This window comes from Ceratotherium simum, chromosome 21, assembly GCF_057802395.1.
Source record: "Ceratotherium simum simum isolate JZ-2026a chromosome 21, ASM5780239v1, whole genome shotgun sequence".
NCBI lineage: Eukaryota > Metazoa > Chordata > Mammalia > Perissodactyla > Rhinocerotidae > Ceratotherium > Ceratotherium simum.
The window spans coordinates 38,507,227-38,579,315 of NC_141920.1; the positions used below are offsets into that span (position 1 = coordinate 38,507,227).

The following is a 72,089-nucleotide window of genomic DNA, read 5'->3' on the forward strand; positions in this document are numbered from 1 at the left end:
GTGAGGGGCTGTCCTGTGCATTGTAGGACACTTACCAGCATCCCTGGTTTCTACCCAGTAGATGCCAGTAGCACCCTTCCTCCAATTGTGACAGATAAAAATGTCCCCAGACACTACCAAATGTCCCTGAGAAAAAAAATATACCAAGACTGAGAATCACTGCCTTAAGGGAAGGTTCTGGATCACAGCGACAGCTTCTGGAGAAAAACTAAAAGCACAGATTTATTTTCCTAGATACAAAGAGTATTTCAGGGGAACTTAATTCATCTTCATCAAATGGTTATCTGGTACCTGCTATGCCCCAGGCATCATGTTAGCCCAATGCCTAAAATACACAGGCCCAATTCCCAAACCTTGGAGAGGTTTCACTTAGTTAATGGTTGTGCTGTCACTCAGGCTAGAGTTGGATTAGTCAGATTTATTTACTCCTACAATTTTTCAGTGATGTTTTAATCCAACTCCCAAACCTCCAAGTTTGGGGCCAAATCCAGAAAACTGAGGTATGAGAAGATAATGACAACCAATGAATTAATTCAGTGACACCACTACCAGAAGATGGCACTCAAATTCACAAACAAATGACACAGGCTGCATGCTAAAGTTAGTTCTGATTCTCTCCTAGATTTCTTGAGGGTTTTGTGAAAAGTCAGCAAGACTTTTCTAAAACTGGAATGAAATTTTTGCTCAGATAAATTTGCCTTGCCAGTCTGAGTACATTGCTCAAAGGGTGGAGGTGGTGACACATGAGGATCCATCAGAACTGCTTAGAGGGAGATCAGAAAGATAATGAAAACAGGGATGGTACTGTTCAATTCCTGGATCTGCTTGAGCCTGAAGTCACTAACTTGCTAACAAGCGAAACGAAGGCATTTCTAAAGGGCTCATCTTCCAGAGATCTCCATGGTAATTTTAAGGCAGATTTCCCATCAGGACCTTATGATGTCGATTTATGAAAATTGAATTGGAGTCGTGAATCACTCCATAAATTTTAACTAAAACAATATACTCCCATTTTAAATATTTATGGCCTCTGCCCCTCTGGGCTTCAGAACTTCAGAAGTGAATTTTTGGACGCATTCAGAAACTTGAAAAAGCAGAAGCATGCACTTAAAATTTCTTTTTAAACCACTGACTCACCCCCTAGCTAGAGGAGAGAAACCCTAACAAATCAAATCGAAACTCAGCAAGAAAAAAGTACTTAGGGAGGATTTTCAGGGAAGCAGGAAAACCAAGGTGAAAAGAGCTTCTAAGACAAAGCAAAATCAGAATAGACCCCTCTGCATGAAGTGAGGGAATTTAAGTGCAATACATACCCTCAAAACTTTGCAAGGAAATGTGTTAATGGCAAAAGTGATTTAGTACAAGAGTGTGGATTTTGGAGTCACAGTAGTGTCCAAATGTCAACTCTGCCATTAATTAACTATGGGCAAATTACTCAATCCCTTAAATCTTGAGTCTCCCAATTGAAAAGTGAAGTTCTAACACTTCTTAAGGGTGTTTTAAGGACTAAATGTGATAATATATTTAAAGTGTCTTTCTATTATCTATGCCTCTTACATTGTAGCCACAAATTTAATTTTCATTTCCTTATTTGTTCCCATCCAAATTAAGTATGGGAATAAATTATGGTAGACAGGAGCAAAATTGAAACATAAATACCCTGTATATATATCCATATATATATATTTGATGCTATGAAAACAGATATGTTAAGCAACAATGCTGTGTAATTGCAAGAATATGAGCACTGGAATTAGATAATTTCCCTTTGAACCTTGAATCTACCACTAACTGTGCGATCTTGGGCAAGTTATATCATAGCCATGTGCCTCAGTTTCCTCATCTGTAAAATAGGAAATTATATTTTCTACCACATAGAATGTGGTGAGGGCTCCAAAAGATAATTCAAGCCAAATTGTTAGTGCATAAAAGGCTCACAGTAAACAATACATATTATTAGAGAAACAACGATCCCCATAGCTCATAATAAAGGTACGTGCATAACACTTCAGTTTCTATGTATGTATACGTGTGTATAGCCTTTGTAGGTACCCTTGTAACAACTGCTTCCAATAAAAAAGGCTCTGTTCTATTTATTAGGATAAAATTTGATATGATCATTCCTCATGTCTGCTATCAAAGTCAATACTTGTCTTTATGCTGTATTGTTCAGAATTTGTCTTTGATAAAAGCTAAGAGATTGAGCTCAAATGTATTTAGCTCTGTTTGGTTGCTCTTCTCCAGTATCAGCCCTTTAAAGTACCATTTCTATCCCTGTTTTGTGCCAACCATTATCTAGCAAGTGAGAATATAGCTTAATTAACACGTATTGTTCTGTTAAAATGCTTTGTCTTACAAACAGACCTAGAAAATGATTTCTGTCTTTTGGATGGGTACCTGGCGGCGAGCTCACATTTATTCCCCTAGCTCCAACACCCAGACCCTAAAACTTGAACAAGAAACAAGAAAGACAAGGTGAAAGGCAACTACCACAAATGTTTTGTGCAGGCACAACTGGTTTTGTGCCTCATGTGTTGAGTAAAGCAAAGCAAGTAACAGTGAGGGACAGTATAATTAGATATGTGCTTTGGGATGGAGTGGAGAAAGGTCAAGGGGTTTATATAGTCCAAGATTTGAAGAAAGGAATACACTATTATAAACAATAAAACAAAGGGTACCATTTATCAGACCAGTCATTGGTTTTTATTCTCTCATTTAATCTCAAATCAATGTGGTGAGATAGAAATTATTATTATAACCAATTTATAGCTGAGAAAACTAGATCCTAAAAGACTAAAATACTTGGCTAAAGTCACAGAGCTGACCGATTGTAGAACCAGGACTGAAACCCATATCTCTTTCCTAAGGTTACGCTCTTGGCTACTCTCCTATTTTGTTTTTACAATGACCCTGCAAGGTTAATATTGTCATCATCTCCATTTTCCTGATAAGAAAACAAAGTTTAGAGAGCACAAGTGACTTCTCCCAAACTGACAACCGGGAAAGGCCAAAATTTGGATCCAAATGTGAATCTGGTTAGAATTGGGTCACAGAAAACATTTATGTTTGTTATTTTTCTAGCTTTGGAGTATTAGTATGATAGGTTGGATTTCCCTTTGAAGGAGTAAAATCATCCAGCTTGTGGAAGAAAGAGAAGAATAATAGCTAGCCATGAGAAAAAAATGGTGACATGAGGAAGGTTTGTGATGGACTATTTTTCCCATAGGTGCATGCCCTCCCTTTAGTTGACCTGTACTCCATCTGTCTGTATCAGTTAGCTATTGCCATGTAACAAAACACCCCAAAGTCAATGGCTTAAAACAATAAACATTTAATGTTGCTCCAGAGTCTAGGGGTGATCTGAGCACATCTTCTGGTCTTGGCTGAGCTGACTTACATATTTGTGATCAGCTGTGCGTTGGATACAGCTCTGCTGATCTAGACCAATTTCTCCTACTTTTTAGGTCAGTCCGCTGTTGGCTGGAGCACTCCGTCATCTTCCATTTGGTCTCTTATCCTCCACCTAGCCTGGGCTTGTTTAAATGGTGGTGGCAGAGTTCCAAGAGAACAAAAAAGATTCTTGAGGCCAAAGGTTGAAACTAGTACATTACCCCTTACCTGAACTCCATTGGCCAAAGCAAGTCACAAGGACATCACAGATTCGAGAGTGACAAATGGAATCCACTTCTTAATATGAGGAGCTGTAATATCACATTGCAAAGGAATAGAGAATTTTTCCTTTTAAAAAAAATAATTTACCACACTGCTTTCACAAAAATGATGACCCAAACTTGTTCTAAGGTATAAATTAATAATGATACTTGATGTGTTACCACCTTACGAATGTTTGCATTTTGCGAAGTAAAAATATCATAAGAAGACTTATGCCACTATTTGGCCACTTACAGCAGCCACAATGGGCACTTCTGAGAAGAAGTGATAACTTTTTAAAAATACATGCCTCAAAAATCTATAGATCTATCTCAAAATCTGAGAATGAGACATAGTTCCTTCTCTCCTAAGACCTACAGTTGAATGGGGAAAACAAAACACTTACGAAAGGCTTAAATCAGCTGACGCAGCCCTCTATGAATAAGGTAAGTTTCTGGGGCTGGCCTGGTGGCGTATTGGTCAAGTTCACGCGCTCCGCTTCAGTGTACTGGAGTTCGTGGGTTCAGATCCTGGGTGCCGACTGACGCACTGCTTGTCAAGCCATGCTGTGGCCGCGGCCCATATGAAGTAGAGGAAGTTGGGCATGGATGTTAGCCCAGGGCCAGTCTTCCTCAGCAAAAAGAGGAAGATTGGCAGCGGATATTAGCTCAGGGCTGATCTTCCTCACACACACACACAAAAAGATAAGGTAAGTTTCTTTTGCCTTTTCTATTATTTTCATTGTATCACCTTCCTGAGAGCAGAACAGAATAACCAATTTGGGGGAATGTGAAAATAAGGCTTGAAAAGGAGGTAACAGAGGTTTAAAAAAAAAAGCCTTTCTTTCCACCTAATTCCTTATTAATGTCTTGAAGAATATCAACCACCTGTGATTGTTCTTGTTGGAAGGAGGCAGCCTGTGGGGTCAGAGAAAGGCAGCTGAAGTGGGAGGACAGGGCAGTGCTGGTGGTTGAGGCCACCTCAGAGAACATGTTCGTCTGACTAGGTCTAGAGGGAGCTGGGAGATGGTGTTGAGAGCTCCTGCCTCTCTTTTCCTTCAGATAAAAGCAGTGAAAGAAGATTTTTTTTCTTTTTATTTAAAAAATAGCCACGTTACAAGGAAAAAGGACTAATAATACCAAAGTTGGCAAGGATGTAGGGACATCGCAACTCATACATTGCTGGTGAAAGTATAAATTGGTACACTCGCTTTGGAAAAATGCTTAATATTAACTACAAAAACTGAACACATGCCTTCCTTATAACCCCAAAACTCCATTTCTAGGAATATCTCCAATAGAAATAAACACATTTCCTCACAAAGACATGTACTAATATGTGTATAGTAGCACTACTGATACTAAACAGGAACCAAACCACATCTATGCGGGTAGAAATCAGAATAACGGTCACCTTTACTGGGGAATGACTGGAAGGGGACACAGGGAGGTTCTGAGTGTTTTTAACGCTCTGTTTCTTGAGTTTGGAGAAGGTATCCTCAGGTTATGAAAATCCATCCAGCTGTTCAGTCATGGTATATGTGTTTTTGTATATGTATGTTATACTTCAGTATATTTTTCCAAAAAATATCCACTTTCTAAAATAAGTTAGGGGCTGGCCCAGTGGCGCAAGTGGTTAAATGCGTGCGCTCCGCTGCGGCAGCCCGGGGTTCGCCAGTTCGGATCCCGGGCACGCACCGACGCACTGCTTGTCAAGTCATGCTGTGGCGGCATCCCATATAAAGTAGAGGAAGATGGGCATGGATGTTAGCCCAGGGCCAGTCTTCCTCAGCAAAAAGAGGAGGATTGGCAGATGTTAGCTCAGGGCTGATCTTCCTCACAAAAAATAAATACAAAAATAAAAATAAAATAAGTTAAAAAATCTAGTTGAATCAAAGTAAAACTACAACCCACAGTGCTAAGTAAAGCAGAGGCCATTACACTGCCAGCCTCCAATACAAGAAGCATCTGGAGGCACTGAAGACTTGAATTTCTATGGGTCAAGCGGGACAGAAAGTACTCCAGAAGCAGCAAAGTACCAAACTTAGGCTCACTAACTAGAGTCTGCACAACTGGAAGGGCATGGGTGGTTCATGCACACAAGGGGAGGCAGAAGAAAGCTAAGTCCCTGCCTGAAATGATGGCTCTAAAGTTGACTGGCTGAAAGGGTGACATGCAGCAGCACAGATAGAACCTGGGGAAACCTGAGGCTGACTCAGCTGGAATCATTACTTCCCTTATCACATGGAACAGGAGCTCTGAGAACCAATATGAGTCCTGCTTGCAGACTGAGAATCTGTGGGGAGCCAGGTGGAGGCAACTGCAGAACCACCAGGGAGAAATGAGAGAGAGGGGAAAAAAAAAGACCTTAACAGACCTTTAAGATAAATCTACAAAATAAAATTTCAAAGCAAATGACAAAACTAACACAAAGAAAGTAGTTAACATCAAACAAGTAGGAGATGATTCTTGACAAACTGGAAATGACAGTCTTCTCAAAATGATTTTTTGTGTGTGTGTGAGGAAGATTAGCCCTGAGCTAACATCTGTCACCAATCATCCTCTTTTTGCTGAGGAAGTTTGGCCCTGGGTTAACATCCGTGCCCATCTTCCTCCACTTTATATGGGACGCTGCCACAGCATGGCCTGACGAGCGGTGTGTCAGTGAGCATCTGGGATCTGAACCCCGGGCCGCTGCAGCAGAGCCCACGCACTTAACCACTACGCCACCAGGCCAGCCCCCTCAAAATGATTTTGTAAATGTCCTCTGAGAGAGAGAGTAAGAAAAAACATTCCTAAATTTTTTTTTTTTAATTTTAAAAGTGAATATGAAGGGAGATAAAAATCAAGAACAAATGAATGTAAAGTATGATGGGCAAAGGACTAACAGATGACATGCAAAACACATGAGACACTTCTTAATACCCCAAAACTGGGAAGAATCCAAATAAATGTCTATCAACTGATGGATATGTATTATATCCATAAAATGGAACACTATTCAACAATAAAAAGGAACAAAGAACTGATACACATTACAACATGGGTGAACCTCAAATATATGCTAAGTGAAAGAAACCAGATGTAAAAGAATACATATTGCATGATTCCATTTATATAAAATGTCCAGGAAAAAGCAAATTTATAGAGACAGAAACCCTTCATTTTTCTTCACCAGGATTTCTGACTCACTTATTATCCTTTTGCAAGTACTTTTGAAAGTCTTCTGAGGGGCCTGCTTGGAACATGGTGACATGTATAAACAAGCAAGGAAAAAATGGGTGTGTTCTTATGGTTTCTGAGTTATAGAGAGACAGAGAGGCAAATATAGAGTAGGAGTGAGAGGGGGGAAAGGGAGGCAGAGTATTTGTTATTATTTATCTCTTAAAGTCCAATAGGAAAAGGCATTGTCTCTCTGTGCTCCAAAACTCCATCCTTTTAGGTATACGGGAAAAAATGTGTTTTATCCTACCCTCATTATACCCATATAATCAGTTTGACTACCTTCCCTAATGCTAACAGCTTGTGTTAGGGAGGAGGGAATTTTTCTCTGAAAGATGCCAATAGTTTGCCTGACTGCATTTTTCCTCTTTATCTTTCTTTGGGTAGACACTGCCTCAAAATGCTAGATTTGCTCCACTTGGAATAGTTTCATCTGGAACAAACATATGGTCCTTTGGCTCAAAAAATGGGACATTCAGGACTGGCCACACCTTTGGATTCAGTAATCAAAACAGCCACATTTAATCTGGGCATGACTCAAGAAGCTGTGCTTCTGCTTCCTTCTAAATTCATCAAGGACTGACCTTAAGGCATACCACCTGGAAGTTTCTTCCAATGACTCCCAGTCTTGGAGTTTAGGAATTGAACCAAATTGATTTCCATGCAATGTCCATAGATGGAGAGTTCACTTTCTGTTCAAGTCCAATTGAGTCCAGCGTGTTGACATCCGGGACTGGGACCAGGACCTTGCATGCACCCAATAGTTAAGAAGAGAACTCCCTATCCTAAAAAAATAAGGACAAAAAAACAGTCTTTTCTTTGAAGTATTGTGTAAAAACCTCATGGGGTGGTTGTAAGGATTTGTGAAATATTAAAGATCTCTGAGTTTGGAGAATTGGCATTCTAATAGTACAACATTCTGCTCTTTTTTCCCCCCTCTTTTTCTTAACAACCCTGTTACATGACCTTCTAAAGGCTTTGTTCCCTTAGGAAACATTAGATGATTTGCAATAGTCTGTAATAAAACTTGGAAAAGATAGCCACAGCACTAGTTCAATAATCATGAGAATTGCTTTTAGTTGTAATTTTCCAACAAATTGTTGATATAATTAACTGTAAACCCTGGAATAACGCTTTGACCTAGAGTCTCTTCATGTGTCTGTGGTGTGGGTTCAGCATTCCTGCTGCTCGGTTCTCCTTAAGCCTTGCCATTTAGTACATATATGACCTTAATCTCTAAACTGGCCTCATAGATATAGACATAAGCATTATGGCCTTATTCCCAGAAGTGCAGATCCTTTCTGGATGGAACTTCACCTTCAGCTCCAAGAACTGTGATCCCACCTTCTTCCAACTGACACAAGATCAGCCTGTTTGCACAGCGAAGGCCTGTTCTTCAGTGGATGCTGTAATTGAAGTTGCCTATTGGTGGAGTCAACATTCCAGTGTTCTGTGATGACTGTGAGCCAGCATCTGTCAGCTGATGGCAACATCTCTGTGGGTTTCTCACAGCTTTGCCATCCCCTGTCACTTCTTCATCTCACATAAATTCCCCTACACCAGGGCCCCAAAAGATGTTATTCATCAAAGTGGCCTGTGCTCCCACCTATAGAGACAGATTGCTTTCTTGGTAAGAGGTAGCCACCTTGGTTGGGTCCTCAGATCTCTGGAAGGGAGACTATTTCTCCCTGTCTTTTTCTGAGCCAAGTGACTTCTAAATAAGATTTTATTTCCTTCTTTCGAGTTTTCATTGTCCTCTTGGCAATCAGACAGAGCATTGCCTGCCCACTGGGTACCTTTATAGAGAATAAATAAAATCTGGCTATTTTATGAAAAACAAAAAAAGCTGAGTTGCTTGAGGGATTTCTAAAGCAAGAGCTGCTTTTACGAGTCAGGAAGAAACACAGATATTAGTTTGTAATGAAACCAGAAACTTGAGGGTCATTCAGCCTGAGGCTGCAGATCCCCATAACAGTGCTTGTTTTAGAGACAACACACAATTTCAGTCCTAGAGATACAGAGAAAGAGAAAATAGCAAGAAAAAGAGAGCAAGAGAGCAAGGAAGAGGAACAGAGGAGGAAGAAAGAAGGCAGGGTGGAAGAAAAGAGTAAGAAAAGAACATGAGGATTTCTCTTTCCCAATTTGCTCACAGTAGGTGTTGACAACATTTCAGGTAATCTAAAAAGGTTGAACAAAAATGTATTAAGATGAGTTTGGGTGCATCCTTGGTGCACAGAATGTTCCTGTGTGTTAATCTGCATAAGAAAAACATAAATCGCAAGAGCAGCATCTTGGTAGCTCTGTATACCCAGGAGTGTTTGCACACTGATTAAACGGCACCTATGCCACCCTAGTCTAGTGCTTTTGATCAGGTTGAAAGCTCTAATGTTGCCTTACTTTGGTCTTAGTCTTGATCCTGGGGGAGAACCACAAGGACCCTCTTTCTGATGATGTCAGAACAGAATTTCCAAATATTTTTCCAACCTCACTCTGACATTTTGCCCACCTTTTTTGATCAGCTTTTTGGGTCAAGAAATTAAAGAAGCTTTTAGTGAGTCTGTTCTCCTTGAATTGAATTGGTTTGCCATTGTGGTCCCTCAATATTTGGTGGCAGCTCTGATGAACAAAAACAATAGGCTTTCTTCCTCGGCTCTCCTCAAAATGCCTTAACAGGAAACATATTCTGCATTCCCCATGTGCATGTTTTCAGTGCAAATCTTTATTCAATCTTAATAGAGAATTTAGGCCAAGGGCTCCTCCATGTTCTAAGGGTGTTACTGATGGGAACACATCCTTGGAGGACCTTATGGATGTAGAGCCCTTAGGGGGCTTTTGGGAGAAGAACAGCGCCCAGGTCCCAAGAGGGAGAGAGAGAGAAAGAAAGAGAAAGGAAGGCAGAAGAAGGAGAGATAAAGAGAGGGAGGGGAAGAAAAGGGAGGGAGGGAGGAAGGAAAGAAGAAGGGAGTGAGGGAGGGAGGGAGATTGAGAGAGAGAGAATAGAATTCCTTAAACCAATCATTAATCTTTAGGAATTCATGTGTGTTCTTACCTTCACTGCCCAGACAATAAATTCCATCCTGTTCCAACTGATAATCTGAAGGGAAGACTCTGCCAGCTGGGCAAAAAAGGGGAGAAACACTTCATAAATTCTTTGTTGCAGCCAAAACTTGTACCTTCTCTGGATACCAGGGTCATTCAGGGTCATATTACTTCCTGTTCATTTCTGAGAAATGAAATTCCTCTAGATTCTTTCTCTTTGGCTCCACCTGAAAGCAGGTGACGAAACAAGTCCTCCTCTCTTTATTTTGCCCAATCACTGCTTCAACTAGCCCACTTTGCAGCAGAGAATCTGGGCACCTCAGCCTGCAGCTTGGCAGCCCACATGCTCTGATGCTGTTAGTCTTGGAGGCTTTACCCCACAGAACCATCCAGAGAAAGCTCTGCCATCCTCTGGAGTGGGCTTATGCTACTTGAACACTGGGATTAGAGAGTCATGTTTTCATGTTGCCATCTGTTAACTTCCATCACACAGTTTGACATGTGTGTTGGGAGCCAGGAGCCACTTGGGAGCATTGGGGCAGAGGAGCCATCTTGGCCAAGGAGACCTGTAACACATGACTGCTGCCCTGTGTCTTTGCATAAAGTTAGATTGACAGGGGCATAAGAGAACAAAGGAGAAGCCTATTCTCTACTGTCTAAAGAAAACACAAGCTACGAAGCTTGTTAAGTTTTCCCCACGACAGCCTAGAAACGGTACGCACATTTTTACCAGCATGCTAGGGCAAAGATTCATTAGATGAAGTGTTGCTTCCTAATGTAACCCAGGTCTCCCTTTAGGAGATCCCGAAAAGTTGTATAGAAAATGGGGAAGGCCATGAGCAAAACATGAAGTGACTGATGTTCTCCTTTGGCTTCCACACATTTTCCTTCTAGCTTCGGCCTCCACTCCTACTTCTGATCAAAATTCCAGGGCTTATAAAGAGCTGGTGTTCAGCTGGGATTAGGTCAGAAGAACAAAACGCTGAGTCATTACAGCAATGCATTGAAGCTGGCTTTGAGGCTTAATTACCTCCACTCAGACCTGCGTTTAAGAGAGAAAGCTTTTAAGCCACGTTAATCTGTAACAGTAGCATAGCAGTCTGTGCCAGATGTAGAATCTTAAATCACATAAATCAAGTCATAAAGAAGATTCCTGCCTTGGTCTCCCTAGAAGGCCAGTCTTGATCAATATCTCAAGTGTCATTTTTAGAGCTTCCCATGTGGTGAAGCGTTGAATAATTACTACCAGCTTTGAGGGCTCACTACTTCTCCTTTGAAAACACAACACATTGCACCCCCAGACCTGTGGGACTTGAAGAGCTCCAGAGACCTGGAGATAAGGGTGACATCTTCTTCCTGCCAACTTCAGTGCAATCTTCAACAGTTGGCTCCATATGGACTAAATAATTCCCTTACCATACTTCTCTCTCAGGTTCCCTTCCCATTTCGTCTTGAAATCAGAGTACTAGAATGAGCCAGTCACCCAATGCTTCCCGACTAAGGCAACCTCTTAGAATTTCTAAGAGCCAAAAGAAATTCAAATATCTCCCCATCAACAAGCAGACTTCCCAATAGAATTTCAAAATTAAAATGAAAGTGGTAAAGATGGGAATGCTGCAATCTCACCTCTAGCATGAACAAAATGCTAATCAAAATCTCTTTGTGCTGCTCTGCTCGTCTTCAGATAGAGCTTTTGAGCTAATGTTTACTTCAGGGCATCCTAACGTTGGGGGAGGGAAGGGAGCTCCTGCCCTTCTTTTTTGTTTAAAGCCATCCTCTCCAACGACACTGCTTATGAAAATAAGTTTCTAAGTGAACTTCCCATATTATATTGCAGTAACCTAGGGTGAAATTTGATGTTTGGTGTGTTGGAAAAGCATGCAACCTTAAGACAATGTGGCAGTTGCTAGAAGCAATATGAGACCACAATTTCTTAGGCATTGCCAGTAATCACCCATTAGCAGACCAAGTTGTTGGGTTCAAGTAGAGAATGCTTTAGTTATATCTTGTATATCAAGAACAGACTTAGTTTGTGTTCCACGTAAAAGCAAAACAGCCCAGTGTTCCAGATAGTTTTCCAAATGGAAGTGAAGAAACCATGGAAACATCTCTATATCCAGTACCTTAGCTTAGACCTTTTTAACTGGAGCATAGGTCAATGAGGCTGGCATTCTCCCAGTGAAAGGATGGTGCAAGGTTTGGACTACATGCCCTTGTGTTAATTTTAGCAGGAACACTTTCCATTAACGGGAAAAGTTTTATTCTCATGATATGTGCATAGTTAAAATTCAGTGCTGACTCTGCCTTGTCCTTTTTTCAATGGGTCAATGTGTCAATTATTCCCTCCTAATGCCTTCTGGGTTTGGGAAGTGTTCAAACTATCTTTCCTTCCTGCTGCAATTAGATTTTGCAATGAACACATGTAAAGGCCTGCCTAGTGATTCTAAGATTTTCTATTTTTTCTCGGCCTATCCTGACCTAATGATACTTCTGGTAACTCAGGAGCCTTCATTCCCCATATGTCTCCTTTTCTGGAGATAAAGGGAAGGCTTCTCATTCTGCTTCCAAACCTTGGGGCTGGAAGATATCCCCCAGGTTAAACTCCTAAGACAGACAGCCACTCTGAGAAACATGACACACGTTTCTTCCAGGTCTTCCAAGGGTTTCCCTTCAAAAAAAAAATAATAATCCTCTCTATCTATGACTGTCAGGTGAAGGACAAAAATAAGAGGAAGTGATATACTAACACTCTTGTTCCTTTAGCCCAACATAACCAATCCTTTTGGCATTAAAAGGATAAGATAAAATGTTTTATCCTGTTCCTTGCCTCTGGGAAACATATGTATTTTAACAATAGCATGTTGCCTTCTTATCCCCTGTCCCAGCTTCATTGTTTCTCCTTATATACCCTTGCTATCAAACATACTACAAATTTCACTTATTCATCTTGTTTCTGTCTCCCCCACTAAGTTTTAAGTCCTGTATTGTCAGTGCTGTCAAGTCAATGCCAACTCCTAGTGACCCTGTGGACAGCAGAGCAGAACCCTGGCTGGTGTTTTTGCTCCATCCTTTCATCTTCTGGTGCTATATCAGACAATGCTCTGCTGCAACTCATGGGGTTTTCATGACCAGTTTTTTTGGAAGTGGGTGGCCAGGTCCTTCTTCCTAGCCTGTCTAGTCTGGAAGCTCCGCTGAAACCTGTTCACCATGGGTGACCCTGCTGGTATTTGAAATACCAGCGGCATAGCTTTCAGACTCACAGCAACACACAGCCGCCACAGTATGACAACTGACAGACAGGTGGTGTGGTTCCCTGACCAGGAAATGAACCTGGGCTGTGGTGGGGAGAGCATGGAATCTTAGCCATGAGACCACCAGCCCTGAGAGGGTGATGATTTTCATCTGCTTTGTTCACAGCTGTACACTCAGTACCTAGTACAAGGCTATGGCACATAATATGCTCTCAATAAATATTTGCTAAATGAATGAATCTCATGATGCTGACCATCAGATGTGATATCAAGTAACCAGCAGTCACCTGCTGCATTTCCAGCACCAGGCTGAGTGTTGAGAACGCCAAAGATGTGTGAGACCTCACACCTTGAGGCATCCACCTTTTAGATCCAGATAAGAGTGGATCCAACTCTAATTCCTTGCTTAGAAGAAGTCTCGTTATCATTTCTCCTAGCTCCTAGGGAGAGGGAGGCCATATTCTCATGGTTGCCCCTCACTCCGAACCCTGCCTTCTACCTTGGTCTTCAGTAATCCTGACATATCCCCATGCTGAGCCACAAGGATCCAGGTTTTGCATAATTTTACAGTCACCCAGAAAGTGTTAATGGAAGTTTAAGGAGATAATTCATGAAAGCCAAACAACCTTAAGTTAAATTTTAAAGATAGCTGCTCTGGACAAATCATTTGGAAAATTTACCCTGTTGTTGGAGAATCCTCCGATTTTTCCCTTCTCTTGCTCCCCGACCCTAAATGCAGCTCATTTTCATCCTTAGATTTCACCTATGCCTGCTGTGTCCTTGACTGTGAATCTAGGGCCTCTATGAAGCCACCTTCTCTGAAGCAATTTATTAAGACATTTTCATAAAAAGGAAAGTTCTTCCCTAATAGGAATTCTTATGTCAATGGTTAAGATAATAGTTTTGTTCAGCCTACTACAAGCTAATGGTAGAAAGAGCAAAGGACAGAATTCCAGTGCCTGGGATTAGTTAGAACACGGATGGGGAAGAGAAGGAAAGTTAGGGTATACAGCTCAAGAGATTAGTGGACAAGACATGAATGGAATTGCCTGTAGTTTCTCTTTATTTAGTACCCAGTGCTCAAGAGTTGCTCAGGAATCTACGTTGTAGCATCCCACCAAAGCCTGAGCTTCCTTGTTCTCTAGAACGTTTTTCAATTTTGTTGGCTCAGGTTCCAATTTAACATCTGATAAAACAACAGCAAATAGTCATTTTAAGGATGAAAATTTCAGACACAGTAGTAGATGTACACTGGAGATTTTTCCTCCCTGAGGATTTCTCAAAGAATGGTTTTTGGTGTCTAATAAAACAAACCACATAGACATTGATGGAACCCCTTTAAAGAAGTCTGCTTCCTGCTTCATGCAAGTAAATTACGTTATCAAGTAATCCCAGAAAGCAGAAGTAGAGGACTGGGGAGAGTAAAACAGGGAAAGATGAGAGCCAGAGGGCAACCGAGTTTTTGTACCACTGGAACAATCTGAGGAGTCACGTAGAATGCACCTCAGAATTGTTCAACTCAGGAACACAAGAGAGGGGCATATAAGCACTGGCTTCCTTCTCTCCATTGGTCAAGTATTACCCCATGAGATGTTAACTCCCTTCCATTCCAGGCAAGAAACCAAGAGAGACTGACAGTGTAGTTAAAGTGGAGTTCTGCCATTTACAGCTGTGTGAAGCATATAGCCATGGCAATGCATGGAATAAAATATGGGCTAGGGAGATATGAGGGAAGGCACAAGAGGTGTCCCATACAAAGGGAAAAATCTAATGGCACCTTCACCCCAGGAGAATTAAGCAAATAAAACAAGAGAGCAAATTTATTTAACTATTTCATATATATATATTTATATGTATATGTGTGTGTATGTATGTAGTACACATATATATACACACACACACATATTTAAAGAAAAAGAATGCTGAACTACCAGTTCCAGTAACGATAGATCAGATTCATATAAACTGTCTGCTGAGGACACTAAAGAAGTTAGTTGAATTACCAAACACAAATGAATAAACAAAAATGTCTTAAAAGCATCAAAGACCCCAGAAGATAGGAAAAAACTAATTTTTGAAGAAGACAAAACCCAGTGATGAAAGCATGGTTAATCAAAGCTCCTAGTCTTGAGCACATGTTTTTTGATCCTAAGAAAATAGCCAGTTCAGGGCCGGCCCTGTGGCTTAGTGGTTAAGTGCGCATGCTCCGCTACCGGCGGCCTGGGTTTGGATCCCGGGCGCACACCGACACACCACTTGTCCAGCCATGCTGAGGCCGCGTCCCACATACAGCAACTAGAAGGATGTGCAACTATGACATACAACTATCTACTGGGGCTTTGGGGAAAAAAAAGGAGGAGGATTGGCAACAGATGTTAGCTCAGAGCTGGTCTTCCTCAGCAAAAAGAGGATTAGCATGGATGTTAGCTCAGGGATGATCTTTCTCACAAACAAAAAAAAAAAAAGAAAATAGCCAGTTCAACCTGAGCTGAAGTTTTCACAGCCCCACAGGGATGGGGGCAGAAATCAAAGCCTAGACTCCACCAAGGGTGGGAAACCTGAAAAACCACCTCTCCTTGAGCAAAGACATGAGCTCCATTTCCTCAAATGGGCATAACCCAGTAACAATGGTCCTCCATCAAGTACTTCCTTGAATCTGGTGATGTGGGGGGGGCAGGGTGGGACCTCAGGCCTTAAACAAACTAAGGCTGTCTGGGGCTAGTGGGCATCCAGGGTCCTCCCCTCCTTATTTCTTTCTATGGAGAAGTCGTCATTATTCTAGGACTCAAAATATTCCTGCAATATGACCACCATTCAAAAATATACTGCCAGAAAAAGAAGAAAAGAAGGCTCATTAAACAAGCAGATATAACATGTAGTAGAAACAGATCCACAGGGACTCCAGTCATGGAGAATACCATATACAAGCACAGAATAGGAACTGATGACTGATCAGTAACACTAACAATGGTCAAGCAAATTAACTCTGCACTTGAAACCTTTAGTAAGAAATTGGAAACTATAAAAAGGGATTGATAGATTCTAAGTATTTTAAACTTCTGTTAGGATTCCTTCTTTATCACAGGAAATCCTTAAAATTATGTATTTATATTTTTAAATACATGAGAATTTATTGTTTATACTTCCATTGTTGATTTATATTTTAATTGCCTCATGGTCAAATATGGAGATCTCTATGATGTCACGCCTTTGAAATTTGTTGATACTATGACCTAACATATGGTCAATTTTTTAAAAATGTTGCATGTGTTCTTGAGAAAAATATATAGTTCCTAATTTTTGAGTTATATAACCCCGAGTGATTTTGTTATTAATTTGTTTGTTCAGATCTTTAATACATATTATTAATTTTGTTTGTTTGATTAGTATATATCTATTTGTGGTAAATTTCCTCTCTCTCTCTCTCTTAATCTGAAAGTGCCTTTATATTATGCTTATTCTCAAAAGATCTTTTTTGCAAAATTGAAGGCTTTTTCTCAGAACATTTTGAAGATATTATTACAATATCTTCTGGCTTCCAGGGCAGCTAATGAATAGTCATTATTAGTCTAATTTTGATTCCCTGGTTGGTGATACATATTTTCTCTCTGCTTTTCAAGGTCTTCTAATAATCCTTTCTTTTTGCAGTTTCAATATTTGTGTGGATTTACTTTTGTTAATCCTACTTGTATAAATTCTGATTCCTCTATTCCTCTATTTGTGTATGTATGTCTTTCACCAATTCCGAAAATTTTCAGCATTATCTTTTCAAATTTTACCCTCTCCTCCATTCTTTATTTATGTCCTTGTAACACAGGTTAGACTTACCTATTAGATATATTTATTCCATCACCCATACCCTTCACTTCCTTTTACTATTTGTCTCCTTTCTTTTCTGTGTTGCAGTCTTAGTAATTTCATCATATCTTCCTCACACTAATTCTCTGTTCAACACTCTCTAAACTATGTTTAAAACTTACATTCAGTGTTTTAAGTCAGCAATATTTTTTCATTTCTAAACATTCTGTATAGTTTTTTAAATCTCTTTGATTACTATTGATATCTTGTTGCTTACTCCTTTTAAAAAATAATTCCATCATTTATATCTTTAAGTATTATATAATTTGAGAGATTTTTTGGGTTTTTTTTTCCAACTGATAGCTTCGATATTGCCATTCTTCAGGCATCTCAATTTCTAGTTTGTTTTTTGTGCTCTCTCACACGGTAGTTTGGTTCCTTGTTTAATCTTATTATTTAATCTTGATCTATGGAAAACTAGGGGTTAAATTGAGGATGCCTTCCTTCAAAGGAGCATTTCCTCTTGTTGGTAACCATTACAATCCTCCCTTCCAGGTCCCCAACTTAATTCCCGGCTCTCAGTTTTAGTGTACCTACGTTGCTTCAAGTCTCCTGACTGCAGCACTGATATGGCATCTGCCTTCAAGGGTATTCCACCCCTTACCTTTGTTGAAGCAGTATGAAACTGCACCTGTGACAAATGGTAAGGAAGTACCATAAGGATCTCTATTTGGGAACATGTTACTTAGTGAAGTCAGAGAAGATTCTCTGAGGAATTAACTCTGAGCTGATCTCTGATGAAAAATTAGGGGTGAATTACATAAAAAAAAAAAGTGAAGAGGCAGAGTTTAGGGTAGCAAAAACCACATATACAAGTGCCCTGTGGCTAGAGGGAGAGTGACAAGCATGAGGAATTAATTTATTTTCCAACTTTGGTTGAGCCCTTGTAAGTTATGTGCAAACACTGTGGGAGACACTTAATGGATCTTACCTGCTATGGGGTTGCCAGAAATCTGAAAGAGTAACAGGAGCTGGAATTATTCTGGAAAGTTCCCAGATTAGAGGGGGTGGTAAGTTACCCTTGGAAGGAAAAAAAAAAAAGTTATTCCAGACCAGAACAGCAGACGATTAAAAGTCAAAGTTGGAAATGGGCACCCTGGATGCAGAGAGAGAATCCAGGCAGCTCTGTTCTAAGGCAGCGCTCCTCACACGTTAATGTTCAGGTCAGCTGGGATCTTGTCAAAATGTACTTTTTGACTCAGTAGGTCTGGGATGTGTCCTGTAATTCTGAATTTTTCACCAGCTTCCAGGTAATATAGACACTGCTAGTCTGGGAAACACTTCGAGAAGCAAGGGGGTAAGGAAATTATTGAGTGCTCACCAGAAGTAAGAACAAACCTGGATAAAACAAAATCATACCCTGTGCATCTGCAATACTGGGATAGGAAAGTTGGACCTGAGCCCTTTCACTGAGCTCTAAAATGCTAAAACTTTAAATAACCTGGGAAAATTATTAGTATATAAACGTCTAGCCCCATCTACCAATTCAGAGTTTTTGGGAGGTGCGGCTCTGGCCACCAGAGCATAAACAACTCTGTGGGCGAGTCTAATGCACAACAAAGTTTGTGAACCACTGTAACTAGGCAACTAGAAACCAGATAAGATTGTGCCTGGGGTGGTGAAAGGATGAAAATGTTTTAGGAAACAGTCTGGCCAATAGGACAGAGGGAGTACACAGGCAGAGAGAAAATCATTTAAGAAGGCTAAAGCAAGGGCTGCTTTTTGATGCTTTTATAAGCTCAGAGCCAACACTCCTCCATTTAATCCTAGTACAATTCCCCCTTTTAAGACCCAGCTTTGTCACATGGTCTTAGCTCTAGCCTTTCACTTTACTGTGAGTTTATTCAGAAATTGATTTGAAAGAAGAGCATGCATGTGCCCCAAGGTATGTTCGATGTTTAATATATATTTTTGGTTGAATTTTCAGATCATAGATGAAGGGTTTCATCAAAGACAAGGTGTCATTATTGTTTTCAAAGTGTAGCTCAGATAAAATGCAGGAGGCTGAATCCACTAAAGGACCCAGCAAAAAAACAAAACTATTTCTTTGCAGGTACTCTTGGCCTAAAACTTGAAGGAATTTAAGAAAGGAAACAAAAGTTTTCTCATACAAATCATTTATGTGAGTCATCAACAGGCTATTAAGTGATTTTTCAAATCAGCTAAGTAGGTAGTCACTTAAAATACACACACACACACACACACACACCTTTTAATTCTAATTCAGCATAGCAGCTTCTGCTATATTCAGCTTTGTTTTTCCTTAGGTAGCTGGTCCTGTTGTTGTACGGATTTGTTTCACCAAATATGTTGTTGGGGCAACCCAAGAGGAGATTAAGAAATTGGAGATGCCTGTCATTAGTCCTTGACATCTTAGGCCTCACTGATCTTTCCTAGGTCAGAAACAGAGAATTTACTACTTTCTGCCAAAGCACGATTCTATAAGAAATCAATATGCTAAAAAGAATACATCGTTCAGGCAACACTAATATTAAAATGGAAAAACTCCAAAACTGAGTTTACCATGTCAGATCAAGAAGACCGCATGTAAACTTCCAGTAGCTTCTCTGTAATATGGTCATCTTAAGTTTGGGAAAGGTCAATCCAGGCTCACAATGAACTGGCATGTGAGAGCCCCTTCAGGCCTGTTGTGTCTTGCAGGCGTAGGGCTGCTTGATCACCATGAAGGATGGGCCAGGCCTGCCCTGCATGTTTATCCTGTTTGCAGTGGAATGCACTTTTACCATGTAGATATCAGCATTTCTGATCATTCTCCATAGGCCCTACACTCAAGCATCAGTACGTGTGGCTTTTGTAACACTTATAGGAATTGTTATTTTTTCTGAATTGCTGCCCTGGCTCTAAGATAGTCGTACACAATCTGTTTGGCAAACTGTTTCTACATTTGAATAATCTAAATAGAACAAATTATGTATATTAGTGTTATGTGCTCTGAACTGATATTTTGTTAGACTTCATTTTTATGTGCATTAGCTCATTTTTAGCTGAGAAAACATTTGTCTTCTGTAATGAACTGCCATGTCTGTGTCCCTCTGAAATTCATATGTGGAAATCCAAATTCCCAATGTGATGGTATTTGGAGGTGGGGCCTTTGAGAGGTAATTAGGTCCTGAGGTCCTTATGAATGAGATTAGTGCCCTTACAAAAAGGACCCCAGAGAGCCAGCTCACTCTGTCTCTGCCATGCGAGGACACAGCAAGAAGGCTGCAGTCTGCATCCTGGAAGAGGACCCTCACAGGAACCTGATCTGCTGGCACCTTCATCCCGGGCTTTCAGCCTCCAGAGCTGTGAGAAATACACTCCTAGCGTTTATCAGCCACCCCATCTGTGGTACTCTGTTAGAGCAGGCCTAGCTAAGACATTCTCCTGGGAAGCAGTTATCGCCCACAGCCTTACTAATGTGTGTCTAGGTTGTGTATGTTTCCTCCCTTCCCCTTTGTTCCCACCCTGCTCTCTTCACACCCCCATTCCTGATGCCTGGGTGATAGTTTACCTTTTTACTGTAAAATGACTTTGGTTTTTTCCTAATCTCAAATTTTTAATGAAGATAAAAGTACAAATGTCATAGAAGTATGACAAAGAGCAACTAGTCTTCAGATATTTGTGTGAATACTGACCTTATATTTAAACTAAAACACATAAACCAAATAATCTTTACGATATCTACATTTCACAGATGATGGAAAGTTTTACCCATCCAAAAATATCAGCCAGTTGATTGCAGAAAGCAAATATCCTATCACTCTAGGATATTCACTCTATTAGTAGTTTATCTTATTATTCTATTATTGCCAGATATGATTCATGTAATATTTGGGACATACTTATACAAAAAATGTATTCAAAGTGTATCTAAAATTCAAATTTAATTTGGTGTCCAGCATTTTTATTTGCTAAATCTGGCTATTACTAGGATGTACCACATTTGATAATAAAACCATTCTCAAATTTTACTTTGTCATCACTCACAAAAAAATATCAATTTTTTTTTTCTTTTCCATTTTCTTTAGCAAAAGCATACATGATGCCTCTGTTGCTCCTTCTTGGATTCCTTAAAACTCTATACCTTCTAAATCTAACAACTCCAAATGTTGGAAACCTTTAAATCAATTATTTTCCAATGGGTTTATTTCAGATTCAAACTACTGTTGAAGTGTTTTCTTTATTTGTGTACCAAAACTCAATGATTCTCAGATCTAGGCTTTCAGAAGGAGAAAATATGGTTGTCCTAAATGCTGAAGACACTGGGAATCCTCCTTCTCAGGAGCCTCCTAAGAATCACACATCTCAGTGCTGCTGGCAGATCTCGCCTATGGCCAGGTTCTTCTCCCAGTCCCTCTGATATACACTGTTTTCCACATGCTCCACGCACTCCTAAAACTCTGCTTGTATTTGGCTCTGGCTGAATTGGAAAGGCCTAGGGTGGCTGATTCACTGTTGTTGAGCTATAGCCTAGGTTATTTTCAAAGTTTAAGAGGAGTCATCCTCAGGTTTAGAATCACCCTCCATTCTTCTAACACCATCATTCACTCCTTTCCTTTATTTAGTTATTCAGTGCTCATTAAGGCATTGCACTTGTTCCGGGAAACCAGTAGTCCCAGGCTTTCAAACAGCTTACAGTCCAACATGGGAGAGAGACAAGTTGACCAGGAACAAAAATACAGAGAGTTAAGTGTTACTATAAGGCTCACACAGGTGTATTGGTAACATATAGAAAAGGCTCTCAACTTAGTCTTAAGGGGTCATAAAAGGGTTCCTTGGGAATGTGATTTCCTAGAGACATGAGGCATTGGAGAAGTGAAACAGAAGGAGTTGAATGTAGGGTGGGAGGAGGTAGTTTGCCCACTGAGGGCACTTCTTAGAAAAAGGGCATGAGCCAAAAAAAGTGTGGAGCTTTGGGTGAAGAGCAATGGGCCCAGCATGAAAAGTCCCTCGAGGTGTGAAGAGACCAGATATGCCGCTCTGCCTACTCCCAACTCCCCAGCCATGGCCCAATCAACTGGCCAAGGAAGAGGAGCTGGAAGATAGAAGTAGGCACTGACCTAAACAGGGTAGTTAGAGAAGTAAAATTTGGTGAAGAGCTAAAAGACTGCGAGCAAACAGATGGAGAGCATAGAGACTGCCAACAAGTAATAGATCGTAGGTGGACACACAGTCAGGTAAAGTAGTAGAAAGTAAGTTCTTACTGGAGAAAGCTAATGCCCAAAGGAGCTACAATTGTGCACCCAATTCCAGTGTGTGGGTTTTCTCCCCACACCAAGCAATTCTCTGACACCAGCTAGGGGTCCAACAATTAAACTCAATTCTGACACTATCTACCTGGAGACAGTGTCAGATCCCAAATGTCAAGGGCTCAGTACCACAAGACTGCCCCCTACCCCAACTGCAGAAGCCAATCACAAGTCCAGGTTGTTATTACCCGTTCTTCTGATGGACTGGCTATAAAATTGGAGGTTCTAAAGACTCCCTCCTTGGGTTCAATTAATTTGCTAGAGCAGCTCACAGAAATCAGAGAAATGGTTTACTTACCATATTACAGGTTTATTACAAAAAGGACTCAGGAACAGCCAGATGGAAGAGAAGCAAAGGGCAAGGTATGGCAGAAGGAGCCTGGAGCACCCTTGCTCTCTAGCCAGACCCACTCCCTGAATCTCCATGTGTTGGAGACAGGGAAAAGGCAGAACCAAAAACTGTCTCTCAAGCAGCAACAGATGCCTGACCACTCCAGGCAGCCAAGCAGTGGCCTAACCACGAGCGTGGTGCCTGGCCCACAGAAGATGACTGCCTGGCCCAGAGACTAACCAATCAATCCCCAGCTGCCCACTTCAACCACTGTAAATCAGCACCCCAGACCCCACCCAGGGCTGGTGGGTTGCTTTCTACCTCATCAGCCTGGCTGGCTTTCCTTCCTTAGTTTAATTCTAATGAGCCTGGCTTTTGTATCTCCATAAACTTGTATAATCTCTCCTGACCTGCCCTTGAATTCTTTCCTGCGCAAGGTCAAGAACCCATACTAAAGGCCAGGTCTGACCTGGGACCCCGATCCCACCTCATCTGGTATCATGTTCTCCAACCTGGAAGCTCTCTGAAGCCAGTCATTTTGGGTTTTTATGAAGGCTTCACTACATAGGCCTGATTGATTAAATAATAAGCCATTGGTGATTGAACTTAACCTGCAGCACTCTCCCCTCCCCAGAGGTCTGGGCATAGAGTGGGATTGAAAGTTTTAAACTTCTAATCACATGGTTGGCTTCCTTGGCAACCAGCCCCTATCCTTAGGTGCTTTCCAAAAGTCATCTCATTAACATAACCAGACACCTTTATTACTCTTATCACAGGAAATTCCAAGGGTTTTGGTAGCTCTATGCCAGAAAAGAGGACACAGACCAAATATATATATATATATATATTTTTTTTTTGGTGAGGAAGATCAGCCCTGAGCTAACATCTGCCAATCCTCCTCTTTTTGCTGAGGAAGACTGGCCCTGGGCTAACATCTGTGCCCATCTTCCTCCCACTTTATATGGGATGCTGCCACAGCATGGCCTGACAAGCGGTGCCTCAGTGCATGCCTGGGATCCGAACCCAGGCCGCCAGCAGCAGAGTGCGTGCACCTAACCGCTACATCCCAGGGCCGGGCCCCAAATATATATTTCTTATCATAAATCACAATATCACAGGAGCCCTGCAAAGAAACCACAGGTCCTAGGTCAAGTTTACTTGACAACACTTTTATGAGATCTGTTAGATACAAGCACATGTAAAGATGATTTTTCATGTGCAATCAGCTTTATTACACAGAAAACTCAAATATCAACCATTCAAGGTAATCTTAGAGTAAAATTTTTCCTCAAATCCCCTGGGGGTTAAAAAGAGTACACATTATTAGAGGTACAGATATTTTATGTTTATCAATTATAGATAAATTTAGTATATAAAAATACATTGCTATTTTTTCAGCCATATTCTACAAATAATATTTTAAATCAGTGACCCAACAATTAAAAGATATCACTAGTCTTCTGCTTTTGTTTTCAACTACCAAGAAACTCAGACTCAAGCAATTCATTAGGGAAGAAAAAAAGAAAAAGATTATCCACTTGAAGTTCCTAAAGAATCATTTGTTTATTCTTGGTCAGACAGAGCTGTATCTCTTTCTTTATGGAGCCTAGGGCCAGAAAGGAAGGTTCCAACTTTCCAACATTAAGGGAGGAGAACTGTAATTCCTGGATAACAATCCAACTGATTAGTTCAAGAAGATGACTGGAATCGCAAGAGATGGAGAAATGTGGGGTTTCTGGCCATAAAATTCTTTGCCAACACCAGCCCAACACACCCTGCTATGGGCATTCTTCCATGGCTAGACAGACTGACCAAGCAAGGGAGGCTAGGTGGCACAAAAATCGTCCACCTATAGTAGAATAGAGTGAGTGTATCACATATATTTGGCTTGCTCACAAACTGAAAAGATAAATAAATAAAACTCTTCATTGTTCATATTGCAAAAAGAAATCCAAAAAGGGAGTCTTGGCAAACCCAAAATACTACGAATATATGACACAATAAGTTGTAAGAAGTTCAAGTGTTTTAAGTGCAAAAATATCACCCTAATGCCTCTTGTTCCAAGGACAACTTGGAGACATGTTGCTTTAGGGGACAGGAAGACCACAATGAGCACACTGGAGAGCTAAAGGAAAACAGCCTCTCGTCTGCATGGCAGTCTACAGCCTGAGAAATGGAAAGGGCTATCAAGCACTCTAAAAAGCACAAGGTGATCCTGCTGGATTAGGCTTGTATCTTTAAAGTACAACTAAACATGACATAATTCTTCATCTTCTCAGGAGGTTCGGTTATATGTGGGGCTGGACAAATGGGAAGCTCTATATAGGCTCATCCGAAGATGCTCCTTACCAATAACACCTCCTTCAACTTCCTCCCACATAGCCTGAATTTCCTCCCCCAAGCTGCTCCTTTATATTAAGACACTGCCCCATGAAGATCCTCCTTTAAAATGCTAACATGTTTCCAAACTAGAGAATGTTATGAATGTGACTTTTTCTCTACAGGAAACAAAATATGTGTAGGATACCTGATTTATATTCCAATCTTTCTAAGAACTTTCCTTGGCGAGTCAGAAGTTAATTTAGAGCATCATCAGCAAATTATCCTTATACATTTTGGACCAGTATTTACAGCAGTCTGTACCCTACAGTACTTGATGGATTCATCATGTTCTCTGGCCAGAAACTCTCCAGTGGAGCACCTGTGCATGGATTCTTCTCGGTGCTGTCCAATCCAGAAGTGAGGCCAAAGGGAGGAGCAGTAGGGTCCAGAGGCTAGCATTTCACCCAGGGAAATTTTCTTGGCTGTGGATCAGCACAGAAGGACAGGGAGAAGGTGAGGAAGAGCAGCAGGAATGGTAACAGAAGCAAAAAGAGGAGGAAGGATAGCATCTAGGAATTGCTCAAAGAGCACAAGAGTACAGAAGTTAATAAAAGAAAAATATCAATGATGACAGAAACCAAAGATGTCAGAGGTTCATATTAATGGAAAGCCATCTTGAGAAATGAGAAAAAGCCCTGAATTTTGCTTTTTTTTTTTAAACTGGAAAACAGCCATTTCATGTTTCAAAAGAATTCTTCTTGAGAAATTAGTATCAGAGTTATTTCTACTGTGGTCCGAGAGTCACAACTTCTGAAGTGAGTAAAAAGAGCCTCTGGCTGAACAGTGACTAAAAGAAGAAAAAATCCATCACTTCTAGAGCACACTGGAAAGAATTAAAAAATGGGGAAATTTCCTCAGCCATTGAATTTCCTGCCGGATAGAATTACTTCTGCATCTTGGTCTTCTTCTAGGTGTCCTGACTAGTTGGGAGATAAAACAGTGACCATCTCTCTTTGGTAAAATGGCATATTGGACCAATCTAACTTGGAGTCTTGGATGATGGAGCCTAAAATCTCTAAGTCTGGTTACTCCGCAAAAGTCCAAAGGGAGTAGTTTTTCTTCATTTATTTCTGGTAATCCCCAGAGCATTGTAAAGCAACATGCTCATGTTTCTGTAATATACTTGACTTTTGCAGAGAAAGCAAAAGGTAGTTATCTCCTCAAAAAGTAATCTTGAACCTGCAGCTAATTCATTAGCCATCGAGATGTTAACAAAAAGAATGTCAAATTGTTGTTGTTGTTTAATCTGTAGGCCATACTGAAGGCAACGGCCAGCATAATTAACAATTGTCATGAAGATAATTAGTGCAATTTTAAATGCAAGTGGAAATTCTATGGAATTATTTTAGGTGGTTGGGAAACAATTATTTTTCTAGAATCACAGAAAGCTTTTTCCTAATTTTATATCCAAACACTTGTAAACAAATCTCTAAAGAAAATGAATACTTAAAAACCCCACTTAAAAGAACCCAACATACATTTCTTAAATCGTGATATTTTGACTAGGAGAATATGTTTAAAGCCCAAAGAATGGAAAATAGCATGCCTTGGTCTGAGGAATGCTAGTGTGCTTTCCACGGCAGCTTCACTTGGGCCAAGTGAGTGTAATTATTTCTGTGGAACCAGTCTTCATTGAAAGGTTTGATACTTCTCCATCGCCTCCTGGAATTGCTGAAAACGAAAATGATTCACTTGGGGACAATTACAAGCACTGCTTTTCAGAGCTTGTTATATAAAGACTGCTTGGAAGAAAGAAGGAAGTTGAAAGGATAAATCAGTAATTGGGAAAACTTCCAGAGATTTTTTTCACCATTTGTGATTCCTGAGTTATGGAATTATGGGTTAAAAAGTATGTGCTTCTGTTGCTACTGTCTATAGCAAAAGCCAAATATAAGTATAATGGTCTTAGAGACAAACTTGTGTGTGTGTGTGTGTGTGTGTGTGCAACTGTGCACATATAAACACAGACATGCACACCACCAGTATTTGTAAGAAAAAGGAAGTGAGACACACATGGTTATTCTCTTCCCCAGCTCTGATCCTGTGTGAGAAGATAGGAGATGTTTTGTCACATGTAGGGTTTGGGGAAGGAGGTTAGGGCGTTCCCTCTTCTCCCCAAAGCGAGGCAGCATCCCCATGTGCCCCAGTGATAATCATACTGACTCAGGAAAACTATTCTTGTAATACCAGGACCACACAAGTCAGGTTCAGGGTCCAGAAGTCAATTATTAGCTGGGAAAAGCCAGATTTTGAGAAAAAGAGAAAATAGTTCTGGATTTTCCTACTTTTCTCTGTGGTCAGAATCTACCGTTGGAGGAAAAGTCGTGCAGATACTTCAGCTTACACTTTGGAGTTCTTAAAACAGATCTCCACCCTTTTCTCCTTTATTCTAATATGCTTTGTGGCAAGGCAAAATTCCAGTGGTGCCATTTAAACATAAAAGCAAAGCCACAAAAATTTGCTGCCTCCATTTGAATTCCAGAACATAAAAGTGATTCTCAGTTTACCTTCAGACCTTTGTGGGATATAAACTTAGGCCTGTTTCATTCCTGGTTGTGGCCAGGTACTGGAGCTCTCTTGTCCATGGCTGGGGTGTCTCCTGTTGCTCTCCCTTTCTCTAATCACTGTTTCTGGTTGGGTGCAGTTGGAAGCATTCTAGTGGATTCTCTAGGAGTAAACTGGAGGAACATTCTAGAGCAATGGTTCTCAAACTAGAGTGCACCAGAATCACCTGGAGGGCTTGTTAAAACACAGATTCTCAGACTCCGCTCTTAGAGATTCTGATTGGCGAGGGATGGGGATTGAGAGAGGGAATGAGAATTTGCAATGCTAACAAGTTCCCAGAAGCTGCTTCTGCTGCTGCTCTGAGAAGCACACTTTGAGTAGCACTTGTCTAGAGTTGTTCACAGACACAAAGCCAGGCAACAAAAGAACTCATTGGTTCATTTATTCATTCCTCTAGCATTAGTCACACGCAGCCATGTCCCAGGCCCTCAGCCAGGCTCTGTGATGCACACCCGAATAAAGCCTAGGGAAGTACAGCAGGCACATAAGTTTAATAATATGTTATGGGTGGTATATATAGAAACAAGCACAGAAAAGAATAGGGTGCAAAGGAAGCAAGTCTATCTAGACGTGTGTGTGGGGCCAGGAGCTGAAAAATTTGAAGAGAAGACTATATTTGGGCTGCATCTTGAAAAGGGTGTCCAGACTCACCAGCAGGGCAGCACCAGGAACAGTGGCCTGCAGCTGTAGTAGAGAATACCACATGCAGATCTATAGGGATACATAGCCTGAGAAAGAGGGAGAGAAGATGGATACTAGATATGAGACTTAAATAGTCTTAGACAGTCAAGGCTTGGTTAAAACATGAACCCTAGAAGAAGCAATGGGATAGAGGACAGAAAGAATATGAGTGCTAATGAGACAGAATCACAGGAATTAAGAACAGATTGAAGGAGGGGAGTGAAGAGAGATGATCAATGGTGGAAGATCAGGATAGACGGGGGAACAAAATGAATCAAATTTGAGGTATCTGTGGGGCATAGAAGTAGATCTCTCTGTTAGGCAGTTGGACATATAAGGCCTGGAGCCTAGGAGACAGATTTGGGCTGGAAGTACTCAGCTTTGACCTATCAGCAGTTGAATTCTTAGAAACAAATGAGACTGCCCATTTGTTTATCCACTTGTTAAATGTTTACTGAGCCCTTAGTACATGTCAGGCACATATGAGGAGTATATTAGTTTTCTGTGGTAACAAATTATCACAAATTTAGCAGCTTAAAACACACGTATTTATTATTTCATAGTTCTTTTGATCAGAAGTCTGGGTTGATTGGGCTGGTTTCTCTGCTCCAGATTTCATAAGGCTGAAATCAAGGTGTCTGTGTTGGCAGGGCTGTGTTCCTTTCTGGGCCTCTGGGGATGAATCGGTTTCCAGGCTCATTCAGGTTGTTGGCAGAATCCAGTTCCTTGTGGCTGTAGGACTGAAGGTCCCATTTCCTTGTTGGCTATCAGCCAAGCTTTGGTCCCCACCTAGAGACTGCCTGCATTCTTTCTCATGCTTTCCATATGGCACCCTTCAGCAATTGTGGGTGGAGTCCCTCTCATGCTTCAAATCTCTCTGACTTATTTTGTGCCATATGTCTCTGCTCTCTTCCTCCTCTGAGGCATCTCTCAGAGAAATTTCTCTGCTTTTAAGGAGTATGTGAGTAGACGGGCCATAACTTTAATTAAACCTGCAAAGTCTCTTTTGCTATGCAAGGTAACATATTCACAGGATCCAGGGATCAAGGTGTGGGCATCTTTGAAGGCCATTCTGCCTATCACAGGGAACTAGAGATTCTGCATTTAACAGACACAATCCTTGCCTACATGGAGTTTACAGAGTAAGAGGATATTTGGATCTAAATCAAAGATTACCCAAAGAATTATATAATTATAAAATATGTTGAAATCTCTGAAGGAACACAAGAGTGTAAAAGGTATGGAGAAGAAAAATGCTGGCTGATCTAATCTGTAAAGAGAAGGAATGTTTTGTCAATAGCAGGAAACTGAGTTGAGATCTGAATGACAGATGGGAGCTGCATAGATGAAGAGGCTTGAAGGAACAGCATTTCAGAAGGAAGAAACAACATATACCAATGTGGTGAACATGGTATAAAAAACTGAAAGAAGGGCCGGCCCCGTGGCTTAGCAGTTAAGTGCGCGTGCTCCGCTACTGGCGGCCCGGGTTCGGATCCCGGGTGTGCACCAACGCACTGCTTCTCTGGCCATGCTGAGGCCGCGTCCCACATACAGCAACTAGAAGGATGTGCATCTATGACATACAACTATCTACTGGGGCTTTGGGGAAGAAAAAAAGGAGGAGGATTGGCAACAGATGTTAGCTCAGAACTGGTCTTCCTCAGCAAAAAGAGGAGGATTAGCACGGATGTTAGCTCAGGGCTGATCTTCCTCAAAAAAAAAAAAAAAAAAAAAAAAAACTGAAAGAAGTCCTGAGTGGCTGGAGAGAAGGAATAAGGGATGTGGTGTAGGAAGGGGAGGCTAGACATGTGGGAGGACATGGGAAAAGTTTTTGTTTTTATCCTAAGAGCAATGGGAAGATACTGAAAGATTTTCAACAAGGAAATGCTGTGTTCAGATTTAATTTTTTATATGATTATTTTGACTGCAGTTTGAAGCAAGTATTTTAGGTGCCAAGAGAGCTACAGTATTAGGGATATAGTTCTATGGTCCCAGAATGGGGTGATGGGAGCTTTAGACTGTGTCAAGATAGCTAAAAGAGAGAAGAGTGAGCGGATTTAAAAGGTGTTTAGGATATCTATTAGTCAGTATTCCTTGGTTACATGTAACTTGAACTCTCATATGGGTGAAAAAAGAGAGGTGGGGAGAGTATTATGAGCTCACATTTCCCCCAATTCAGGAAAACCAGGGATGGCACTGACTGAAGCCAGGGACACAAGTGCCCAGGGCCTTCTCACCATCTCTCAGCACAGTGGGTTCCTTGCCTACAAACGTAGCAGACAAACCAAGAGCAAGGATTGAGGGAGAGGTGGGGGAACATCCTCCCAGCAGTCCAAGATTCCCATCTTTACAGCCAGAGAAGAAAGAACCTTTTTTTAAATTCAATTCCATTAAAAAAAAATTCCCTGATTAGTCAAATTTCAATCACTTGTTTACCCCTAAAAAAACATTAGGGTTAGGGGTAATGTCCTTATATTGGGAGGCCCTGTTATTTTTCAGGCATATTTCTCAGCAAAAAGGGCATGCTGTTCTGAGAAAATAGACCAAGTGCTCAGTACAAAAAGCAAAGTTGATAGACACGGAACATGATAGAGAAAGGGCTGTCCAAATTAATTCCTATATCAATGGCTTGACCATCTAGATCAGTGATGGCCAAACTATGGCCCATGGGCTAAATCTATCTACTGCCTGTTTTTGTAAATAAAGTTTTATTGAAACACAACCACGCTCATTTATTTACATCTTATCTCTGGCTCCCTGGTACTATAATGGCAGAGTTGAGTAGTCATGACAGAGACTACACAGCCCACAAAGCCTGAAATATTTATTATCCAGCTCTTTATAGAAAAAGTTTGCCAACCTCTATTCTAGATGGATAGATCAGATGGATAGATGCTTTCAAAAGAAAGATCTAGTTTGGAAGGAACACACATTTGGCTTTGGACATGTTGAATTTAAGTGCTTTTGAGATACCCAAATTGGAACAGCAAATACACGTTTGGATATTTGAAGTTCAGTCTTTTTTAAAAAATGGCTCAGCAAGAAATTTAATAATTTCCCATACTCCTTGGAATAGACTTATTGTTTTGTAGCCATGGTAACAAATTACCATTACAACCAGTTTTAAGTCAGCTTCATCAATCAATGATAACGTGCTCAGAGAACAGGTTTTTGAAAGCCAGCCAATAAGCAATAGTGCCCCTTTTTTGCAAGACAGCCAGTTGGCAATATCTTCACTCCAGTGAACATACTGGAAAATCAACCAATTTGCAGCAGTCTTACCCAAGCAACCATGCTTCTATAGCTGATGTCAACCTACTCTCTGAACTGTAAACTTCCTAAAGTCCAATATAAAATCAGTAGTCTGCTTTGTCTGGAGAGACTATGTATAGAAATCATAACTCTCCATTACTTAAGTGAGTAATACGTTCAGCTTTGTATTTCAGTTAATCAATGGTGGTTTCTTCCTTCAACTTAGCCTGAGATTTTAAAAAAGTAAATGTCTTAAGTGCATAGATAGCTGTGGCCATGGGAAAAGAAGTGACTGTTTAGGGAGAGCATACTAGGTGAGAAGTCGAGAGGGACTAGGATGAAGTAATATGAACTCAAACATTTAAAGAATATGTAGAGGAGAAGATTACAAAGGAGACAATGAAGGGTGGGCCACGGAGATAGGAGGAAAATCAAGAATATACTTTGCCACAAAACTGAGCCAGAAACTGTTTTAAAGTTAAAGAGTCAAGAGAGTCAAATGTCACTGAGAACCTACCTAAGATAGGAACTGAAATTTGTCTGCTGGGTCTGGTGACAGGAAGGTCATTGTTACTTTTGTGAGATCTGCTCGTTTGCACCAATGACTGAAATTAAGGCTGGGTGTTAAGATGTGAGTGGAGGTGAGGAAACAGGAACAAAATGTGTAAACAATTCTGTAGTAGATACAGAAAAAATGGTTTGGCATCATTTTGTTTTATTTTTTAAGATGGGAAAGCCTTGACCATGTTAACATGCTGATGTCAAAAATTCAATACAGCGGGCTGGCCCAGTGGCGCAAGTGCACGCTCTGCTTTGGCGGCCTGGGGTTCACAGGTTCAGATCCCGGGCACGCTGACGCACCACTTGTCAAGTCATGCTGTGGCAGTGTCCCATATAAAGTAGAGGAAGATGGGCACGGATGTTAGCCCAGGGCCAATCTTCCTCAGCTAAAAAGAGGAGGATTGGCATCAGATGTTAGCTCAGGGCTGGTCTTCCTCACAAAAAAGAAAAAGATTCAATACAGAGGTTGAAGATGTAGGAGAGAAAAGACATAATCAATAGTATGGTAACTGAGACAGTGAGAGGGGAAGATACCTGGGTGGCAGTGAAGGAACTGGGTTTAGATAAGAACATGGGTACCTATAACAAAACATAACAAAAAGATGGAAACAAGAATGGGTAGAGACGTATTTGGGGTTATAGGACGTGTAGCATAAAGTTCAAGAGTACCCATTTGATTGTTTCTTTTGTCTTTTTGGAGGAGGAAAGAAAATTTTCTTTTGAATATGAGAAACAAAAGGGAAGAGGTTGGTTGGAGCCTGAGGACAGTGAGGACATTTACAGAAGGAAGAGAGGGCGAGCCAAGAATAGGATATTAATAAAACCATATTTTAAGAGGTGGGCAGTAGAAGAGGAATCAGCAAATTAGACTGAGAATGAATGAAGAAAAAGGAAAGAGGAGAAATCAGGAGAGTTGTTTAGTAGAAACCGAGAGAGGAAAGTTTTATGAAAAGAGTAGGCTCTAGTTACAATGGACAAAAGAGAAAAAAACTGAAAACAGTCTATTAGATTTAGGAAAACTAGATGTCATTGCTTTTATCATGGAGAGTGGACCAGAAATCTGATTATACAGGTTAAAAGGTGAATTGGGAGATTTCTGATTAAATATGGTAGATGGAACATAATATATTTATTTCTGCTTTAATATGTGAGAGCAAAGAATTTACTCTAAATTATATTTAGTATAAGGAAAAGTAGTTAAAAATCGTATACTACATGAGTACGGAACAGGAGAAGACACAACAGATGACAGTTGTCAACAACTTTATGGAAGATAAAAAGCAAATGGAAGAGTCAGCGAGATGAGAAAAGTAAACAGCAACTACCGGCCAGCGCCAGAGAGAAAAAAGTCATTTCCATACTGCTATTGTCTGAATGCTTGTGGTCCCCCAATATTCATCTGCTGAAATCCTAATGGCTCAATGTGATGGTATTAGGAGGTGAGGCATTGGGGAGGTGCTTAGGTGATGAGGGTAGAGCCTCATGAATGGGATTAGTGCTCTTATAAAAGAAGCACCTGAGAGTTCCCTAGCCCCTTCCACCATATGAGGATACAATAAGAAATCTGCAACCTGGCAGCATAATCTTGGACTTCCAGTCTCCAGAACTGTGAGAAATAAATTTCTGTTGTTTATAAGCTACTGTGGTATTGTGTGATAGCAGCTCGAATGGACTAAGAGAAATGCAGAACTATGAAAAGGCTCAGAAATTGGAATCAACAGGTCATGATATGGGCAAAAAGCCACATATTTGTGAAACAGCTGAATCAAGTAAGGTCATTATACTAAGTGATGATATCTCTGAGCCCCCTGACTACTTATGTGTCCTAGAATGCTAGAACCTAGACATATACACAAGTTGGAGTTTGAAGGATTCTGTTTCTATAAAATGTCAGATATTGGCATCTGAACCTCATCTTCACCCCAAATGGACAGGTCCCTACCCATTCAATAACCAGTTGACAGAAGTCTGTTCACGCCACAGACTTTCCAATGAGCTGATGGGGGATTCATTCCTAAATGCAAATAAACAAGAAAAGACCACCAGTCACTTAAGAAAAGTCACTAAAACAGCAGAGAGAGGCCAACACAAAGAGGAAAAATCAAACAGAGACTGGAAGGGGCAACCCTCCCCATTTCCATAGACAACACTACCACCACGAGAAATAATATTTTAAGAGATGTGAGCAGAGGTGACGAAAAGGGAACAAATATGTAAATAGACATAGATAGAGATTATGGTCAAAAAATAAGAATAGGGATAGGATGGGAGGCTAAGCGGGAGCACAGTTTGGAATGAGTACTTGAAGAAATAGATAAAAGTGTCTGAGAATAAGGACTCAAGGGTGGGGGTGTGAAACAAGACAATGCTGTTTTCCATTATTATCCATGTATACTATTCGACTTAAATTTTTGTGCATGTATTAATTTGATAAGAATAGGAAATATTAAAAATAAGCAAAATTGACATAGGATGTGTGGAGAAAGAATATAAATAATCTTTTCAAGGATCTTTTCTCTAAAGGATAAAAACGACAGGACTACAGTAGTAAGAAACGTGCAGGATCATGGAAGGTTCTCTATTTTATTATTTTAAAGTGGGACAAAAGTGAATGTACTTATAGGTTAGGAGGAAGAAGGAGAAGGAGAAAGAGGATCAAAACACAGATAGCAGAGCAAGGTGATGGAGACAGTGTGAGGAGTTAACAGGAGCCATAGCACAGGTTAAAGGCTGAGCTTCGGGACAAGCTATTCTCTCTTCTGAACTGAAAGAGTGCAGCACTGATGGAGTTTATGCCTGATGGCTCTCATCTTAGGAAAGGAAAAACACGGTCACCTGCAGCAAGTGACATCAGTGGAGGGCAAGTGGGTAGGTGAGAATGGGAAGAGCGCTAACTATTTGGAATATCCTTGTGGGTAACTGAGGAAGCGAGCAAGGTAGGGGTGTATAAAAGAACTTTCAAACCAAAATGAAGGCTCATTGGAGATTGGACACCATAATTTGGTAGTAACAGAGGTCTATACAACTGAATGATTTTTTGGGGGGTATTTCTCAGCTACTGTTTTAGGAAGGGTAAATGGATGGATGGATTGATACTGATTTGCAAGACCATGAGAATGTTGAGGGGACCAAAATGTGAGTGAAACACAAATGTTTCACTGTGGAGAGGTGGGCTACAGAAGGAAGGAAATGGTGGACTTAAAGAAATACAAGGACTTAAACAGTTAGAAGTCTTAGGATATCCAGAAAGCCTGCATATAGGGAACCAGGGAAGGAGAAATATGTGGGGGTAATTATGCTCAGAAATTGAAATATTGGAGCTTAAGTTTTCCTGACCCATGCCACAGTCCTGAGTGTGATCCTAGTAGAGGGCAGCTCAAGGGGTGGGATAAAGATTGTCAGAGTGTAAGAAAACAAAAATCTCTCTACATGGGTGATGAGCACAACCAGGATGATGGCTGATCATTGAGGGGTAGAAAGGAAGACAGTAAAGCAGATATCAAAGCTTGAGGAATGATGGGGTAGTTTAGCTACATGGGGGGACCACAGAAGAGGGAGGCTGCCTAGAGGTAGAGGCATGAGGATCTTCTATCAGTACTAAAAGGCACTAATGTCTTTCTAAACATTTCTAAATCTTCCCATCTCTTTACTCTGGTGAATGTGGTTACCCAGCCAGACCAGCCAAAGAATCCAGTGCCACTATAAAAGAAAGTTGAATGAGATTAAGAATTGCTGCCAAAGCAAACTATCACGAGAAAAACGCTGGAGGTGGTGCAATAGAAGAGGATCCAAGTCAGCCATAAAAATGTACCTGCCCAAATGCTTAGGGCAAGACAAAATCAGGATGGGCCTAACAGAAGGCAATCAGGATACCAGGGCCAAATCAAAAAGAATAGTTCCTTTTAATTCCAATTTTTATATACACATATTTTTTGGAAATATGAAAGCTCTCAATTGAATTGGCAGCATACGGTGATCTTAACGGCATGATAAATAGAAAGATGCAGAGGGGCAAGAGTGGATGGTCAGGAGCCGATTGTGGACAGTGTGGAAGGGACCAGTGCAAAGCCTGCCCCAGAATGACTAGCCCACTGACGCTAGGGAGAAGACCATTGGGGGTGTATGACACTGGCTGTTGAGGGCTGTTTTGCATTTGCCTATGAGCCCAGCATGGAAGCCTTTGCAATACATGGTAAGGTTATTCTCAGAATGTATTTCCTGCCTTCTCTAATATCAGATGTTGAATGTTTTCCAGCTCCTGTCGTGTGTCACACCAGGGCACCATGAAGACTCCTCTTGTTTATTATTTCCCTCCTCTATCTTCCTGCTTCTTGTTTCCCCTTCTATAAGAGCAGGCTCTTTCTTAGCAATTTTTATCTCTGAGTTTGGAGCCCCTCCCCATTTCCTCTGCCTCTTTACTCCCCATATGTGCTTTGATTTATTAACAAATCTACAGGGAGCCTTGGAACTAAGAAAACTAAAAAATAATTGCTACATTCCTCCAATCTTCCTGAGGCCACAGGCTTTAGGCATCAACTGCCTAAATATTCACAGAAAGTTATTTTAGGGAGTGAATTTGGGGCCATTGTGAAATTCCAGTGGCTTGAGTTTCCTCACAGCTTTCTGATATTCTAGCTTTTTAGACAGGATTGTCTAAAGCTGCATAGTTTAAGGGTCTCCGAGTTATAATTATAATCATGGGTCTACCTCTAACGCTGATGTTGGAGCAAGACCCTGAACCTCTCTGCTATATAAAATAGGGAGCACAAAAATAGCCATCCTCGAAGAGATGTGCTCACTAAAAGCTAATAAATACTGCCACGAAACAGGAGGATTTGGGTGCAGGAATGGGGTGCCCAAGAAACACTAAATGAAATGATGTAGTGAACAGTCCAAGAATTGAGAACTCAGAGCAGTATGCCAGCTGAAAATATTAATGTCCATCATTAATACAGAGTCAGGGCTTCTAAGAGGCAAAATTCTGCCACAGGAACACAGTACAACCATCGTCTTCCACCTTCCCTCCATTTGCAATTTCTTTCCCGACCACCAGGGCGGCAATGCCCTTTTTATTCCTACTAATTACCTGGACCTGTCCATCTCTATACTACCCACCCCAGCAGCAATCTTCACAGTGTTCTACCACTTTGCCCTAATTCCTTCTCCCCAAATTTGATCTGGCCTATGTGCAAACCTCCAGGATTTAGCTGTCCACTGAACGACAGTAGATAGCAAGGGGATTAATAAGGGCTATAATCCTAGCTAAGCGTTTTGTTAGATCTAAGTAGCAATGCCTCAACTCAGTACAAATATACAGACTCTCCATAAATTGCCCTGAAGTGTTCACTAATCCTGAAAATTTCAAGCAAAGTAACTATCTCACTGTGTAGGGAAGAGATTTTAGATTATTTGGGGTTCTCAGCATACTTAAATTGGCATTATAAAAGCAGTTGTTAATTCCACCTACACCCTTGAAGGAGGGCCATCCATTAATAAGAGAAATAAATATCTAACGGCAAAGTTTCTACCTCACTTCAAGAGAACACACCGATTACTAAGACAACTTTATCCCCCATATCCAACCGAGCAAGAAGAACCTCTTTGATCCTGACACAACTCCTTATTATTTTAGGTAATTCAGATAAAGTCAACTTTCAACAACTCACAGATGGATTATCTGCAGATCTGGTTCTTACCTTCTTATGTTGACATTGTCATTCATTTTGTCTATTTAAGTGCCCTAAAAGCATTACTGCTGCTTCTGTTTACTCTTATTCCCTGCATGCAATGATAATAATTCCTAATATTTGTTTCTTATTTTATGATTTTTGAAACATCTTCACATGTATTATCTTATTTTATGTAGCTTCTAATTAATCCAAAGTTGGAAGGAAAGTCTTTGAAATAATAATATTTTGTCATCAAATTTTTTTCTTAGAAAGGTAACATGTTGAAAGTTGATTAAGAAACCAAACCAAATATATATGAGATCACGCTGGTATTTTGCACAGGTCTGAGTGTTGCCAGTGACTATCCTAACATCAAATGAGGAAGAGGGAGGAAATAAGCAGATAAAAACTCACCAACCTCCAGTTCCTCACAGCACTGTTCTATTGTTTGACTCAGATCCTAGAACATCTCCCATGTTCAAAGGCAAGGTCAAAGTCAGAGTGAAAAATGGGTTTTGGTCCTTATATTTATGGTCAATTGATTTTCAACAAAAGTAACAAAGCACATCAACAGGGACAGGACAGTCTTTTCAACAAATGGTGCTGGGACAACTGGATATCCACATGCCAAAAGATGAACTTAGACCCTTACCTCACACTGTATACAAAAATTACCTCAAAATGGATCAGAGACCTGAATGTTTGAGCTAAAACTACAAAACTTTTAGAAGAAAACATAGGAGAAGATACTCAAGACCTTAGGTTAGATAAAGACTTCTTAGATATGACAATAAAAGCAGGATACATTTAAAAAGATTTAATAAATTGGACTTCACCAAAATTCAAAACTTTTGCACATCAAAAGATACCATTAATAAAATAAAAAGACAAGCCATAGACTGGGAAAAATATTTGTAAATCATATATGCAATAAAAAAACTTATACTCAGAATATGCAAAGAACTCTTACAGATTAAATATAAGGCAAACAACCCAATTTAAAATGGGCAAAGGATTTGAACAGACATTTCACCAAAGATATACAAATGGCTAATAGCACATGAACAGATACTTAGCATCATTAGTCATTAGGGAAACACAAACTCAAACCATAATGAGATGCCATTTCACATCCACTAGAATGGCTATGATTTAAAAAAATAGGGCCGGCCCCATGGCTTACCGGTTAAGTGCGCACGCTCCGCTGCTGGCGGCCCGGGTTTGGATCCCGGGCGCGCACCAACGCACCGCTTCTCTGCCCATGCTGAGGCTGCATCCCACATACAGCAACTAGAAGGATGTGCAGCTATGACATACAACTATCTACTGGGGCTTTGGGGGGAAAAAATAAATAAAATAAAAATTATAAAATAAATAAATAAATAATAATAACAAATGTTGTTGAGTATGTAGAGAAACACAAGCTTTATATATTACTGAAGGGAACATAAAATAAAATGGAACAGCCTCTTTGGAACACAGTTTGGCAGTTTCTTAAAAGTGAAACTTTAATTTACTGCATGGCCCAGTAATTCCATCCCTAGGTATCCACCCAAGAGAATTAAAAACATGTGTCCACACAAAGACTTGCAATCCAATGTTCATAAAAGGATTATCATAACAGACAGAGTGGAATCACATCTATTGTCCACCAACTGGTGAATGGATTAAATGATATGTGGTATATCCGTACAATGGAATACTATTCAGCAATAAAAAGGAATGGAGTTCTAATAAATTCTACTACATGGATAAACTTCAAAAACATTATACTGAGTGAAAGAAAACAGATGCAAAAGACCAAATATTGTATGATTCCATTCATATGAAATGCTGAAAATAGATAAATCTATAAATTACCTGGGGCTAAGACAGAGGGAGGGGTTGAGGAGTGGGATGGGGATTAACTGTACATAACTGTACATAAATATGAGGGATCTTATCAGGGTGATAAAAATGTTATAAAAATAGATTATGATGATTGCTGCAAAATGCAGTAAATTTACTGAAAATCATAATATACATGAATTTTATGGTATAAATTATATCTCAATAAAGTTGGTTAAAAATGCATTAGGAGTTATAATCAAATCTCCAATTTCAATCTTGACTCAAGAGAATACCCATATGCAAAATCTCAAATTCTAGATTATCCAAGGAGATTTCTCATTGCATTTTTCTTTAATGAATGTTTTCCGACTTAAAATTGAATCTGAATTTGCCCTAGATTCAGTTAAGTCACTTTCAACAAAATTATGATGGAAGGAAAACATCATTCAAGAGGATCTTGGAATTAACCCTGTTCCCTGTATCCTTCTCTGTCTTGCCTCCTCAATGGTTCTCTGCTCTCAAGTACTGTATAGAGAGAGCGTGGTTTCTTGAACACAGCAGACAAAGAGGATCTATTAACTTGCAAACTTTCTTTGAGCCAGAGACAGATGTCTGTGGTTCAAAGTTTAAGCAATGTGACATGCTCAAAGTTTCACAGGGCTGGGAGATCTTTATTTTACTTTTAGTTTTCTCATGTACCTTGGGGCCATGACACAACTCACCTAAAGTAGTTTTCCTTAGACTTTTATTTAATAATACACTCCTCATCTGTAAACTAGAATAGATCAATTCTTCTCTAGGCAGGTATAGATTTATTGCTTGAGGTATAAAACTGTGTTCTAAGAACTGTCGATAGAGGGAATAAATTAGGTTGTATATATATTATAATAAATTAGGTTTGATATATATATACCCACACACATTACACACACTACTATTTCTTAAAAGTCTGTGGATGTTTTTGTGATTAATAAAATACAAGGTTATTAAAATGTTATTGAATTCATTGTAGATTTATACTTTTTATTTTTTCAATTACCAGATTTATTTTTGTGTGTTTTTTGGTCATATATATACTTATTCTGATACCCCCAAAGTTGGAACCACTAAACTAAATATTTCTAAAGTCACTTTTATCTCTAATTCATAGGCTTCTCTGATATATACAAGTTGGCCCAAATAAAGGTGATGTGGTATTAACAAAACTTACAATTAAGTATAGAGTTACAAGTGTTTCAATGAATGTGACATTATGCCAGTTGAGAAGTTTATAATTTGAATTTCTTTCATTACTAGACAGATAATGAAATATTTATAATATTTAGTTAGGATATCCAAACCAAGTGGCAATCGGCTGGCTAGAACACTAAAATTTTAACTTGGAAATAAAGGGAATGTTCTAATCAGTATGGCAGGCAGAATTCTTCCAAGATCCCCACCCCCTGGGGGTATATGCTCTGTGTAATCCCCTCCCCTTGAGTATGGGCGGGACCCGTGAATATGATAGCATACCACCCTGTGATTAATTACGGTATCTGGCAAAAGCGGAGGAATTTTGTAGATAGAATTAAGGTTTCTAATTATTTCACTCTAAATTAACCATAAGGGAGATTATTCTGGTTGGACCTGACCTAATCAGGTAAGTCCCTTAAAAGAAGCGGTCAAAAAAGGAAAAAGTCAGCAGAGACACTCTGCTATTGGCTTTGAAGACACAAATGACCATATTATGGAGAGGATCACCTGGCAGGGAAAAGTGGGAGCCCTCTAGGAGCTGAAGGCCTTGACTCTACAACTGTAAGAAGTGAATTTGGCCAACAACCCACGAACTTGAAAGAGGACCTTAGATGAAATTGCAGCCCTCTCTGACACCTTGATTTTTGCCAGGTGAGAAGCTGAGCAGAGGACCCAGTTAACCCACGTCTGGACTCCTGACCCACGGAAACTAAGATAATATATTCATGTTGTTTTAAGCCAATAAATCTGTGGCAATTTGTTACAGAGCAATAGAAAATGACTACAGTCAGATTTGGCAGAACAAAACAAACACCAGTGTTCCTGAAGGAAGCCCAGCCTGATTCTACTCCTCTCCAACCTACTTGTTCACTGTTCAAGGTCAGAAGTCCTTGACCAAGGACTCACACCGAAGTACCTTCAATGGCCAACCATGGTGTTGACTGAATAAGGCCTCGGTTCTCAATGTTGCAGCGCTTAGTGAATGACACATGGGAGGGGGTGGGGGGTCGGCTCGGAGACTGGAGATAAAAGGTATTTCCACCTCCCTGTGACAGAGACTCTCAGAAGCGGGTAGCAGAACTCTATCTGCCTGTGCTCACCTGGAACTTCCCCAAAAAACTCCCTTTACACAACTGCCCAGTGGAAAGAATATCCTTTTGCCTTACAGTAGCATAGCTTAAAAGAGTAAATTTGGGGCTTATTCCTGGAAGGGTTGATTTCTCTACGTTGACTTGGTGACTACTCAAAAGAGTAGCAGCTGGCAACTTTAAATAACTAAAAACAAAACAAAATAAAATTTCTGCTTGACCAGACATCCTGATTCTATGATACTATCTCTGCCTCCTCGGCCTCACTCCATGCTTTGTTCCCTAAAGGTCATGGGTAATGCTTATCCCAGTAGCTTTAAAGAAACTCAGCCCAACTACAAGCTTCTGACCCATCACCTACTCCAGAGAGCCACCCCCTCCTGTCCATTCCCTGGGTCTCTTAGGAGTCCACAGCCACACTGGCTGGAGCAGCCTTGCAGAGATGACAGCTCTCGTCCTGAAGGATGGATGCAGTGTCCTGGCTGCTGGCCCATTTCAGCATAATTATCCCGCCTGGGTTTTTGCCCATCATATTATAATGAATTGCTTTGGAGGAAAAGATCAAACAGCAGGGAAAGCCTCAAGAGAAAGAACACATCTGTTAAGAACTCCCACCGAAAATGTTATAAAGCATTTTTGTTTACTAAATCTTTCAAGTCTGAAACTGGTTCAAGGGCAACTTAGCTGCCTTGTTTTAAGAGATTCAGAGAGAGAAAGGGAGAGAGAGATTGGAAAACAGACCTAACAAGCCACCAAAACTAATTGAAAAATAATACACACACACATACCCAGAAAGCCATTTGGAATTATAGGTGCTTTTGTGCACCAAAAATATCTAAAACGTTTATAAATATTATAAATACATATCTTTAAGATATGTATTGTGTATGCCTTTAAGACAAAAAGATTTCAATAATGCGTAGAAGTGCTTTATCCACAAACACACATGATCCCAATTCGGGATTGTTTCTAATGATTTTAATTCTTGGCTCTGTACCTGATTGCAATAGATTCAAATGAACAAAGCTAAAAATTTGTTTTTGGTGTATGTTCTCAAAATTCTCTCTGCCTCCTAGCAAATACTCTATAAGTTTTAGCAATTACTAGACATTTGTGTCATCCATTGTGATCCTATGTACATTAGAAAAAGGAGGGAAAAAAGCCTATAATTTCACAAGGTTTGGGGTCACAGATTGGGCACCCGCTTCATTATACTACATATTAATGCTGAATTTTATTCCTTTAAATGATTCTGATTGTACTTACAGTATGATAGAGTTGTCTCTTCTGTGACTATTCTTTTGTGTGTGTGTGTGAGGAAGATTAGCCCTGAGCTAACATCCAATGCCATTCCTCCTCTTTCTGCTGAGAAAGATTGGCCCTGGGCTAACATCCATGCCCATCTTCCTCTATTTTATATGGGACACCGCCACAGCATGGCCTGGGATCCCAACCGGCGAACCCCAGGCCACCGAAGCAGAGCGCACATGCTTAACTGCCATGTCACCAGGCTGGCCCCTATTCTGCAGCACAAATAATACTTATTAAGGACGACTAAACGCATAGTTGTTGAATTGTGAAATCAGACTGAAATTTGTAGAAATTAGAGCAACTACTCCACGAATTCATAACCAAGGATTCATAACATGGCTCCTAAACATGTTCCCGAGCAGCCACAACTGTGCTTTCCTTTCTTTCCTCCCTCATCTTGCTCTTCCTCCTGCCCCCTTCCTCTCTCTGCAAAGAAGACAAATAGTTGCATAGACCCCACAAAAGCCTAGGAAACTGGGCAAAGAGCAACAGGCTTGGAGCAGGAAGCGGGGAGCCCCCTGTCAGAATTGCAAATAGGTCTTTCTAGGGTTTGCACAGAAAGTCCTCTGAATGAGCTTGCTGCACCCTGTCCCTTACCTTCTCACAGATTGTTAATACAGGAAGGAGAACAAGTACACACGGAAGAGTTTAGAAGGGAGGACTCTGGGGAATTCACTAAAAATTAGTGGACTTTCATTTGGTGGAATATAGTCTATTCTTAACTGCACCAATGCTGAAGGCAGTGAGCAGCTGATCCAAGGCCTAGATAAGGTTTCCTTGTAGCCGCAAATATGGAGCCCAGCTGCCCTTATCAAAGCCATTCCCCTCTCTCTTAGCTGCTGATTGTGGCTTCAACTTTTCTCTCCACCAGCAATCACAGGCCAAGCTTCCACCAGGAGCAAAGGTCAGGAGGTGGCTTCTCTGCACAGCAGAGGAGGAAGGAGGAGGCATAGGAAGGAAAGGCATGATGTTTGGCATTTCTCAGGGCCAGGGTGCCTGAGTCTCATGATGTTGGCCTATTTTCCCTGAGGCCCAGGCTTTGTGGACCTGGGCTTATTTTCGTGTCAGTTTTTGAGCAGGATTGAGTGGGTGGTGATCAACAGCATTATCTGGAAACTGCCTGGGGCTGAACTATAGGGTGGAAGCCTCCCCCATCACACCATCCAGAAGCCTCCCTTCCCTAAACCCTGGACCTCCTCACCCCAACCTTTGGTCTGAGAATTCAGCTGCTCTTTGTAATTCAAAAAACTCACAAAGCTGGCACTCTACTAGGCTAGATTTTTACTTTCAAGAAGGATTCTACAGGCAAGTGTTTTAACCTAAAGCAATAATTCTCTCCAGGTCCCAAGTTAGAGACTGTGGTATCTTATAGGAGGAGAAAACCATGTGAGGAGGGAAGCACGAGATGCTTATTATCTCCTTTCACATCACCAAGGATACATGTTTTCTCCCTAAATAAGAGTCTTATTTCAATAACAAACTTGTCATTACTAAGCCACTTTCCAAAATCATACAACCCTTACTAGCCATTTTAAGTATTTTTTTCTTTTTTAATACTCAGAGAGTTGTCATGGTACAGACCCACAGGATACGGGAATGCCTTTATTTTACAAAAGAATAAACTGAGGCTGGAAACACAACTATGCAAAACTCAAACTAAGTTACTTAAAATTAAAATATGTTTGTATGTATCTTTCTAATAAGAAGTACAGAGCTACTAAAATTTGGTGGGAAATTATAGAGAAAATTTTTAAAAATTAACCATAATATCACTCCTAAGTATTTCTACTATGGATATATTGGTGAATTTTCTATCAGTCTTATTTTCTATGAAATTATTTTTTAATTTATAGTGTTTTTACATTCATACTGTTTGCATAACTTGGTATCCTTATGTTCTTAAATAATATTAAGAATATAAATTTTTATGTCAATTATTTTGACAACAAAACACCTTCATGAACGAACATGCCTTCATTTTCTAAATGATCTCCCTGATTTTTAACCTTTACATGATTTCCAGTGTCACACTAATATAACAAGTATTGTGTTCAAATCTTTGGACATTTTTTTTGCTTTTTTAAAAAACCTGGTTAAATTCAGCCAACCAACACTCTGAATAATATTTTAGATTTAGCATTTTAAAAGATATTTGGGGACTGGCTCGGTGGCGTAGTGGTTAAGTTTGCACACTCAGCTTCGGCAGCCCAGTGTTTGCAGGTTTAGATCCCAGGCACGGACCTACACACCACTCATCAAGCCATGCTGTGGCGGCATCCCACATATACAGAGGAGGAAGATGGGCACGGATGTTAGCCCAGGGCCAATCTTCCTCAGCAAAAAGAGGAGGATTGGCATCGGATATTAGCTCAGGGCTGATCTTCCTCACAAAAAAAAAAAAAAAAAGATATTTGGAAGTTATTTTTAAATGAGTAGATTTGAAACAATCTGTTTCACCCTGACTTTCTTCAGGTCTCTTTTCCTTAACTTGTCACATCTACAGTCTTTACACTTCCACAAACAGATGTTAGAGGTGTATTGCTTTATTGTTGACTGTCTAAAAATGTGTTCAGTATATTCAATGGAGACATCAATTGGAATAAAACTACAAGGTAAAAATTTATTCTGAAACTTTTCTTTACAAATTGTTTCTTGTGTGTTTCGTCTACATCGTTTTGTTTTTCAACACCTGTGCTAAGTGGATGAGCAAAACTAGCCAAAAAACTGGAAGGATTTTTCATAGGGAAACAAAGACCCTTCAGGTATATATTTATATATTTACGTATAAAAACAACAGCAAGCTTTATAGTGTTGTCACAATTCTCAAGCCATAGAACACTTTAAAAATTAACACTTAGAGGATAGCTAAGGATCTTCCATTTTAATGTCATCTTAAAAAGTGAGGAAATATTTAGTCAGCATGTGGACAATTTTAATTTTCCGTCATTGACGTATTTTGTAAACTTCCCCAGTCCTGACATTGACCTTCACAAACAACTCTACCCTCAGTTTATGTTATTTCCCTTCCTGCGTTCCTCTTAGCCCTTCCTTCTGCCCCACGGACAACTGTGTGTCTCAGCATTACAATACATTTTTGCACAAAGAGGTTAATGTCCAGAGAGAAATTAAACATTCCAATGGCTTTTCTTACCAAGTCCCGACACAGAGTGACCCTTGGCACCTCATCTGCAGGCACACAGTTGAAGATGGTGGATAGATAAGCTAAAGCAAAACTCAGCCCTGGAATTCATGCTTGGTGGAGCTCTGAAAAGAATTAAACATTCAGAACATTCATGACCTATAAAATGTGTCCTCCAGGGGCTGAGCCCACAATTTTTGGCCAATAATTCTATGTGAGAGCAAAATACAAAGAACCATCTTGGAAGCAGCACCTCTCAGTACTCCAGAAATGAACAGCAAGTTCAATCAAGTTACCTGCCTTTGGGTGATTGTCCAAAATATTTGGCCCTTCACTCCTCCTCCTTTCAAAACTTGTTCTTAAAAATAGTGCTCAAAGGTAAGCCTAACAACGTTTCTGAACCTTTAGCCTTAGTTTGAGTTGGTATGTTTCCTTACAATTACCTTTGTGATTGCTTTTAATTCTACTCCGAGGTGCAAACTTGACTATACTAAAAGGAAAAGGAAAATAAAACAAATAACAAACAAAAAGTATTGGGGAGAGCGGTGTCTCCAGAAACTGCGTCTTAAAACCCAGTGTACCTGTAGTTCAAACATGATTGACTGTCGCCATCTGCTGGCTACATATTGGATTTTTTTTTTTCCCAAAGAATGAACTGGGGCACAGCCACACGTGCTGTCACGGAAATGTTTTGATGTGCTGTGAGTGTGTATGCAGAAGGCAGGCAATAATTTCCCAGCATTCTGATTTGGTATATTTTTAAGCACCTACAGGTAGTTGAGCCCCCTTAGTCTATAACTTGGTAGAGGATTTTTACTTATGGAGTCACTGTCATAGACAATACCAAGTGGAGACTAGGATAAATTACTGCATTAAGAACTTCTGTTAAAGGAGAGGGTACAGGCGATGGTTCCGAGGGAGTGCCCATCTCTGAGGCCTCTGTGTATTTCTCCACCTGGATGGGACCACAGATGACTCACCCCCATCCCCCTCTAGAAACCACTTTTCTGAATGTCCAGGGCTCCCTGCTGGTTTTGTAGCTAACCCAGGAGATTTTAACTAATGTGTTCCTCCTCCCAGGGTCAGACCTTGGCTAACCGACCAAGGCTTCCCCAAATACAACATTAGCCAACTTATTCGGAGGGCTTTCCCCAAACACATGTATTTAAGTCTAACAACAACCTTAAGAGGTGGCTATTTAAACCCTGTTTTACAGGTGAAGACACTGAGACCCAGGGAAGTTGACGACAGAGCTGCTAAGGGACAGAGCCAGGATTCGAACCCAGTTCCCTGAGCTCCACATTCACCATGCTGCCACCCAGGCTCTCCAGGTGAAACTCTCCAGTGTTTGTGTGCAGCATGCATCTAACAGGAAGCCCTTTTCTCAGCGTGGAGCCAAGAGTAATCTAACCATTTCTCACTCCTGACTTGTCTCCACTCAAACTTCTCCTTCGGCATTTGTCTTCAAAATCACTTATTCAAAAAGCTCTTCTGAACTCTTCCTCTCTGATCACTGGGAATATGCTTGTCCTATAAAATTTCATTTGGCAGCTTATCTGCTTTGTGTTCCTCTACTGTTCACTAAGAATATATTTATTTGACTTTCCTCCAATGTCAGAGTATACTTTCCAGGGACAAAAAGTGATTATTTTTCTTCTGATGCTTCCCCATAAATGGGAAATGAAGGGTCCATGAGCGAGTATGTCTCATACACAGGGATATGTCCAGGGCTTAGTAAAAACTCGCATGTGTGCTTCTGTGTTATTGGACCCTGCGGGCCAATGCTATTTCCTTTTCTGTTCTGTAACGCTGCAAGATGCTTCTTTGAGAATGACACCTGTGGAAGACAGAGGGAAAGTTAAACTTGGAAGGAAGATCCAAGGGAGCAGCACCCACCCAGTGGGAAGCTTTGGAGTATGTATTCTCTATCAGAGATGTGCCTCAATGGGTGAATATAGCCAGGTGGGGGATCTGGGTGCCACATGTCCCTATCAACCATGCTGGCACGAATCCTGTCTGTACCTCACACACAGGGCTGTTTCTTACCATCCACGTCATACAAGCAGTGCTTTTGCATCTCCTATCTACTGATGTATAGGCTCTCTCTTTTTAGAAAATTTACTAAAATATAGAGCAGCTGCCCCCATGTCTACAATCTGTGTGAATTTGATCCTCTGAAGAGATGACCAGAAAAGGAGGTATGCAAATTAAGAGCCCTACCTCTCCATTTCTCCAGGAAAATTTCAAAAGGGCTTCCCAATGTTTCTTAAGTTCCTTGTAAGAGGTGAGAGGAGAAGGGGCCAATAGGACACACTCCCATCCATCAGAAAGGGGAGGCAAACATCTGCCTTGCCCTCACCACCACAAGCTAACTCCTTGGCTCTCTACATGGATCAGTTCACGTCTTCTGAGAAGCAGATACCTACAGAGAAACAGGTGTACAAAAGGTTTGTTGGAGGAAAATCCTGGGAAGGATAAAGAGGAGAGGGAACAACAGTAGGGAGGTAAAGCCTTTGGCCCACAATGCCGGTCTGATACCTGTGAAAGAAGAGAGAGAAGGTAGAAGGCCTAGGTAGGATGATCCTCAGACCAAAGCACAGCTCTGAGAAAGTCTTGGCTGGGCCAATGAGCAGCCTTGGAGCAAAGATTGCCCCTTAGAAGAAGTCTTGCTTTGGGCAGGGATAACCTGGCTCTATTTCCTCACTGTACTCAGTAATAGGCTAAGGATAGCCCAGGGAGAGTGCATCTCTGCATGAATGATGCTGTGGATTCTGAAGGTACAGCAGCTGGAGGCTGTCAGCTAATATATTCCTCATGGAAGGTTCTCTCTTGAAATGAGATCTGGATGGTATGCTCCCTTAACTGCCACACCTGCTTACCTTGCAACACTGAATCCTCAAGAATGGGCTCAGTGAACTTAAAAAGACACGTAAGTAAGTTAATTCTCTCCATTTCTCTTCCATATCCACTTTATTCCTGATCCCAAAGGAGGGTCTCCAACCACACTCCCAAAATTGACAGTGATTCAATTGAAACTTGCATCAACAGACCATTAAAGAAACAGCATCTTAAGTACTGGCAATATCTAAGCATTTTGGTTTTTTTTGAGGAAGACTGGCCCTGAGCTAATATCTGTTGCCAATCTTCCCTTTTTTTTCTTTTTTCTCCCCAAAGCCCCAGTACATAGTTGTATATCCTAGTTGTAGGTCCTTCTAGTTCTTCTATGTGGGACGCTGCCTCAGCATGGCTTAATGAGCAGTGAGTAGGTCCGCACCCAGGATCTGAACCAGCAAACCCTGGTCCATCGAACCAGAACACGCAAACTTAATTGCTACATCACCAGGCTGACCCCTAAGCATTTTTAACTGCCGTGTGATTCCAATGTAAGCTCAGTTCCATGAATATTTGAACAAATTTGAATACTATGGGCCAGATACTCGGCTGGGTCAGTAGCATCAAGTTAAATCAGGCAAAATCTTGAAGGGCCCATAGGGTGTCACATTCTGGGAAACTGAAGAATAACATTTTAGTGCTGATTTTTGTGCTTCCAATCATTTCTTTTTATTTATTATAACTTTAATTTGTGCCAAAGCAAAATCCATGTCAAATTGAAATAATGCATAAAATCTTGGATGAAAAGCAATCCTCTTCTGCCTTAATTCCATTCTTGAGTTGACTGTTTCTAAGCTTCATTTCTGAGGTGACTATTTCTATACATTTCTGTTCTACTTCCACTGGTGCTTCATTCAAATCTCCAAACACTATATGTTTCTACCACTGTCTGTTGAACTATCAACTAGACCTTATCTTTTGACTTTTTGCTTTGTTGAACTTCTCCAGAATATTACCAGACAGCCTGTAAATAAAGCAAAGCTAAATTTACTAAAAATTAGTGCAGTAAGGGAGAACAGCACTTGAAGAGTTTTAGCAGTGTCTCAATGGGGAAGGTCAGAACGTCTCTGGGTTCTTGAGGTCTATGTCTGAGTGGTTTAAGCGATTGGGATTGGACATTAATTGTTCCAGAGTGAGGTCAAGGTCAAAAATGAGTCTGGGTAAGAAAATGTTTGACAAGTGAGATGTTTTCCCAAGTGAGCTGTTATCTCAGAAAAACTGATCTGCTGGAATTTCCTGAAGGCAATAGTAAAGTTATTTATTGATGAATAATCTTATCTTACTCAGGTAAGTTTTTCAGGTACAAACAACTAAGTCATGTTGACACAGGCTGCCTCCACCTTTTGTCTTAATTGCTGGGTAATCCTGACGCAGGGGGTCACTGTTCTCGGCTACCTGAAGATGTATCCCACTTACTCCCCACTCTATCTTCCTCTCCCACTTCTTCTCAACAGTTATATCACTGTTTTTAATGTTCCTGTGGTTATGCTGGTAATTTTAAGTAGCCTTTTAAAATCTCCTTTTCTTATTCTATCAGTTTTAGCTGTTGACTCACCTTGTGAGGTGAGTTATTAGGAACGCTACTTTCCTACATTTCTTCCCCCTTCTCTTCTACCAATTTCTCTCAGCTGGGCTGTGCTCCAAGGTTTAAAACATTTGCATTATGCTTTTAAACATAATTAAATGTTCTGAGCTGTCATTAATGATTAAGTCAACAACTTGACAATAATGAGTTATTTTGTATGAATACAAGAAGAACAATAAATTTGTACAATTATTCACTATGTGCAGGGCAAAATTTTAAGTTCTTTGTATATTAACTGATGTCCACCTAAGAGTAGACGCTAATAGCTCAAATTTACAGATAAGGAAACTGGGACATCCAGAGGGCTAGTATCTTGCCCAAAATGATCTGCTGGTTACTCTTCTAAAATTTTATACCCTAATTCCCTACCCTAAAGGAGACACTCTGATGCAGCCACGCCTCTCCATTAGTCCACTGCACACAGCTTTTCCTGACCCAGGGCCAAATCAGAGCTGCTCTCTCTGGTTAGAGCTTCGTCTCCCAGACCTTCACCTGGCCCCTTCCTATTCATCATGCAGATCTCAGCTAAAATCAGTTGCTCAGAGGTGTTCTCTGACCACCATATAGCAGAAAGTCCTTCTGCTTATCTCTCTCATGGCATCCATTCTGTTCTTTCCTAGACGTTGGCACAATTTGTAAACACATAATCCTTTTTGTGTGTGTTAGCATAACCCCTCTCTTTCCTTTTCAACAGTGAGATGCATGTTTTGCCTTTTACCATAGCCTAGGATAGTGCTTGGCACCAATTAATTTCCTTATATGTAATGGACTATAGAGGTTGATAAATATAATTTTATATTCAAGTTAAATACCAGGCTATTAACACGGAAATTTTATTGGTTATTCAGTGTAGAATAGTGGGATGAATTTGTGTTAAATCTAAGACTTATAATAGAAATTAATTTTTAATACATCTATAATAGTCACTTGTTTTCTTGAAATTTGATTCATATAAGTATAATGAATAAAGGACAGATGAATAATCCTCTGAGCCATGGAGCATGGCAATAATAATAATAAACATTTATGAAGCTCTTAGCACTTTGTAATGCTTTCACAGTGCACAATCAGTATGCCATTTATTCCTCCCAACGACACGGTGCTGTCATCAAGGAACTTACTCGGGGTTACACAAACCACACGTGGCAGGGAGGGCGGCGGGTTTTCTGCCCCAGGTCCAGTGCCCTCACTCACACCTCCCACCTCTCCCTTGCTCCTTCACATTCTGAAGCAGCATTTCCCCTAAGGAGAGTTTTGCCTTTAACAATGGGATTGTTTTCATGGTATTATCACTCATTTTGACTTGTCTGCAACATTCAAAACACTCTTATTTCAGCAGCAGTAACTGTGATCACTTAGTCAGGTATTTGATAAAAGATAAATAAATTATTCAGACAATCTAGTGTAGTGGAAAGGAAAATTCCTTCCAGGATATTTAACCAATCTAGAAGAAGCTTCACGGAAGAGTTCAGCCTTGCTGTCATAGTAGGATGTTTGGGTGAGGGGGAGGTTGAGTTTCAAACTCTGCTTCATGATGCGCTTTCATGGAGAGTGGTAGCGCTTCGGTATACTTTTTGGAAACTACGGCAGCAGATTATTACAGTCCATTTATATTTTTAGAACATCCATTCATTCATGTATGTACTCATTAATACATTCCATAAAAAGCTGTGTAGAAAGGATTTTTTACTTGAGATTCAAACTCTTTGAAGATACCGTTGCATTTATTATCATACTGCATATGAGAGGGTGTTAGATAATTGAGATTTTGCTGCAATTCTTGACTGACTTGGGACTTGAGCTGTAAGGACTGGTAGTAAAAAGTCTGGAATTCTGCCTGTCTTAGGTCATATTTCCTAGAAGCGGAGTCTGAGGTGGGAATCTGAGTTTAAGTGATTTCTTGGGGCAGTGCTCTCTGGAGAAATGGAGTGAGGGGAGCAGATGAGGCAGGGGAGGGAGCTGAGCAAGGATGTGGTCTCAGCTGGAAAGCTTCAGCTGATCCCAGAGGAAGCCCTGGACCATACTGCACCACAGAGTTGATCCCACCTGAGACACAAGGGCTGGTCTTTTCTATCTCCAAAGTCAGTCTCGGGCTGCTGGAGAAGAGAGGCCAGCTGTGAGCCATTAACAGCAAATACTTTTTTTGGTGAGGAGATTAGCCCTGAGCTAACATCCGCTGCCAATCCTCCTCTTTTTGCTGAGGAAGACTGGCCCTGGGCTAACATCCATGCCCATCTTCCTCTACTTTATATGTGGGACGCCTGCCATAACATGGCTTGGTAAGTGGTGCGTAGGTCTGTGCTCAGGATCCGAACCTGTGAACCCCGGGTCACCAAAGCAGAGCGTGTGAACTTAACCACTACACCACCAGGCCAGCCCCGCAAATACTCTATTTTTAACTTTTTGAGGAACCTCCATATTGTTTTCCATAGTGGCTGTACTAATTTACCTTCCCTCCAACAGCGCACAAGGGTTCCCTTTTCTCCACATCCTCACCAACACTTGCTGTCTCTTGACTTTTTGATAACAGCCATTCTGACAGTTGTGAGGTGATATTTCATTGTGGTTTGATTTGCATTTCCCTGATGACTAGTGATGATGGGCACCTTTTCACGTACTGGTTGGCCATTTGTATGCCTGTTTTGGAAAAATGTCTATTCAGTTCCTTTTTTAATTGGAAAGGAAATGAAAACAGGATATCAAAGAGGTATCTACATTCCCATGTTTATTGCAGTATTATTCACAATAGCCAAGATATGGAAACAACCTAAGTGTCCATCAGCAGAAGAATGGATAAAGAAGTTGTGGTGTGTGTGTATGTATATGTATATATATACATACACACACACATACATACACACACAATGGAATATTATCAGCCATGAGAAAGAATGAAATCCTGCCATTTGTGATAACATAGATGTCCTTGAGGACATTATCCTAAGTGAAATAAGTCAGACAGAGAAATACAAATACTGCATATGATCTCACTTATATGTAGAATCTTAAAAAGCCAAACTTGCAGAAACAAAGAGTAGAATGGTGGTTACCAGGGGGGTAGGGGGGGTGGGAGAAGAGGGGGAGATGTTGGTCAAAGAGTACAAACTTTCATTTAGAAAATGAATAAATTCTGGGGATCTAATGCACAGCATTGCGATTATAGGTAACAAAATTGTACTATACATTGAAAGTTGCTAAGAGAGTAGATCTTAAATATCCTCACCACAAAAAAGAAATGGTAATTAGGCGATGTGATGGAGGTGTTCCTAAGACTATGGTGATAATCATATTGCAATATATAAGTGTATTAAATCAACATGTTGTACACCTTAAACTTATACAATGTTATATGTCAACCGTATCTCAATAAAGTTGGGGAAAAAACAGCCAATACTCTCAGCAGCTTGGGCCTGGCTGCACAGCCCAGTAATTGGGATAGGATCTGGGTCAGACACCAACGTAATCTATGACACCAGCCATCTATGTGCAGGGAATAATTCTCAAAAATTTGAAAAATCCCCTTTCTGAAACATCAACCATCACCCTTGGAACACCTTAGTACAATTATAAATCTGTCAAGTATAAGCTAAATTTAGGATAAATTTCGTTTGTGTTTGAGTGACAGTAAGTCACACATGTCAATGCATTTTTACACAAATTGCCCTATATAATTAGTTTCATCTTTAAAAGTTCAGATTGTCATATCCACATCCTCCTCCCATCTCACTCACCTACCACCTAGATTTTCTAGTACACTTAAGCTGATTGTTATACATCGAGAAGAGTTTGGGAGTTCTAGAGAAACGTAGGAACATACGTAATTGCAGGAAGTTGAGGAAGGAAATGGCACAATTCAAGACCTTCCAGTCACTCCCCATCACTAGAGCACAGAGTTCATTTGGGGAAATGATGAGAGATTAAGTTAGGAAATGAAGGCAGAGCCCAGATCACGAAAGGCCTTGAATAATATAAAAATAGTCTGACCATTATCTTAAGGACAATGGGTCTATTAGTTTCCTGCGGCTGCTATAGCAAATTACCACAAACTGGGTGACTTAAAACAACAATAATTTATTCTCTCACAGTTGTGGAGGCTAGAAGTTTGGAATCAAGATGTCAGCAGGACCACACTCCCTCTGGATGCTCTAGGGGAGACTCCCTTCTTTGTCTATTCCAGCTTCTGGTAGCTGTCAGCATTCCTTGGCTGGGCCCATCTCTCTCTGCTCTGTCTTCACATCGCCTTCTCCTCTATGAGTCTGTCTCCCTTTGCCTCTCATACAGACACTTATGATGGCATTTAGGGCCCACCCAGATAATCGAAATAATCTCCTCATCTCACGATCCTTAATTTAATTACATCTGCAAAGGCCCTTTCTCCAAATAAGGTGGCATTCACCAGTTCCAGAGATTAGGATGTGGGCATATCCTTGGGAACCGTTATCAACCTTCCACAATGAGAGGCATGGAATCATTTAAATCAGAAGATCATATGATCATATTTACATTTAGAGAAAACAAGAACTCTACAGCATTACAAACATAGATTAGATAGCGTTAATACTCGAGGCGGGAGACTTTACAGGAGGGTTGGTCAATAGTTCAGATGGTTAATGGTGAGGAATTGTATAAAGGCATTGGTGGGAAGGAGAGAAGTGGGCAAAGATATAATTGGCAGAATTTAAAGACAAATTAGATATACGGATGAGAGAGACCTAGAGTGTGAGATGACTCTGAGAGTTCTGGACTTGGTAATTGCATGGACGGTTCACCTTTCATTAAGGAAGGTCATATATGGAGGAGCAGGCTTAGTTTAGAGTATCGTGGGTTCAGTTTTGACAGAGGTGCAGGAGGAGGAATATAGAAGAGGCGCACAATCCAGCATGGTTGTTAACACATCTCTCCAGAAGATGGCTCTCATACCTTTTCTTTGCTTCCTATGTCCACCTTGGTTGGAAAAATAATTGCAAGTTTACGATGACACAACACACTAACACATGACTTAAATGTCTCTCTATAGGTTGAGAAATCCATAATGTAGAAATTATTTCCAGTCCTGCCTCCCTGAGGCATCTGGACATTACATCTGGATGCCAGAATTCTATATTAAACAATCAGAGAGGGAGGCATACTGTAGGGTGTGGTGCACAGCTGTACTGATCCTTGGCAATCTGCTTATGATTTCTGAATGTGTTGAACTGAGGTGTGACTGTAAGATAAGCAGGTGCAATTGTCTAAGAGATACCCAAGTGTTGTGTACCTGTCAGTGTAATCTAAAGACATTTGTAAGCAATCCAAAAAGATAAAAGAACCCCTGATCCATATTTAGAAGAGTTTCAAGAGATTAAAAAAGAAAGAAAGAAACCTTGAGGAAAAGATGTAGGAATCAATCAGAGGAGATCAAAATATCAGTTCTATTATCAGTAAGACCATATTTGAAAATATTATTTATGTGTGAGTTAACAGACTTCCTAATAATTCTCCTGAAGTTTATTCCTTTGGAGAATACTAACACCAAGGGAGACTCTGCGTCCTGAAGTGGACACGGTGAGTTCCCCTAGGAACACTTGTACTATGTTTTGTGTGTCCCTCCCTCAGCTTTAACGTACTTTACTTCTAACTCCCAGAATCTGTCGCCCCTTTACAGAGTGGCCACTGGAGCACTTTGCACGTTCATACAGAGGTAGAAGTGCCTGGGGCAGCCCTTAGCCAATGGCTGACAAGTGGAAGGAATGAAAACCCAGCTTCTTCATGTTCAGGACAATTTTGAGACAGAACTTACAGCCCCTAGAACCCCTGTGAGGTCAGGTGAATCTTCCCTCCTTGGGACTTGATTCTTGCTTGATTTCCTTCTGTCTCTGTTCTGCTTCCCCCACTCCCCTCCCGGCTTCCCTCTGGGAGCACCACCTAGTTAAAATGCTTGTGCATGCATCCCTGCCTTGGGGGTTTACTCCTGAGGACCCCAACATAACTCAGGGGTCTAGAACAGGTGCGACTACTAAGAGGTCTGCTTCAATTTTGGCATCTGTAAGCAGCTCTACTTTTTCTTGCTGAGCCTTTCAATTCCAAACCCTTCCAGATGTCATTTCTAAACTGGCAAGATCTCCTCCCTTTCAAGTTGAGTGCATTCTCTTTTTGGAAATCATGAAAACATCACAGATGGCCTTATGATATAAATAATTAGTTATGAAGACAATTATTGCTCATCTGTGATGAATCAAACTTCCTTTTATTTAGTCAACAACAAGCTGGACAAAGTCATTATATCACCCTTGGGTCTGAGCAGCCACACATTTTAGAAAGTTGTCCTGTATTTCTGTCTCATGGGGTCACGTGCTGAATACTTACCTGAAATGTCACTATTCATATACTCTCAGATTATCTGTTTCTATGTTAATATTTTTCTTGGCAGTTGGTCACAGGCTCTGCAACCAAAACTGCACCCTTTATTTACAATAGCTTCATATTACAGTACTTTTCTTAATATCCTTCATAAAAAGAAATTGCTCCTCTGATGATTTAACTAAGATACCCAAAAAAGGCAAAACAAGTCCTTCAACATCCTTTTTTAACTGTGAGGCAGATGACCCCTTGTTTTGTATTCAGTTTTATGAAAACCTCTGATTTCATCATTCTTTCTGACTTTTATTGATTTAAGCTGAGATGATTATCCTCATAACTCAATGATAATTTGGCCCCAGAAGTACATAAAGATACATGTTCCTAAGTAGAATGATCAATGGAGAGTCTACTGGACAAGGAGGCAGAAAAGCCCAGCTATCTTTCTACATATGCTTTGATTTGCCTAATGACCAAGGCAAGTCACTTGAATCTCTAACTCAAGTATCAAAGGAAGAAGTTTGGCATCATTATCTACAATGTCTACTTTAGCTCCAAAGTTCTATGACTCGGAGAGTTTTAGTTAGACCTGATTAGACCAAACACACATCTACCTTTAAAAAATATTACCAATTAGTATTTATATTGTTGATTTGCAAAGTGTGATCCTTGAATCAGCAATATCAACATCAGCTGGGGACTTGTCAGAACTACAAATTATTGGCCTCACCCCAGACCTACTCTGGGGATGTGGCCCAGCAATCTGATGCCCACCAAAGTTTGAGACCCAGTGATTCATAAAATACAAGTCAAAAACCATCATCATGGTAACAACGACCAAATTTTACCAAACAAGAGCCAGTGGTTCTCAAAATTACTCAATGTGGTTTCCAACAGCCACCCAAGAGATTTAATTCAATAGATTGGGAATAGCTTCCATAAATCTACCTTTTAAATACACAACCCGGAAGATTTCAGGGACCAAACTTCACACAACAAACATTCGAAAACCAGTGACTGAGCTGCTACTCTACCTTCCTGACACGTGGCACAGAGTGAGTGCTCAAGAACTGGTTGGTGGAGGAAGGAAAGAAAGGATCCGGGTGACAAGAAAGGTAAACAGAGCAAGAGAAACAGTTGTATATCATGTCATTCCTACTCCGTGAAGGCTGAGAAGTCAAGAACAGCATCCGTGTCCCCACTCGTTGCATGTTCATTGCTAGAATATGAAGTCCCACTAGAACAAGTAACAAATTGTTCTTGAGAACAAGAGTCACGGTTTTGATGTATTTTTGCATAAGTGGCAAGATGGAACAAGGCATTACTACAACATCCTACTCATTATGGAGCAAAGGACAGACTATACTGGGTACACACAAAAGCTAAGGGTCAACAAGAAGAAGTATACGATCCTCTGTCCTCCCATCACCTCACAGGGAGGGAAACTCTGCACTCCTGCTACTCCACCTTCTTACTGTACAAGCATAAGGCTGACTTATATGTGGGGTAAAAAATTGAGGATTCACACAAGAAGCCATCTGAATTTACAGGATGTAATAGCTTTAAAATATGTCCACTAACTGTCACTTCTCTTTCAAAAATGTGAAGCCTCATGATCCTCTCTTTGAATTCTCAGACTTAGTGACTCACTCCTAGCAAAGAAATGAGATGAAGTGAGGATGTATGAGTGCTCAGGTTAGGGCATAGGGCATAGAACGCACTGCAGCTTCTGCCTTGCTCTCTCTCGCCCATTCTGGGGGACTCAGGCTTCCATGTTGTGAGAACATTTAAGCAGTCTGTGGGAAGGTTCTTGTAGAGAGGAACTGAGGCCTCTTGCCAACAGTCAGCCCCCCAATCTGCCAGCATGTGAGTGAGTCACTGTAGAAGTTGATTGTCCAGCCCCAATCAAGTCTTCAGATAACTAATAACAAACAATCAGATTAAATAATACATGAGTTCAAGGAAAGACAGCCACCTGGATCCTGGAAACTTTAGGGACTTACGGGAAACTTCAGGGACTTATGGGAAACTTCAGCGGCTGCTAATGGGGGATACCACAGGAGGCACAAGACGTTGGATTTGGGAAGGCTCTGCTGCTGCAGTACAGGCAGTGCCCTAGTCCTGTCAAGCCATTGTCAGGCAATCAGAAAGAGCTCCTGGTCTCATTCCAAAAATCCTGATTATCATCCCACTGGACTGGAAAGTTCCAGTCACAAGGCAAACACTACCACTCTGCCGGGGAACTACCTCAGCTTGGCACGTGGTCTGAGAAGGCTAGAGAGGAGAGGGGGAATTTAAGAAGTTATACTGTGGTGACTTCCTTTGGTTCTTTAATTACAGAAGTATATCATTCATCTACCACATTTGAAGCAATTTCACCATTATCAGTGAGCTATTATTGTCACATAACAAACCACATCAAAATTTAGTGACTTAACATTTATTTAGCTAGGGAACAGATGAGTTCGCTGGAGGCTGGCTGTCCTGTGACAATCTTGCTCATCCAACCGTGATCAGCTGGCTGGTGAGCTGAGTGTTGGCTTTGCTGATCTTGACTGGGCTCTCCCACTTGTCTGTGGCCTCAGTTGGGTTGAATCAGTTGACTCATCTCAGGTCCATATAGTCTCTCAACCACCAACAGTCTAGCCCACACTGGTTCTCATGGCGGCTAAGGAAGGTTCCAAAAATGTGAGTGGAAACATGCAAGATGTCTTGAGGCCCAGGCTCCGAATGGGCACACTGTCACTCTGCCACATTCTACTAGCCAAGGCAAGTCACGCGTTCAAAGTGTAGGGAAATAGATTTCACCTCTTTCTAAGAGAAACTAAAAAGTCACATTGCAAAGGGCATGGATATAGGGAAGAATGAAAAACAATAGCCAGTTTATTTAAACTGCCTTAAATAGTCTAAAAAACTCTAGATAGATAACATTGTCCAAGTAAGGAAACTGAGACAGAGAGATGTCAAGTAGCTTCCCTAATTTAAATAAATAGTGGCTTTGAGAATGCAAGCAAATGTGTCTGATACCAAAAGCACTAATATTTCGATTTTCAGTAAATTAAAGAAGTAAATAAATAGTCATTAGGCTGCAACAGTTGTGAATATATTAGTAATGTACTCAAGTCTGAGTCTGGCTTGTAGTAGGTATTCATTAAATGTTAGTATTCTATCAATAGCCAGTAGGGAACTTGTTGATGGAATTTAGAGACACACACACACACACACGATGTTTTGGTATTACTCATGCCCCTAAATTTTGTGAAATACTTACATATCCTTGTTTGAATCTGCTATTTCTGCTTTAGTTACTGTGATGGTCATTTGCCTACTTGCTCTCAATTCCCATTTCCAGGCATCTCTGCTCTGCTCTACTCTGCACTGTAGGCGGCCAAGGGTCCCTCCTTGACAGTGGGGTCTGATTAGTTTCTGCTGATGGGAGAACCTGGTGATATATTCAAAGTTGTGAGGAAAGGAGAAGTGAATGTCGTCTGGCTTCTGATTTCTGTGTGTGTCTCCAGCAGCAGCAGAGGCGAGAGTCCAGGGTTTCCAACCACACACCAGTATGTGAAAGCTCACTGGGCCCCGTCCCAGGGCCCTGAGCAGCTTCTCATTCTGCCTATCACTCCTCCTCCTTTGGCTCATCCAGCTCCTTGTCTGTTATGCTCTTCCAGCCCTTCCAGAATCTGTGTACCCGATTCTCTTTATTCAATTCCCTCTATCTGAAATACTTGGAGAGGCTTCTGTTTTCATAACTAGAAATTAACTCATTTAGGGAGAGCATGAAGTGCTCGAAAGCGTATACAAAACGCTGTGTGTGTGTGAATTTTTAAGGAAAGAGGATCCAATGCTTATATTACATTTCTTAAAGGGGACCATATCCTTCAAGAAATTAAGAATTACTTTATTAAAGAGCCCAAATTCTGGAAAGGCATTCTTTTTAGCTGCCACTATTCCATGCAGTTTTTGAACTCCTGATTATAGGAGCTTCCCTCTTACCTCTACTTTCCTAAAATTATTGATAGTGAGCAATTCCCCAATGGTTGCACATTTTTGTTCCTTGAGCATGCTCAACAGAGCATTTTTTTCAATTCACACATAAAGATTAACCATTTCTTTAAAGGGAGCAGTGTTACAAAGCTGCTTTCTGTGTGTGTAAAGTAAAAGATGGCACATTGTGCATGTTTAAATTATGTTCCACTTAACAGTTTAGAGCTCCCTTAGAAGAAAGCTCTGTGGTACAGCCAGTCACAAAACTAGGACTAGGGGACGAGGAGCCTAGTCTCCTCCCCACATTTAACAAGCTGTGTGAGCTTGCGACAGTCACCCAGCTTCTCTGGACCAGAGACTCCATGTGTAAAATGCAGGGGTTGTGCTAGTTAATCTCTGAAAGATGTCTTTCATTTATCATATTCTTTGATTCAAAGTTTGAATATATAAGTCCATTAAAAGCCCCCAGTTGTGTATCTAGACATAGCTCAAAAGTACCACTGGGCGTGTCTTTGAAAAACTAAGAGGGCTATGAACAGAAAGATAGTGTGGCATTCCCCCAAAGAAAACAACATTTTTCTTCAGTTGTATTCATACTTTCATTTATCGTGTGGGTGTGTGTATATGCACGTGTATACAGACGTGTATATGCATGCATGTTTATAGTTATCTCTGTACATGTATCCCTGGTTATAGCATGGTGTATGTGCATTTTTATAGCATGTGTAGGTGCATGCAGGTCTACAGTGTGTGTGCGTGTCTCTACAGAGATCAACTGCATTAATATTCTCAATTAATGGCCTCTTTGCATCCGTGCCCTTTGGCAGTGTCCTCCCAAACTGACTCTGGCCTTGGCAAAGTGAATTCCCAATGGGAAATAAACAAACTTGACATGAGCAGAGACTCGAATATGTGCTCAAGCATTTTTCTTTCCTCTCTTAGACCCCTGCAATGCCATAAGAACATGCCTATGCTAGCCTGTTGAGCCAGTCATCCCAGTCAAGGCCACCCCAGTACAGCCAACAGCCTATTGGCTGCTCTACATGTAAATAAGCCTTAACCAAGACCCAAAAATCTGCCCAGTCAACATCAGTAAAATCACCTGGCTGACCTATAGTCACACAACTAGTAATAAATTTTTTTTAAGTCACTGAGTTTTGGAGCAGTATTATTGTTGCAACATATATTTGATATATCTAACTGAACCTTCAGGATTGTACACAAACCTCTGTGTCTACGTGCATTTTTCAGAAGTGATGGTTTATAGCATACAAGTCTGCCTGGCTATCTTTCCTATCTCCTATCACTCTTGATCCAAATCAAAGTAGCCAATTAAAGAAACAAGCCAAAAATGAAAGCAACAATCAAGGCTTTAATCACTCAAAGGCATTCGATGCATTGTTCCCAGCAGCTTCTTCTGCAAGGAAACGCCATGTTAATAGTTCGGCACTAATGGGATAGAGCACCTCACACAGCATCAGCTCTCTAAATATGGAATATCCAGAAAATGGGACAGACATCTATGAGTGCATACAGCAGCAGTAAGGAATTCTCCAGGGATCAGTGATGGTGACACCTTTGATGGACAACAGCTACTTAGCTGTCATCGGAATGTGACAACAGGAGACTTCAACACAGCAATTCAGAAGATAAGACCAATGACCAATTCAAGAGAACTCCCAGCCTTTGTGCTGCCCTTAGCCTTCAGGGTGGCTGGACACATCCCGGGGAGTGCGAAGTCCCTGAGATGGTCAAGGGAAAGCCCAGGGCCAGATGGCTCCCCTGGAAAATTCTACCAAACATTTAAAGAAGAATTAACGCCAATCCTTTTCAAACTCTTCAAAATATTGAAGAGGAAGGAATACTCCCAAACTCATTTTACAAGGCCAGAATTACCCCGATACCAAAGCCAGATAAGGACACTACAAGAAAACTACAGACCAATGTCCTTGATGAATATAGATGCAAAAATTCTCAATAAAATACTAGCAAACCAAATTCAACAACATATTAAAAGGATTATATACCCTGATCAAGTGGGATTTATCCCCTTGCATCCTGGGATGCAAAGGTGGTTCAATATATGCAAATCAATAAATGTGATATACCACATTAATAGAATGAAGGATAAAAATTACATGATCATCTCAACAGATGAGAAAGCATTTGACAAAATTCAAAATCCTTTCATGATAAAAAGTCTCAACAAACTGGGTATAGAAGGAACATACCTCCCCATAAAAGAGGCCATATATGACAAACCCACAGCTACCACCATACCCAATGGTGAAAGGTTTAAAGATTTCCTGCTAAGATCATGAAAAAGACAAAGGTACCCACTTTCACCACTCCTATTTAACATAGTACTGGAAGTCCTAGCCAGCGCAATTAGGCAAGAAAAAGAAATAAAAGCCATCCAAATCAGAAAGAAGTAAAATTGTCTCTATTTGCAGATGATATGATCTTATATACAGAAAATCCTAAAGACTCCACCAAAAAAAATGTTATAATAAACTAATTCAGTAAAGTTGCAGGATACAAAATCAACAGACAAAAATCAGTTGTGCTTTTATACAGTAACAAAAAACTATCTGAAAAAGAAATAAAGAATACAATTCCATTTACAATAGTGTAAAAAAATAATAAAATACTTAGGAAAAAATTAACCAAGGAATTGAAAGTTTGGTACACTGAAAATGACAAGACATTGATGAAAGAAATTAAAGAAGACACTAACAGAAAGATATCCTGTGTTTATGGATTGCAAGAATTAATATTGTTAAAATGTCCACACTACCCAAAGCAATCTACAGATTGAATGCAATTCCTATCAAATTCCAATGATATTTTTCACAGACATAAAAAAACCAATCCTAAAATTTATACAGAAGCACAAAAGACCCAAAATAGCCAAAGCAATCCTGAGAAAGAAGAACAAAGTTGGACACATAGCAATTCCTGATTTCAATCTTTATTATAAAGCTTTAATAATCAAAACAGTATGGTACTGGCCAACAGAACAGAATTGAGAGCCCAGAAATAAAGCCATGCATACATAATCAACTAATATTTGATAACGGAGCCAAGAATACTCAACAGGGAAAGGATAGTCTCTTCAACAAATGGTGTTGGGAAAACTGGATATTCACATGCAAAAGAATGAAACTATACCCCTGTCTTACACTACTCACAAAAATTAACTCACAATGATTAAGACTTAAATGCAAGACCTGAAACTGTAAAACTCCTAGAAAAAAACATAGAGAAAAAGCTTATTGACATTCACCTTGGCAAGGATTTTTTGGATATAACACCAAAAGCACAAGCAATAAAAGCTAAAATCATCAAGTGAGACTGTATCAAACCAAAGAGCTTCTGCACAGCAAAAGAAACAGTCAACAAAACGAAAACACAATCTACAGAATGGAAGAAAATATTTGCAAACCCTCTGTCTGATAAGGGGTTAATCTCCAAAATACATAAGAAATTCATACACCTCAATGGTAATAAAACAAACAATCCAATTAAAAAATGGGCAGAATACTTGAATAGACATTTTTCCAAAGACATAGAAATGCCCAACAGGTACATGAGAAGACGCTCAACATCACTAATCATCTGGGAAATGCAAAACAAAACTACAATAAAATATCACCTCATATCTGTTAGAATGGCTATTATCAAAAAGACAAGACATCACAAGTGTTGGTGAGGCTGTGGAAAAAAGGGAATCCTTGGGCATTGTGGTGGGAATGTAAACTGGTACAGCCATTATGGGAAATGGATGAAGGTTCCTCAAAAATTAAAAATAGAACTACCATATGATCCAGCAATTCCACTTCTGGGTATATATCCAAAGGAAATGAAATCACTATCTTGAAGAGATATCTGTACCCCCTTGTTCATTGCACCATTATTCATAATAGCCAAGATAACAACTTAAGTGTCCATTGATGGTGAATTGATAAAGAAAATGTGGTATGTATATATAAAGAATGGAATATTATTCAGCCACAAAAAAGGAATCCTGCCTTTTGTAACAAGATGGATGGACCCTGATGGCATTACGCTAAGTGAAATAAGTGAGACAGAGAAAGACAAATATTCTATGTTCTCACTTATATGTGGAATCTAAAGAAGCCAAACTCACAGAAATGGAAAGTAGAATGGTGGTTGCCAGGAGCTGCAGGGTGGGGCAAAGGGTGAGAGGTTGATCAAAGGGTACAAACTTCCAGCTATAAAATGAGTAAGTTCTGGGGATCTAATGTACAGTGTGATGACTATAATTAACCATATTGTATTATATACTTGAAAGTTGTTAACAGGTCTTTTTAAATATCACCACACACATATACCAAAATGGTAATTATATGAAGGGATGAAGGCATTAACTAACCTTATTGTGGTAATCTCTCTCTATATATGTGTATCAAATCATCACATTGTACATCCTAAACTAACATATGTTGGGGCCAGCCCAGTGGCACAAGCGGTTAAGTGCGCGCGCTCCACTGCGGCGGCCCAGGGTTCGCCGGTTCAGATCCTGGGCGCGCACCGACGCACTGCTTGTCAAGCCCTGCTGTGGCGGCGTCCCATATAAAGTACAGGAAGATGGGCATGGATGTTAGCCCAGGGCCAGTCTTCCTTAGGAAAAAGAGGAGGATTGGCAGATGTTAGCTCAGGGCCGATCTTCCTCACACACAAAAAAAAAAACCCTCACGTATGTTATATCCTAGTAATATCTCAATAAAGCTGGGAAAAAATGAACTCTCTCCATTCGGAACTGGCAATCTGGGATGTCTCTCCTTGTAGCAAAGCTGCAACTTCAACAATCAATACGAAAGTATCACATTCTTCATCTCCTATAACTGACTGCATGTATTTTCTAATTCCAATTTTTACTGATGGCAAGAATGCAGAGACTTGCCATTTCACGGTAATCTATTTCCTTATTTAAAGAAAGTCTTAAAAAAAACAAAAAGGGGCCGGCCCAGTGGCGTAACAATTAAGTGTGCAAGCTCCACTGCCGCAGCCTGGGGTTCGCAGGTTTGGATCACGGGCAAGCACCGACGCACTGCTTGTCAAGCCATGCTGTGGCGGCGTCCCATATAAAGTAAAGGAAGATGGGCACGGATGTTAGCCCAGGGCCAATCTTCCTCAGCAAAAAGAAGAGGATTGGCAATAGACGTTAGCTCAGGGCTAAAAATCTTCCTCACGAAAAGAAAGAAAGAAAGTCTTTTCCATGAAATATTTGATGAATTTAAAGCCCACAGTCCCTATAATAACTGTTTCACTCCCCTCTTCTTTTCTAAGAGAGCTTCTCAGTATACGGTAAGATTCTAGCTGTAGTTCGCTTGAAATCTTGTGCATTGTCCTATAGTCCACATGCTCTCCTATGGGTCATCGGTAGCCTCTGAGAAGTTGTTTTTCTGTCTGGTACAGTCTGGCTTTGGGGAATACCTTCATGACATCAGCTCCTGCTGACCATAAACCCTGCCATTTGCCTCCAATCTGGACTGTGCATTCTCCAGCCTTTTCTTTTCCATGCCACATCCATCTTCAGGTTTGGAGGATCGTAAATAGCTGTCAACCCAGACAAGTCAGTGTGGAGTAACCGCAAGATCTCAGTGCACCTGTGACACTGAATTCATACGGCCCAGGACATCCTTCCTACCAAGTTTCTCACGATTGTAGGTCTTCTGCAAATCCCCATTCTTACTCTTTTCCCCAAATCTTTTCTTTTGCAATTGTACTCATTGTAAATTCATTCAAACGGTGCAAGAGTGTAACAATTAGAACTCAATTTTTTTCCATCATGCAAAATCACGCAAATCACTTTCCAGAACTAATCACCGTTGATAGCTTAGTACCATCCTTTCAGATACCTATTCATGGCTCGTCACTCATTCAAGAAATGGTATTTACTGCCTGAAAAGGACAGCAAAGACAGAGTTTTTGAAATATGAAGTGAGTTTCTGACTAGAACTTTTTTAATGGATTATGGAGATTATAGTATTGGAAGTAGAGATATTTGATTGCAAGAGCCACGTTTTTGAGAGAAAAATAGACTGTTTGAGTCCAAAGCCTGGTTTTGAATATTAAGAGCCAAGGAGGCTGGAAGACTTAAAAGCATATTTATACCATAAGCTGTAGCATAGAGAGGAATGCACAAGAATGTAAAAGTAATTTCCTCGGCTAGATTTAATGGAAATAGTTGTAGGAGGAATGAGAATTGAGAAAAGAGAATAAGAGAGTTGGATATTAATCTCTGACGGGGCCCTCAGCTTTTCACCACCTGTGGTGAGATTCTAGGGGTAGAAGAACAAACTCAATTGATTTCTCAGATCATATGGGATGCTGCTGGTGCCCTGCACCTGCAGGTACCTCTATCCTACAGCTGCTGAGTGCTGTTTGCTAAAGGTGCAGCTGCCCTCGTTTTAGAGAATTGCCTTCATCTGATGGGAGTTGCCTCTCCTGGAATATTACCCTCCTGTACCCATGCCTCCAAGAAGCAGCCTGCAGCCAATGATTGTCTGATGCAGGGTTCAACCCAGCCCCTCTACCTCAAGATGAAAGAAGTTTGTGGCACTTTCCACGGCAACTCATGGGATCAAAATGAGACCGGGCTTCAGCTGAAACTTAAACCATTTTTTTTAGCTTTCTCTTTTTCTACTTGCTTCCTTCACTCCTTTACAGTACTCATCCTCCATGTTCTGAAATCCCCGAGTCTCTCTCACTCCCCATTCCATTAATAACAGCGGAGTCACATGAATTGCCAAGTCAGCACCTGCCCGTCAAATGCATTCCTCTCTCTCTCTCCTCAACTCTCTGTTGCCTTGAATAAGAATGCTTGCTTAAAGTCAGAGAGCTGCTCTAATTTATTAAAATCTATTTCTTTGACTCAGGTTGAAAATGCATGAAAGATAATCTCATGTATTTACACCAAACGCTCCATCTTCTTTCTTTATGAGTTCTTTTGCTCATCTTCAGGTGAAAAATTTTGATTGCCTTTTTTTATTGGTGTGGAAAATAGAAAAGACAGACGTTTTCTACACTGTCAGATTTCACAGCTCTTAGTTATGTGCGTCAGTCATAGAAATAAACATCTTTAAACTCTTTTCCTGCATATTTACATTCACAAAGCAACAAATAAAACTCAAGAAAGGGTTTCCTGGGCCAAGGTCGAGTAAGTTAACTGGCACCAACAATTTTTTAAAAATCCATTGATTCTTGACCTTATAGAAGATTTTAAATGGTTCTCCTGTCTTGGTATCAGGTTAGATCTTACAGAGGGGTTATCAGGAAAATGCCTGCTTGGACCTGAGATCAATGGACTTGCAAGTTGGCAGGAGTTTCAATACCATATCTCCACACCTCCTTGGGTTTCAGTAGCTTTTCAGGAAACTAAGGCAAATCTTTGTTTTTGCCTTGGGTTGTTTTTCTATATTTTTAATTAAATCGAGGAGACAGAACTTATAAAGAATAAGTTGATGGACCCTTGTGTGCCCAGCAACTTAAGCTATAAAGTGTTAAATATTCACCCTTCATCCTATTTCCTTTATGTGTTCCTTCCTCTAAAGCAACTACAACCTTATGATGTTTATTGTTCCTACTCATTTTTTCATAATTTTTCTACCTATGTATGTATCAGTAAATAACACAGAATTCTATTTTATGCTTTTAAACTTAAGTGGCATCTGCAAATACTATTTTCCTTAAACATTATGATTTTTTCACATCACTAGACCTACCATTCATTCACTCATTTCCATTTCTGTGTAGTGCTTCATCACAAGATTCATTCTCTTGATGAACACATTGAGGTTGTTTGCATTTTTTGCTTTTGTAGACAATACACTAATGATATTTCTTACATCGTGTTCATTGGCAATAGACTTTCTAAAACATATATTGTCAATTTTACTTATGGCCAAAGTTTTCCAAAGTGATGGTACCCATTTATCCTCCCACAATTAGCATAAGAGACTCTCATTACTCCATCTTCTTAGCAAAACTTCTCATACTCTACTTTTTACTGTACTTATTGATATGAAACTGCTTTTCACAATTTGTTTTAATTTTAATTTTCTAGATTACATCTAAGGGTGGGCACCTTTTCATATAATTACTTGACAGTATTTTTTCCTTGCCTATGAATTGCTTGTTCATATCCTTTCCTAATTTGTTTCATCTTTTTCCTATGGAGTTGTCAACATTTTTGTATATCTTTGGTAGTAAGTCTTTGACAATTTATAGTCATTCAAATACTGTCTCCTTCTGTGGCTTATCTTTTATGTCTTATGAAGCACAGAAGTTTTTATTTATTGTATCAGTTTTATACAAATCACCCATAACAGATCACCCAAAAGTTCAGTAGCATGAAACCACAGTCATTTGTTTGCTAAAATTCTGTGGACTGGCAATTGGGGCAGGACTCATCTCTATTCTGTGGTTTTGGCTGGTCTCACTTATGTGTTTGTGGCCATTTAGCAGGTCTGCTGGGGAACAGCTGGTCCCAAATGGCCTCACCCATATGTCTAGCCGTTGGCTGGGACTTCTGGATGGGGCACTTTGGTTCTCCTCCACATGGTCTATCCCCATAGCTAGCTCAGACTTCCTCACATGGCAGCTTGGTTCCAAGAGAGTGGAGTTACAAGCTTTATGACTCTTGAGGCCTCAGCCTGAAAGTCATCAACATCAGTCCCACTGCTTTTTATTGCTCAAAGCAACCCACAAAGTCAGCCTAGGTTCAAGATAGTAAAGACATAGCCTCTTGATGGGAAAAGCATCAACATCACACAGCAAAGAGGAGTCATGCCAGGAAAGGAGGAATTTGCAATCTACCTATAAATTATAATGTATCTATCAAGATTTTAATTCAAATTCTATATTTTTAATGTCTTGAATAAGAAATCCTCTCATTCTGATTTCAGAGGATTTCTTATTAAGATACTTACCCATATTTTCTTCTAAATTTAATAGTTTTTCTTTTTACATTTAATGTACCTAATCTAGCTGAAATTAATTTTTGTGTATGGTACGAACTAATTTCATGTCTTGTCATATATATAAGCAATTTTTCCAATAGCATTTATTGACTATTCCGTCATTTCAGTGCTGATTTGGGATGATGTTTCTGTCATATTTCACAATTACATTGATTAAGTGGAACCGATGAGACGACAGCAGACAAGACCTTTTATTATTTTCCTCTAACATCAATTCAAATACATTTTCTTCTTTGCCTGAGTTTGGAACCGACCATAGAGATATCAAGAACCGAAGCAGATGGATCTCAAAATACCAGCTTTCTTGCTGGGGAAAAGCTGGATTAAAGGACATGACCTAGATGTCTAGCAACAATGGGCTTCTTAACTCTGAGCCCCAAAACTAGACCTGCCCATCTATCCAGAGCAGCTCTGAACAACCACAGCATTAAGTCTGAATGCAGCCTGGAGTTTACTCTCATGCTGGACTGGACATGCTAACTACTGAGCTGAGGCAGCGCGAGGGACCAAAATAACTGGAGAAAATGTAATTGCTTGAGTGTAAGCAAGTAAACTATGAGGCTTTCCAAGATTTTGTCCAAGGAACAGCTTAACTGCATTTTGCCCTGTGTTAGTGGTGCCACTATAACGAACAATCACAATAGCTAATAGTTTTGAACAGTTAAACCATGTGGTAGGCACCTTACATGCCTTTAATCATCAAATCAAGTTCATGAAGTGAATTAGTCCAGTTCTTCTAAGAAGCAGACACTAAAATGGGATTAGACGTGCAAGAGATTTATTAGGGGAAATGCCTGTGAAGGAAAATTAGGAGCCAGAGAAGGCTGAGAGAGCCATCAGACCCCAGGTAAAGGAGAGGAGGAAGAAATGAAGAGTTAGTGGACAGGTCTTTGTCTGCAGTACCCATTCTAAGGCATTATCTCAAGGCCAATAGGGGAGTCTGTATTGAATTTCTATTGCTGCTATAACAAATTACCACAAATTTTGTGGCTTAAAACAACACAAATGTATTATCTTACAGTTCTAAAGGTCAGAAGTCCTAAAATCAAGTTGTTGGCAGGCTGCGTTTCTTCTGGAGGATCTAGGAGAGAATTCATTTCCTTGTCTTTCTCAGCTTCTAGAGGTCACCTATATTCCTTGGTTTGTGGCTCTCCATGTTCCAGGCCAGCAGTGTACCATCTTCAAATCCATCCCTCTCCACCGCCATCTCTGACCTATGTTCCCCCATCCCATCTCCTTTTTCTGACTTTGACCTTCTTACTTCCTTCTTATAAAGACCTTTGTGATTACAGTGGGCCCACCAGGATAATCCAGGATAATCTTCCTTCCTATCTCAATATCCTTAACTTAATCACATCTGCAAAATTCCTCTTGCCATATATGGTAGCATATTCACAGGCCCTGAAGATTAGAACCTGGACATCTTTGGAAGGGGCCATCATTCTGTCCACCACACAGCCTTCAAGCTAAATCACCCATTAGAGGATCCTTGTATCTTCCTGGTATGGAAGACATTAATCTTCCCTTAATATCTCTGCTGTTCTCACTTATTGACTGGGAGCAGCCCAGGAGAGGTCTCACTGAACACATAGTCAGAAATCTGAGAGGCTCATTTTCATGGCTGCCACATGAAGCAAGTAAAGGAAATGAAAACACGAGAGGTTGTTTAACTTATGTAAGGATACAGAGCCAGCGAAAAAATTTCTCTTTCACCTCTCTCTCTCAGTATCTGACTTTTTCTGAATGCTCTTCTTTGGGTCCTGAACATATTGCTTGTTCTGGAATCTTGTAAAACTTGGTAAATTTTCTCCTTGTCTACCTAATAACTAGTTACTCAAAATGGCAAATTATAAAAAATGATCTAAAGTCATGAGGAAGTGGGATAAAGACCCCGCCCCGCTCCAGGGACCCAACTCTGCCTTTTTCCACCCACGGCAATTTCTAATGATACTGAAAATTAACCACTG

General features: G+C 40.4%; 1 long non-coding RNA gene across 1 annotated transcript; it reads right to left on the reverse strand.

The window, feature by feature from the left end:
* Positions 1-6,654: 6,654 nt before the first annotated feature.
* Positions 6,655-39,051, reverse strand: LOC147914287 (uncharacterized). Its single transcript, XR_015555522.1, has 4 exons — positions 38,897-39,051; positions 17,952-18,040; positions 9,922-9,987; positions 6,655-7,657 (listed from the first exon to the last, which is right to left on the reverse strand). It is a non-coding gene; the product is annotated as an uncharacterized LOC147914287 (long non-coding RNA).
* Positions 39,052-72,089: the final 33,038 nt, after the last annotated feature.